The 72,089-nt window shown below is 38.0% G+C and overlaps 1 long non-coding RNA gene across 1 annotated transcript; it reads right to left on the bottom strand.

Annotated features, from left to right (window-relative positions):
• Window positions 1-18,261: 18,261 nt before the first annotated feature.
• Window positions 18,262-68,447, bottom strand: LOC144364884 (uncharacterized). Its single transcript, XR_013422997.1, has 4 exons — window positions 68,307-68,447; window positions 64,672-64,874; window positions 23,133-23,287; window positions 18,262-19,768 (listed from the first exon to the last, which is right to left on the bottom strand). It is a non-coding gene; the product is annotated as an uncharacterized LOC144364884 (long non-coding RNA).
• Window positions 68,448-72,089: the final 3,642 nt, after the last annotated feature.

Below are 72,089 nucleotides of genomic sequence, written 5' to 3'. Positions count from 1 at the left end.
ACCAAGAATACAAATCATGTCTCAATAATAATCCTGAATGTTAATGGCCTAAACTCATTAACTAGAAGACAGATAATGGCAGATTGGATTAAAAAAATCTAACAATATGCTGTCTTCAAGAGACTCATCTCATAGAGAAAGACAATCACAGACTCAGGATGAAAGGTTGGGGAAAAAACATACAAATAGAATGGACTGTGGAAAGAAACAGGGGTTTCCATCCTCATATAAATAAAGTAGACTTCAAGTCAAAGTTAATCAAAAGGGATAAAGACAGATATTACATACTGCTTAAGGGAATCATTCATCAATAAGATATAGCAATAATAAATATATATGCCCCAAACAATGGAGCATCTACATTCATGAAACAAACTCTTCCCAATTCTAAGAGTCAAATAGACAAAACACAATAACACTGCATGACTTTAATACACTTGATGACTTTATCACCACTGGATAGATCTTCAAACAAAAGCTAAACAGAGAAACTACAAAACTCAATAATACAAATAATAACTTAGACTTAATAGACTTATTAATAGAATATTTCATCCATCAACAAGTCAACACACTTTCTTCTTAGTAACATATGAATGCTTCTCTAAAATAGACCATATATTATGTCACAAAGCAATTCCTAGCAAATACCAAAAAAGTATAGATACTTCCATGCATTCTATGAAATCATAATAGAATAAAATTAAAAATAAATGATAAATTGTATTATGTAGTCTCCAACACCTGGAGACTACATAATATGCTACTGAATGAACAATGTATTGCAGAAGATATCAAAGAGGAGATTAAAAAATTATTAGAAGTAAACGAGAACACTGATACAACATATCAAAATCTCTGAGACATCACAAACACAGTAATAAAAGTTTATTGCATGGAGTTAATTCCTTAAAAGTAGTAAATATCAACAAATAATTGACCTAACATTCCATCTCAAAGCCTGAGGAAAAAAAGAGCAAATCAGCACCAAAAGTGGTAGAAGACAGGAGATAATTAAAATCAGAGCTGAAATCAATGAAATTGAAACAAAAGAAACAATTGAAACAATTGACAAAACAAAAAGTTGGTTCTTTTAAATAAATAAAATTGATAAACCCTTAGCCATGCTAATGAAGAAAAAGAGGGAAATCTCAAATTATTAAAATCTGTGGTGAAAAAGGAAATATTATGATGGACACTACAAAAATACAAAAGATAATTAGGAATTATTTTGAAAATTTTTACTTTAATAAAACAGAAAGTATAAAAAACATCCACAAATTTGAGAATCATGTGATTTACTCAAATTGAATCAGGATGATATAAACAAGTTGAGCAGATCAATTTGAAGCAATGAAATAGAAGATGCCATCAGAAGCCTATCAACCAAGAAAAACCCAGGGCCACCAGGGCCAGATTGATATACAGCTGAGTTCTATAAGACCTTCCAAGAAGAACTAATATCAATACCCCTCAAATTATTCCATGAAATAAAAAAAGAGGGAACACTTCCAGCCTCATTCTATGAGGTCAATGTCACCGTGATTCCAAAACCAGGCAAAGATATATAAAAAAAAAGAAAGAAAACTTCAGACCAATATCTCTAATGAACATAGATACAAATTCTCAATAAAATTCTGGCAAATTGAATAAAAAAAATATTTAAAATATAGTGTACCACAATCAAGTGAGGGATGCATCTCAGGGATGCAAGATTTGTTTGACATACAGTAATCAATAAATGTAATTCATCATGTCAATCAACTTAAAGATAAGAATGATATGATCATCTCAAAAGATGCAGAAAAAACATTCCACAAAATACAGCACCACTTCATGTTCAAAACACTAGAAAAAGTAGGGCTGAAAAGAACATATCTCAACATTGTAAAAGCTATCTATTCTAAGCCCAAGGCCAATATCATTCTAAATGGAGAAAAATTGAAACCATTCCCTCTAAAAACTGGAACAAGAAAGAGATGCCTTCTTTTACCACTTCTATTTAATATAGTTCTTGAAACTCTAGCCAGAGCAATTAGATAAATGAAAGAAATTAAAAGAATACACATAGGAAAAGAAGAACTCAAACTATAATTATTTGCTGATGACATGATTCTATACCTAGAGGACCCAAAAAATTCCACAAGAAAACTTCTAGAACTAATAAATGAATTCAGCAAAGTAGCCGGATATAAAATCAACACCCATAAATCAAAGGCATTTCCGTACATAAGTGGCAAATCCTCTGAAAGAGAAACAAGGAAAACTACCCTATTTATAATAGCCTAAAAAAATAAGATACTTAGGAATCAACTTAATGAAAGAGGTGAAAAACCTCTACAATGCAAACTGCTGAATGCTAAATAAAGAAATTAAAGGGGCTGAGGATGTGGCTCAAGCGGTAGCACGCTCACCTGGCATGCGTGCGGCCCGGGTTCGATCCTCAGCACCACATACAAACAAAGATGTTATGTCCACTGAAAACTAAAAAATAAATATTAAAATTCTCTCTCTCTCTCTCTCTCTCTCTCTCTCTCTCTCTCTTAAAAAAATTTATAAAAAAAAAGAAATTAACGAAGACCTTAGAAGATGGAAAAATCTCCCTTGTTCTTGGATAGGCAGAATTAATATTAATAAAATAACCATACTACCAAAAGCACTATACAGATTCAGAACAACTCCAATCAAAATCCCAATGATATTCCTCATAGAAATAGAAAATGCAATCATGAAATTCATCTAGAAAAATAAGAGACCCAGAAGAGCCAAATAAATTCTTAGTAAGAAGAGGGAAGGAGGTGGCATCACTATACCAGACCTTAAACTATACTACAGAGCAATAGTAACAAAATCAGCATGATATTGGCACCAAAATAGAATGGTAGACCAATGGTATAGAACATAGGGCACAGAGACAAACACACATAAATATAGATATCTCATACTAAAAAAAGGCACCAAAAACATATATTGGAAAAAAATAGCCTCTTCAACAAATGGTGCTGGGAAAACTGGAAATCCATATGCAGCCAAATGAAATTAAGCCCCATTTCTCACTATGCAAAAAGCTCAACTCAAAGTAGATCAAGGACCGAGGAATTAAACCAGAGACCCTGTGTCTAATACGAGAAAAAAAGTAGGCTCAAATCTTCACCATGTCAGATTAGGTGATGACTTCCTCAACAAGACTCCTATAACACCTGAAATAAAATCAAGAATCCATAAATGGGATGGATTCAAATTGCAAATGGTATGCAAAGCTTCTTCTCAGCAAAAGAAACAATCAGTGAAATGGATAGAGAGCCCATAGAATGGGAGCAAATTTTTACCACACTCATATCAGATAGAGCACTAATTCTAGGATATAAAAAGAATTCAAAAAACACCAAAAAAAACAAACAATCCAATCAGTAAGTGGGTCAAGGAACTCAACAGACACTTCTCAGAACATCATATACAATCAATTAATCACATATTTTCATAAATATGTGAAAAAATGTTCATGATCACTAGCAATTAGAGAAACTCAAATCAAAACTACTCTAAGATTTCATCTCACTCCAGTCAGAATGGCAGCTATTAAGAATACAAACAATAATAAGTGTCAGTGAGGATGTGGGGAGAAAGGCACACTCATACATTGCTGGTGGGACTGCAAATTTATGCGACCAATATGAAAAGCAGTATGGAGATTCCCTGGAAAACTTGGAATGGAACCACCATTTTACCCAGCTATCCCACTCTTTGGTTTATAACTAAAGATCTTAAAAACAGCATACTACAAGGACACAGCCACATCAATGTTTTCAGCAGGACAATTTACAATAGTTAAATTGTGGAACCAACCTAGATGCCTTCAATAGATGAATGGATAGAGAAATGTGGTATATATACACAATGGACTATTAGTCAGCATTAAAAGAGAATAACATCATGGCATTTGCAAGTAAATGGATGTAGTTGCAAAATAACATGCTAAGTAAGCCAATCCCCAAAAAACAGAGGCCAAATGTTTTCTTTGATATGGGGATGTTGATGCATAATGGGGGTGGGGGGTACATGGGAGGAATAAAGGAATGAACTTTGGATACAGAAATAGAGAGGGAGGAGAAGAAACAGAGCATGGAGGTAGGAAAGATGGGGACATGAGATGGACACCATTACCCTAAGTACCTATATGAAGACACGAATGGTGTGACTCTACTTTGTGTACAACCAGAGACATGAAAAACTGTTTTCTATATGTGTACTACAAATTGAAATACATTCTGCTGTCATGCATAACAAATTAGAATGGATAAGTAAATAAAGAAATAAAATATGGTACAGGAGGACTGGGGTTGTGGCTCAGCGATACAGCATTTACCTGGCAGGTGTTAAGCACTAGGTTTGATTCTCAGCACCATATATACATAAATAAATAAAATAAAGGTCCATTGACAACTAAAAAAAATTATTTTAAATAAATAAGTAAAAATAAAACACCATAAAATACTGTATAGGGTGTGGCTCCGTGGTTGAGTTGCTCACCTAGCATGTGAAGGTTCTGGACTTAACCCCCAGCAGGGGAGGGAGGGATGCAAATAAAATACCAGCCCACCCAAATAATCTCATGCAGATTACAACTTGATTTGTATGTGTGTTTGTGTGCATGTGTGTTTTGTTTCTGTTTTTATTTAAAGGATTGCCTGTGGCCCGGTAGTAGAACATTTGCTTGCCTAGCATAAGGCCCTGAATTTGATTCCCAGCATCCCAAAAATAGATAAAGAAATAAAACTATGCTCAAAAATTTTTCCTTAATTAGGTTACATTTCCCATGGGGCTGTTCCCATTCAATAACTAAGCAAGACTTCGAAATTACAACGGGTCCATTCCTCTAAGAGGTGGGGCTTCCCTAACAGGCAATTTTGTCTCCAGCAATCACCATCAGCCTGGGCACAACACTGCTAGAACTGTATGGCCCTAGAGCCTGAGACTCTTCCCAACTTACCCCATCCTCCCCTCTCTCCTTCACAGGGATCAGACAGGCATGGTCTTAAGGTTCTATCCACTTCCTTTCTTTTCTCTTCTCCCCTCAAAACTTTCCCCCAGAGGCTAAACCAGAGGCTAAACTTTCCACTCAGTGGTAGAATGCTTACCTAGCATGTATGAGGTGCTGTGTTTGATCCTTATCGCCACATAAAAATAAATAAATAAAATAAAGGCATTGTGTCCACTACAATCAAAAACAAAACAAAACAAACAAAAAAACCCCCACCTTTCCCCCAATATATAAATCTCTTTTATGTTTAATCCTATCTTGACATCCCCAACCAACACTAGAATTTTGAAGAGAAATACCTTATTAAATGCTTGCACTCCTTGTCAACCAACTATAGGCTGTGGTAACCCCAGTAGTCAATGTGGAAACCCTTCTACACTCTGTGGTACATGACAGGAGAGAGGCCTTAATAGGGCCACATGACAATTGAATTCATCCCATCAATAACTTCAGGACAAGAAAATAAATTCTTAAGGCACCTAATTAAAAAATAAAGTAAAAAATGACTCAGGAAAATTTTAATAATCCTAATGCCAGTTCTCTAACGGGGATAAACTATGTGCCATATTGAAGATGTTTTTCCCCTAATATAACTAAAAGTTTTGTTTAGGATAATGTTGAGTTAACTATTTTCATCACATCCATTTTCAAAACAATATTTTAAAAATGATATGAAAAATATATTTTACTTCCTTTTTTTTTTGCCTTCATAATCTTTTACTAAAAGTCTTTTCCTGCTCCTCAGTTCTTATAATGTATGGAATGTACCTTTTCTTACCCACTGGTTCTCAATCAAATTAACCACAAACACCAGGTGTAGGGTGATGCTAGAAACTAGTAGCTCTTTGGCTTTACTCTCAAACCTTAATTCATAATCTTTACTTGCTAAAAGTCTTCTCACTCTTAGCATGTATGGAATGTGCCTTGTCTTATCCTGATATTCTTAACTAAACCACAAACATCGAGTGACATCATGCCAAGAGTCTGTTCTCCTCCTTAAAGGAATGATCATAAAAATACCATCAACTGGAGTTGAAGCCTCCCCTTCTCCATTTCTTTTCCCAATTAAAGCTTGACCTGTATATTCTCGTATATTCATGCTCACTTGACTTGGATTTTGTTTTCGTTTTTTAATCGGCACTGAGTCAAAAGTTCTCACCTTCAGTATCAACTCTTTCCGGTGGCCTGCTGATAAACCAGGTCTCAGAACAAAAAAAAACCTCCATTTGTTGTTTGCTGGTTTCCAGGCTGTAAATACTACCATTAGGGCTGATTTCAAATCGAGCCTGTGACCTTACTGAAGGTAGAGTTGAGAGGAGGTGTGCAGGATACCAATGATCCCTCCCTGGGGAGAGGAATGGGCAGAAAAGTAATGAAGACAGGCCCATTTAGGGCTGCTTCCATCAGGGAGTGGGGAGCAAATATCTCACCCCAAAATATACCTACTTTTTGTTCATCAAGCTCCATCAATAAGTTTCTGATCAAGCAATGACACGACTATCCCCAGTGCTCCATTATAAATTCTCCATGACTGCTGGTGGCCAATGTGGCTTTTTGCCCCAGAAACTGTGCCACAGGTCAGAGCATTAGATTAATTAAATTATAAAGGCCACACTGTAATCAAGTCTAAAATTCACTCCCTACCCCCCAGTCCACATTATTTGTAGTCATATCTTCCTATATAATTCTATCCAAAGTTCTGTGTGGAAATTAAATGACAATATCAAGTTATTTCAGTAATCAATGCCAATAACATAAATATCCTGAATCTAAATACAGAATCTCCTCATTGTTAAAATTTCAAAGAAAGCTTAAAGTCCAAAATTTTCATCCTCCTCAATTTCCAGTTTTGCTTGTCTCATCCGGAAGGTCCCACTGAATAGTCTGGGTCAATCATATTTCTTCAACATCCACAACCTGGGTTTCCTTACTACTTGGGGTGTGTCTCCCTCAAGTCCAGTAAATTGGAGCCCTTCCTTCAAAGAGTTCAAAGAGTTTAACAGGACATACCAGATGACCACAGCATTGGCTCCAATCCACCAAAGTGTATAACACAAGCTAATACCACACCTACTAAATCAAATATTGCAGGCAAAATGATTTCCCAGGGCTCAGTATGTTACTGGCAGCCAAGCTCAGGAACCCTACCTAGATGCTGGGCTCACTGGATTCTGTCCCCTACCCTCAAAAGATGGAAAAAGGAAAAGGAATTTTATGCAGCTTGATCAAACTGGTGGGAAGCATCTAGAATGCTTCTCCACCCCCCTCCCCACAGAAGCCTTAACAATTTACAGAAACAAGAACCAGGCAATAGACCTGTGTAGATTCAGTCCATGGGCCTGTGCTAGACAGACCAGGCAGGCACGTTCCGATTCCTTGCTGTTCTCCAGGTCACAGGAGGCAGCCCCCCAGCCTTTCCTTGGGGTATGAGGAAATACAGGCTGCGTAACAAAACGGTGACCAGGACGTTGTCCTTCATTTCAAAGGAGCCCTTCATTCCAGTCGGTTTCAAGTATTGACAAAGACAATAACAATTCCAAAATATCTGACAATGATAACAAGAAAACCTTTGCTTTCTCCCAATGCCAGTGAATTGACGTCAGGTGTGCTTGGTCTATATCCTATGAATTCATTTAGGAGAAACCTCTTGAGGGATTCATTGAATCTCTTGAGGCACTGAATCCACACATCGGCCCTGAGAGGGGAATCCACTTCGGCCTACGCTAAAAGCAGCACACAAAGCCTGGTCTCCTTCCTGAAGAGTCTGGAGCTCTGCCACACTGGCACTGCTTGTCACCACGTCTCTGTCTCCTTTGATGTGTCTTTCTTCCTTCTGTTTAATCAGAAGCTCTTTTTTTTGTGATTTTTATTTATTTATTTATTTATTTATTTTTTATTGGTTGTTCACAACATTACAAAGCTCTTGACATATCATATTTCACACATTAGATTGAAGTGGGTTATGAACTCGAATTTTACCCCAAATGCAGATTGCAGAATCACGTTGGTTATACATCCACAATTTTACATAATGCCCAATTAGTAATTGTTGTATTCTGCTACCTTTCCTATCCCCTACTATCCCCCCTCCCCTCCCTTCTTCTCTCTCTACCCCATCTACTGTAATTCATTACTCTCCTTGTTTATTTTCCCATTCCCCTCACAACCTCTTATATGTAATTTTGTATAGCAATGAGGGTCTCCCTTCATTTCCATGCAATTTCCCTTTTCTCTCCCTTTACCTCCCATCTCATGACTCTGTTAAATGTTAGTCTTTTCTTCCTGCTCTTCCTCCTTGCTCTGTTCATAGTTGCTCTCATTATATCAAAGAAAACATTTGGTATTTGTTTTTTAGGGATTGACTAGCTTCACTAAGCATAATCTGCTCTAGTGCCATCCATTTCCCTGCAAATTCTATGATTTTGTCATTTTTTATTGCTGCATAGTACTCCATTGTGTATAGATGCCACATTTTTTTTATCCATTCATCCATTGAAGGGCATCTGGGTTGGTTCCACAGTCTAGCTATTGTGAATTGTGCTGCTATGAACATCAATGTGGCAGCATCCCTGTAGCATGCTCTTTTAAGGTCTTCGGGGAATAGTCCGAGAAGGGCAATAGCAGGGTCAAATGGTGGTTCCATTCCCAGCTTTCCCAGGAATCTCCAAACTGCTTTCCAAATTGGCTGCTCCAATTTGCAGTCCCACCAGCAATGTACAAGAGTACCCTTTTCTCCACATCCTCGCCAGCACTTGTTGTTGTTTGACTTCATAGTGGCTGCCAATCTTACTGGAGTGAGATGGTATCTTAGGGTGGTTTTGATATGCATTTCTCTGACTGCTAGAGATGATGAGCATTTTTTCATGTACTTGTTGATTGATTGTATATCCTCCTCTGAGAAGTGTCTGTTCAGATCCTTGGCCCATTTGTTGATTGGGTTATTTGTTATCTTATTGTCTAATTTTTTGAGTTCTTTGTATACTCTGGATATTAGGGCTTTATCTGAAGTGTGAGGAGTAAAAATTTGTTCCCAGGATGTAGGCTCCCTATTTACCTCTCTTATTGTTTCTCTTGCTGAGAAAAAACTTTTTAGTTTAAGTAAGTCCCATTTGTTGATTCTTGTTATTAACTCTTGTGCTATGGGTGTCCTATTAAGGAATTTGGAGCCCGACCCCACAATATGTAGATCGGAGCCAACTTTTTCTTCTATCAGACGCAGAGTCTCTGATTTGATATCAAGCTCCTTGATCCATTTAGAGTTAACTTTTGTGCATGGCGAGAGGAAGGGATTCAGTTTCATTTTTTTGCATATGGATTTCCAGTTTTCCCAACACCATTTGTTGAAGATGCTATCCTTCCTCCATTGCATGCTTTTAGCCCCTTTATCAAATATAAGATAGTTGTAACTTTGTGGATTAGTCTCTGTGTCCTCTATTCTATACCATTGGTCCACTCGCCTGTTTTGGTACCAGTACCATGCTGTTTTTGTCACTATTGCTCTGTAATATAGTTTGAAATCTGGTATCGCTATACCACCTGATTCACACTTCCTGCTTAAAATTGCTTTTGCTATTCTGGGTATTTTATTTTTCCATATGAATTTCATGATTGCTTTATCTATTTCTTCAAGAAATGCCATTGGGATTTTGATTGGCATTGCATTAAACCTATAGAGAACTTTTGGTAATATCGCCATTTTGATAATGTTAGTTCTGCCTATCCATGAACAGGGTATATTTTTCCATCTTCTAAGATCTTCTTCTACTTCTCTTTTTAGGGTTCTGTAGTTTTCATTGTATAAATCTTTCACCTCTTTTGTTAGGTTGATTCCCAAGTATTTTATTTTTTTGGAGGATATTGTGAATGGAGTGTTTTTCCTCATTTCCGTTTCAGAAGTTTTGTCGCTGATATACAGAAATGCCTTTGATTTATGCGTGTTGATTTTATATCCTGCCACTTTGCTGAATTCATTTATTAGTTCTAGTAGTTTCTTTGTAGACCCTTTTGGGTCTTCTAAGTATAGAATCATGTCATCTGCAAATAGTGATAATTTAAGTTCTTCTTTTCCTATTTTTATGCCTTTAATTTCTTTCGTCTGTCTAATTGCTCTGGCCAGTGTTTCGAGAACTATATTGAATAGAAGTGGTGATAGAGGGCATCCCTGTCTTGTTCCAGATTTTAGAGGGAATGCCTTCAACTTTTGTCCATTCAGAATGATGCTAGCCTGAGGCTTAGCATAGATAGCTTTTACAATGTCAAGGTACGTTCCTGTTATCCTTAGTTTTTCAAGTGTTTTGAACATAAAGGGATGCTGTACTTTGTCGAATGCTTTCTCTGCGTCTATTGAGATGATCATATGGTTCTTATCTTTAAGTCTATTGATGTGGTGAATAACATTTATGGATTTCCGTATATTGAACCAGCCTTGCATACCAGGGATGAATCCTACTTGATCATGGTGCACAATTTTTTTGACGTGTTTTTGTATTCGATTCGCCAGAATTTTATTGAGGATTTTTGCATCTAGGTTCATTAGAGATATTGGTCTGTAGTTTTCTTTTTTTGAGGTGTCTTTGTCTGGTTTCGGAATCAGGGTGATGTTGGCCTCATAGAATGAATTTGGAAGAGCTCCCTCTTTTTCTATTTCCTGAAATAACTTGAAAAGTATTGGTATTAATTCTTCTTTAAAGGTTTTGTAAAACTCCGCTGTATACCCATCCAGTCCTGGGCTTTTCTTAGTTGGTAGTCTTTTGATGGCTTCTTCTATTTCCTCAATTGATATTGGTCTGTTCAAATTGTGTGTATCCTCCTGACTCAGTCTGGGCAAATCATATGACTTAAGAAATTTATCGATGTCTTCACTATCTTCTATTTTATTGGAATATAGATTTTCAAAATAATTTCTAATTGTCTTCTGTATTTCTGTAGCATCTGTTGTGATATTGCCTTTTTCATCCCGTATGTTAGTAATTTGAGTTCTCTCTCTTCTTCTCTTTGTTAACATGGCTAAAGGTCTGTCAATCTTATTTATTTTTTCAAAGAACCAACTTTTAGTTTTGTTAATTTTTTCAATAGTTTCCTTTGTTTCAATTTCATTAATTTCCGCTCTGATTTTAATTATTTCTTGCCTTCTGCTACATTTGCTGTTGTTTTGCTCTTCCTTTTCTAGGGCTTTGAGATGAAGTGTGAGCTCATTTATTTGTTGTTTTTTTCTTTTTCTGAGGAATGACCACCAGGCGATGAATTTTCCTCTTAAAACTGCTTTCATTGTGTCCCATAGATTCCGATATGTTGTGTCTGTATTTTCATTTATCTCTAAGAATTTTTTGATTTCCTCCTTTATGTCTTCTGTAACCCATTGATCATTCAGTAACATATTGTTCATTTTCCATGTGATGTAGGATTTTTCCTTCCTTCTTTTATCATTGATTTCCAGTTTCATTCCATTATGATCAGATAAAATGCATGGTATTATCTCCACCCCTTTATATTTACTGAGGGTTTCCCTGTGGCATAATATATGGTCTATTTTTGAGAAGGATCCATGTGCTGCTGAGAAAAAAGTATATCCATTTGATGATGGTTGATATATTCTATATATGTCAGTTAAGTCTAGGTTATTGATTGTGGTATTGAGTTCTATAGTTTTCTTATTCAACTTTTGTTTGGAGGATCTGTCCAATGGTGAGAGAGGTGTGTTGAAGTCACCCATAATTATTGTGTTGTGGTCTATTTGATTCTTGAACTTGAGGAGAATTTGTTTTATGAATGTCGCAGCGCCATTATTAGGTGCATAAATATTGATAATTGTTATGTCTTGTTGGTGAATGGTTCCTTTTAAGAGTATATAATGTCCTCCTTTATCCCTTTTGATTAACTTAGTCTTGAAGTCGATTTTATTCGATATGAGGATGGCCACCCCTGCTTGCTTACAAGGACCGTGTGCGTGGTATATTTTTTTCCCATCCTTTCACCTTCAGCCTGTGTATGTCTTTTCCAATCAGATGTGTCTCCTGGAGGCAGCATATTGTTGGATTTGTTTTTTTAATCCATGATATCAGCCTATGTCACTTTATTGGAGAGTTTAAGCCATTAACATTCAGAGTTACTATTGATATATGGTTTGTACTTCCATCCATGTTTGATTATTTATCCTTTTTTTTAAAAAAAAAATTTAGTTTGTTTCTCCATGATTATTTTTCCCCTTGCCCTCTGTCTTTACCGAGGCACTTCCCTCTGGTGGTTTTGGTTATTGTTTTTCATTTCTTCCTCGTGTAGTGTTTTGCTCAAAATGCTTTGCAATGCTGGTTTTCTGGCTGCAAATTCTTTTAACTTTTGTTTATCATGAAAGATTTTTATTTCGTTGTCATACCTGAAGCTTAATTTTGCTGGATACAGAATTCTTGGTTGGCATCCATTGTCTTTCAGTGTTTGAAATACATTGTTCCATGACCTTCTTGCTTTCAGTGTCTGTGATGAAAAATCCGTTGTTAATCTTATTGGTTTACCCCTGAATGTAATCTGTCTCCTTTCTCTTGTAGCTTTTAATATTTTCTCTTTGTTCTGTATATTGGATATCTTCATAACAATGTGTCTTGGCGTTGGTCTACTGTGATTTTGTGTGCTCAGTGTCCTGTATGCATCTTCAATTTGTATATCTGTTTCCTTTTTTATTTCTGGAAAGTTTTCTGTAATTATTTCATTCAGCAGGTTACTCATTCCCTTGGTTTGAATCTCTGTACCTTCTTCTATCCCAATGACTCGTAAGTTTGGCTTTTTTATGTTATCCCATAACTCTTGGATGTTTTTCTCGTGATTTTTTACCAGCCTTTCTGAGTTGGCTAGACTCTTTTCAAGATGAAATAATTTGTCTTCATTATCTGACGTTCTGGCTTCTACTTGCTCCACTCTGTTAGTGATACTCTCAATTGAGTTTTTAATTTGGTTTATAGTTTCCTTCATTTCTAAGATTATGGTTTGATTCTTTTTTATAATCTCTATCTCCTGATAAAGGTGCTTAACTTCTTCTTTTATCTGTTTGTGTAATACATTCTCAATGTGTTCTTTCGCTGCTTGAATTTGCTGTCTCGTATCCTCTTTAAGGTTCCATTCCATCTGTCTAAGGTGTTCCTTGAGTTCTTTATATGACCATTTTTCTGATGACTCTAAGTCCTCCTGAATATTTAGGCTGTCCTGCATTGTTTGTACTCCTTTTCTTCCTTGCTTTTTGAAGCTGCTCATGTTACTTCTTGTTCTGTTTGACTGCTGAGTTACTGTTTACTCCTATAAATTTATTTGATGCTTGGGAGGAAAGGTATTAGAAGGGAAGGGAAAAAGTCACTAAAGAGAATGAGAGTAAGCAGGTAGAATTCAAGGAAGGGGGGATAAGATAATTGAAAAGAAATGAAAAGACAAAAGAAGAAAAAAAGTAGGAAATAAAAAAAGAAAAAAAAATTTAAATAATAAAAAAAATTAAAATTGGAAGAAAAAAGAATTTAAAAAAAATTGTAAAAAAAAATTAAAAAAACAAGAAAGAAAAATGAAAATGAAAGAAAACACCAAATCAAAATTAAACAACAACAAAAAAAAAAAAAAAAACATCAACAACAACAACAAAAAAGTAATAAATGCAGTCTTAGAGTTTGGTTAACTTCTCTTCCAGTAGGTGGCGCTGTGACCACCAGGCCAAGTTTCTCCTATCAATACGCGGAAACCAATCACTGTGCAGCAGCTCCTCCTCCCAGACTGGGCGAGTCTCTAATCCTGGGTGCCTAGGGCGTCCTCTTGTGTCTAGTCACTTCCCCACTTTTCCTCTAGCCAGGCCCCTCTCATGCGTGCCGCTCACCACAATACTGGGTACACGCCAGGTCTGCTGCTCCCGGGAGCCCTGTTGTCATGAATGACTGGGCACACTGTTCCAGTTTGCCATTCCCTCAGACCCTAAGTTTGTAGAGCTTGGGGCTGAGAATCCTCAGCGAATTTTACTGCCCCTCTTGTAGCCACACCCCCGGTAGCTGGTGCAAGAGACCTCAGCTGTCAGCACTGGTGGGAGCGGTAGTCCCGCGCCGCAGGTCCCGCACCACCTCTAATTCCCTTGGTCTGGCTACTGTGCTCACGGGAGAGCTGGGAGGGTTCCTTACAGGAGAGCTGAGATTGGCCCTTAAGGTTTCCCCGATGTGTGGAGAGGGAAGGCTAGGGAATTACACACCTGTAGCCGCAGGTTTCAATGAAGTTATCTCCTCCGCCGCAATCTGATGACGTCAGTTGTCTGCCATGGTGGTATCTCTTGCAAATGGCGACAGTTCGTTTCCCTTTGCCGGGTGACCAATGCAACGGGTGGGTCCTTACTGCCTCTCCCAAGCCCCGTTTCAAACCTGTGGCCACTACCTATGAAGGCTAGGTTGGCATTTACCTCCGTAGGATCAGAAGGGCTGACCGGTTGTTTCAGCCAGATGGATTAGTGCTGAGTCACAGCTGTTTGTCTGCGGGAAGCAGGCGAACGGGAGCTTGAATTCAGCCGATCCAGGTTCAGTGTGTGTTCTGAGAGGCCCAAACAGCTCGCCCCAGATCCACGTCAGTTCAGCATTGCCTAGTGATCCTGAGCAAACAGAATTAGGCTGTTTACGACTCCCTATGCCTGCACAGCTGAAGAGGTCAGAGACTTGATCTCTCCGCGCCCGCCGCCATGTTGGAATCCTCCCTAATCAGGAAAAGACCGGCCAAAAGAGGCTATTTTACTTTCAAAAGAAGAAGATGTGCCAGAAATCTAGATCAAACCATAGACTGATTATAAATCTTTTCTAACTTCTTCCTTCATTAAGATAGTCCTGTTCCTTTTCTAACATGAATATTGTCTGTGTGACTTTTCTGATATGAGTATCACCCAAGAATCTTCTTTGGAATTTTAAAATTGATTACTTGATAACAGCAGTATCCATAAAAAAGAACATGTTATCCACTGAAAAATTTTATTAGTTATCTATTTGTATATAACAAATTACTCTAAAACTCTGGCTCAGAAAGGGAAGAATGGATTCTCAGCTTATTCATGTGGACCCCAGCTGAATTTAGTCCCTGGAGATTGTTGGACTTGGGCCTCAGCTCCCCGCCAACTTTTCACTTGAGGGTTCCCTCATTCCTTGTCACATGGGTCTCTCTTTAAGGCAGCTGCATCCGAACAAGTGAGCAAGCGAGAGAGTAAGAGGATACCGAAGACAAAAGTTGAAGCTTCTATTACCTAATCTCAGAAATGACCTCTACCACCTCTTTCCACAGAACCAAAGACACTAAATCCAATCCACACTAAAGATGGCACAAGTGCATGAATGCTAAGAACAAAGACCATGGAGCAATCTTCAAGTGTGCCCACCCCGCCATGACTGTAAAAATTCATTTAGAAAATGTTTTCCTCAAAAGCTTACCGACCAGCTCATTGAAATAATAATAATAATAATAATAATAATAATAATAATAATAATAATAATAATAAACAATTGAGGATTTGAGGATTATGGCCTTTTTTCTGTTAAAAAAATAATAATAATGAACTGAAAAAATGGCTAGTGTTCTGGAATGCATGGAATGAACAGGTGGGAGAGAAAAATCAAAGTAAGGAAATCTGTCTTTTGAAAGCATGAAAGAGCCATGTTGAGAGCAAAGAAAACCAGTGCTTTGTTCATAGTATCAACCTAGAAAATCTTCCTTCAAAAGGGAAGAATTTTAAATGATGAAGCTCAGAAAAAGTTTGAAGTATGTTAGTATCAAGAGAAGGGTTTAAAACAATAATTTATTTCACCACTGGTTTCCAAGATTGATTCCAAGCTTCTCACAGTAATTTATTCTGGTAGAATCTGATCCATCCTGCAAAATACTGTAAACTGTATCCATTACTGATTTAGAATAATTTTAAGGGAAATCTAATTGTTTTTTTTTTCCTGTGTGTGTGTGGGGGGGGTATGCTGGGCATTGAACCCAGGGGCTTGTGCACCTCTACCAACTGAGCTATATCCCCAGCATCTAATTGTTTTTTTTTAAAGATATTACTAGTTTACTTAGACTATACACAATGCCAAGCTGAGTTTTATTTATTATTATTATTTTTTTTGGCCAAAGACAACCACAATGTAACAGAACTATAAAATTATAGAAATTTATGAAACTTATTCTGCTGAGAAGAATTTTAGAACACATCTAGTTCAACCCCTTTGTTGCTTTCACTCCTGGCTATCAATCCTTTTTATGAGAGGGGGTACCTGGGATTGAACTCAGGGGCACTCAACCACTGAGCCACATCTCCAGTCCTATTTTTTTAATATTTATTTTTTTAGTTTTAGGTGGACACAATATCTTTATTTTTTATTTTTATGTGGTGCTGAGGATCAAACCCAGTGCCTCATGCATGCTAGACAAGCACTCTACCACTGAGCTACAACCCCAGCCCCACCCCCAGCCCTATTATGTATTTTATTTAGACACAGGGAGTCACTGAGTTGCTTAACCCCTGGCTTTTTGCTGATGTGGCTTTTACTAGCAATCCTTCTGCCTCCACCTCCGAAGCCACTGGAATTACAGGTGTGGGCCTCTGCCTCTGTGCCTGGCTCTAACTATCAATCTTGAAGGTTACCTTAGCCTTATGTTGGTCCAACTACCCTTCCAACTTTCATAGTTCAAACATTTATAAATTTGTACAAACTAGCGATATGCTTATTAAAATATAACAACATTATGCCAAGTACAGCTTTGTAGCATAAAAAATAACATGGCTCAATTTGAAGCCATGCACCTAGAAGTTGTACTAAGTAAATAAATAAATGAAGTAATGTTAGAAAATCATTCATTCTAGAGACACTTTCAGGATATTTCTGTTGATCTTCTAAATCATGTGTTTTACTTCTTACATTACTGAAATTTTTTAATCCCTAAGAATTAATCCCTTTTGCTTTGGGCTGTAGGGAGAAAAAAATCACAATTATATAAACTAAAACAAGCTCTTTAAAAATAGTTCATACCAGGAAAGCTGTGCCAGGTGCTGTGGTACACACATATAATCCCAGCAACCCAGGTGGCTAAGACAAGAGGAGTGCAAGTTCAAGGTCAGTCTGGGCAACTTAAAGAACTTAAGAAAATCAATATGGAAAGGAATATCTGGGGCATGATGTCATTTCACAAGGCTAAGTGAACATCTGCAGCTGTTAGGGATGTTACAACTTTGGGGGTAGGAGGGGAGATGGCAGTAGTTCCTAGGATGAGGAACACAATCAAAACCCAAAGAGATCTCAGACTAGAACAAGAGACCAAATCTGATACACCAAAACTGATTAGATAATTTTTTTTTACATCAAAATTTGAGACTTTCCATCTTTACAGGTAGACGGCAGAAGTAAAAGAAAATGAAGTTAAACAGGAATATTAAATCTTGGGGAGTGTGCTGACGATACATTTACTGCAATAAAGGGTTAATCTGTCTACTTCACAAGATTTGACAAGACTGCATGAACAGAACCCAGTCCATAAGAAGAAAAGTGCTTTTTCTACAGCCAAATTCAACTTCTTAGAGACACTGATTAATCACCTCATATCTAAGGAATAAAAACCAAACTAAAAAGAAAACCCAAAACTGTGTCATACAAAGAAAAGCTAAAGAATGTGAAAGTGTTCATCATAGGAAAGAAAAATTTTAGGAGGACAAATGTTGCCTGAAAGTGTCTGCAGAACTACAGCTACAAGAAGGGCAGGAAGGTATTCCTCATCCAAGAGCAATCAGCTCCCCAGGAAGCAGTGAGTGCCAGTCACTCAGAGTTCAGAGTAAAGGCAAACACAGGTGTCAGCACTATGTTGGATAGAGTACAGTGGGGACAGTTAATGATGACCACCAGGGAGTCTTCAAGTCCTGAGTTTAAGCTGGCCCACTGCTCACGTTCAGACAGCTTTTGGACTACCAGCAGTTGCTACTGCAGGAGACCAGGATGTGCTACTTCAAACTATGCCTCCTTGGCACAAGAATTATTTTAAGCTGATTATTTTTAGAAACTGTAGACACTGGGGAAAACTCTAAAAATAGAAGAGAAATAACCCTTTTGTTAAGGAAATCTGTTTGTAAGGGTGTCTCCCTCTCTGTACCAGGAAAAGGAGGAATGTCGCGACCCCTCGCCAGCAAGGAACTAAAAGACTTAGACAACTATGATATTTCATCTTTCATGGGAGCAATATGGACTCGCGTATTATTCACTCTAACAATTTATTGTCTCAACAGCATAGTCAGGTTATCAAACTCTGCTGACCAGACCCCTGTAAGCATAGTTCCCAGTTGTCTAGACAAATTAGCGGCCCTAGTCAGGTTATTGAAAGCTAAGGGAGTAATGCATAGTCCATCCATGGGCAGTAAACATCCATGAGTGAGCACTTGACTCAAAATGTACACTTGGTCTTGTAGTATATCTACCTGCTGGTTTAGAAGCACAATGCCACGATGTAGATGTTGATTCATCATAGTCTGAATCTCCATGGCTGTTGCAGCAGTACCCGCAAGCTTGTTCACAGCATCAGCAGTAAGCACGGCAGTAGCAAGAGCCGTGGCGGCAGTGGCTGCTGCAACAGCAGAAGCTGCAATGGCTGCCACAATGGCTGCAGTTATATCAAGGTCTCTTTTGTTTCTTTGCAATAATACAGGCAAATTATCATCATCAATAGACACAGGTAAAGGCAAGTAGGAGGGCACACGTACCACCACAACAGAGTCCTCCAAAGAGGCATTCCAGCATTGTACAAGTCTACACGTCTGGTTAGAACAATTGAGTAAAGGAGATGAATAATTGAACATCAATAACATGAATGGGGGCCATACACACACAGGTGTTGGTGCAAACCTAAATAGGTCACTGCAATTGACTTTCACTTGCTCTTCGAAACTGCCAGCAGAAGTATTGTAAGTGTAGTTACATTTTTGAACACTACCTCCATCAATAAATCCGAGGGCATTAAGTTGTGAGCAGGCGCTCAAACGAGTGCATAATACCCAGGAGTCAAAAGGATTCCAGAAAGCAGCTCGAGTAGGATTATTATAAGTGAAATTGAACCCTAGAAAAGTAGCATTCTTGTAGGTGGTTGTTAAAGGAAAAGGTAAAGGTTTTGTTAGAATTAATAAACTAAGGGGTCAATGAGCCCTGACATCCAGTCCAAGCTGGTGAACTAGTTTTTATGGCTTTACAATGGGGAAACATTGCCGGTTGTTGAGGAATAGAAGTATTGGCTCTCAATACCTTATCAGGAAAAACACCATTGATTACAGTAGCATTACCATTTGAGCCCCGGGAACCATCACTATCAAACCAGCCCAAAGATTGATTGGTTAACATAATACAAGGTACAGAATCAGAGTAATTAACATGTACAGAGAAACACAATGTGTCAAATAATGAAACAGTAGAAAAATTATCAATAGCTGCTACAGTATCCATAGGCAAGGTCGGTCAATCCATGGTGGCAGAGCCATTAGTAGTGAAGAAAGATGGAAGTACACCAGCCTGAGAAGTAACAGGCAATGGATATGGCCACGTCTTTACCACCGCCCAGAGGAGTTGTTCTGCAGTCCAGACGACCTCATGTCCGATCACCATCAGGAGAAGCATCAAGCACCTCATCTTGTTCATCTTCATTCTTCCTTCCTGACGGAGCTTGAGGAACTTTCCGCACGAGGAGCTCTGGCACCCACAATGGTTCCGTTCGGTCCTGTGGGAAAACACAGACAGAACCTTGTGCCCATGCCAGCACGGGATCAGGCCCATACCATTGTCCAGAAAGTACATCTTTCCACTTAACGTGCCCAAAGTTTGGGGCAGAGGGCGAACAGTGCCTAGTCGCAGCAGAGTGCCCTTGGATGTCCAGATTCAAAAAATTAATAGTGAATAGAGCCAGGGAGAGGCGCTCTTTCAGGGTGTGGCCTAAGCCAATTCCCCCTTTTTGTTTTATTAACATCTCTTTTAGAGTCTTATGAGCGTGCTCTACAATACCCTGACCTTGTGGATTGTAGGGTAAACCATGGACAAGCTGGATACCCATCTGGTTGCAAAAGGAAGAAAATTGTCGTCCAGTATACGCTGGACCATTGTCCGTCTTAATGGTCTGTGGTAATCCCCAGGCTGCCCAGGCTTCCAAGCAATGCGTGATAACATTTCCAGCCTTTTCACCAGACAAAGCAGAAGCATGGATAATGCCAGAACAAGTATCTACAGACACATGGACATATTTAAGTTTGCCAAAGTCGGGAACATGAGTGACATCCATTTGCCGTATAGTTAAAGGCCGCAAACCACGAGGATTTACACCCACAGAAGAGGGATGATGTAAAATGATACAATTAGGACAATCCAATACAATCCGCCGAGCATCAGCACGGGAGATAGTAAAGCACTTCTGAAGTGCTCGTGCATTAATATGAAATTTACTATGAAAGTTTCTAGCTTGATCTAAGGAGGAAATAGGGAACATCCAAGAAGGACAAGTAGCAAGATCAGCTTGGGCATTGCCAGCAGAAAGAGCACCCGGTAAACCTGTGTGGGCTCGAATATGCAAGGAGTAAAAACAGGCGGAGCGATTCCAAATCAATGTTTGAAGATGGAGAAAAAGGGAAGACATTACTCCTGATGTGTGTATGGGACCCACTGCTTCCAACACCTTTAAAGCTTGAACTACATAAACAGAATCTGAGATTAAATTAAAAGGAAATGGACATTGTTCAAATACTTTTATGACAATTTGCAGCTCCACCCATTGTGGATTGCCAGGAGCAAAGTGATGTTGGATAGGAGGTTGATCATTTACCACATAGGCTCCAATACCAGTTTTAGATCCATCTGTAAAAATATTTGCAGCTCCTGGGATAGGCATAGAAGAAGTGATTTTAGGGAAAATGATAGGATGTTCCTTAACAAATGTAATAAGAGGATGTGAAGGATAGTGATTATCTATCTCTCCTGGAAAAGAGCATCGTAATATAGCCCAATTATCCAGGTTAGCACACAAAACTTGAATTTGTTGACACGTATAAGGGACAATCACAGACGTTGGAGGAAAACCAAAAAATTGTATACTTTGTTGTATCCCTAACATAGCTAAAGAAGCAACTGCATCAGGATAATACTAAAGGGATTTTCCAGGGGATATACTTGGATGTATCCACAACAAAAGACCATCTTGCCACAAAACTCCAGTATGTTGCCATACAGTGGCGAGCACACATAATTGAAGAGGCTTATCCTCTTGAAGCCTGCAAAGGCTAGCATGTTGTATAGCCTCTTCCACTTTAAGCAACACTGACCTGGCTTCCTCAGTAAGATGTCAAGGGGAAGTAAGATCTGAATCACCTTTAAGAATTTCATACAAGGGTTTTAATTCAACATTGGGAATATGCAAGTAGCCCCTAATCCAATTTATGTCACCCAATAATTTTTGAAAATCATTTAACGTATGTAAATTATCAGTCCTAAGAGTTACCTAATAGTTTCACAAGAGATACTAGCACCAAGACAATCAACAGAGTCTCCTGTCTGTACTTTATTAGGTGAAACAAGCAAGCCCTTTGATTGTAGTAAATGTACTAAATCAGTGTAAGCTGCCTCCAACATAGGGAGTAACAGCTGCTTACATTATTTAGTACATTGCTCAAAAACAAGTTGCTTAATCAAAGGCATGGCTCTATCAGGATCACCAAAGATTTTTCCCGCAGCATCCACCATCCTAGCAACAAAGTCTGAGAAAGGTTCTGTAGGGCCCTGTATAATTTTAGTCAGATTGCCAGACACTTCTCCTCTATTTGGGAGTGACTTCCATGCATGGATACAAATGTTATTAATCTGTTCATATACTTCAGGAGGATATCCCGTTTGTTGATTGGCAAACCTGCCCTGCCCCAAAAGCATATCTTTATCCCAGGCGGGGCGTCCCGCTGCATGATTTTGGGCAGCCTGCTCTACCGCGTCCTCTAGCATAAATGCTCTCCAGTCCAAATATTTGCCTGGGGAAACACAAGCACGCACCAGACTAGCCCAATCTGAGGGGGTCATGCAAAATCTGGTAAGCCCCTCTACCTGAGTAAGAGTGAAAGCAGCATCTATACCATAAGTGCGAACGAATTCTGCCAAGGTTTTAATTATTTTAAAATTTAAAGGCTCATGGTATCTTCCCCTATTAGCATCCTGAAAAACCGGGTATGCTAGTCCCATGTCTGTATTAACTGTTCTCCAAACTTGTGTATGAAAAGTTCTCCTGGAGCTTTGGACTCCCCTCACATATGGGGGCGGTGCAACAGGCACTGCATCTTCTTCTAAATTCTCAACCTCCTCTTCAGAATTAGATTTATCAAAATTAGATTTATCCCCCTTCTCACGGTAGGCTTTCATGCTTTGTGTCTCCCTTTTTTTCCTTTTCATTTTTATCTTACGTAGTTGCTGTAACAATATGTCCAGGTCCTCAGAACTCTCTGAGCCACTTGTGTCCTTGGGTGTTTTTAGTTCGGTCAAGACTGGATAGAGCCTTCTCCTATTTTTATTTTCAGGCTCTTTTGCCTTTTCACTACTCTTACTCTTAATACTCTCTGCCACTTCGCTATGTGACCCCTCAGATTTTTCCTCATGTAGTTGTTTAAGAACGGCCTGACCCTCACCCACAGCCTCCTGGCATTTACCGTCTGCTATACATCCTCTAACCAATTTCCAAAGTGGTATAATGCCATCCTCTAAAGTACCTTGCTCATAAGCGAAATCCAGATCTCTCCCTAATTTGTCCCAGCTGGGAATCGTAAGACTCCCTGAAAAAGCAAACCAAGGAGCCGCTATATCAGCTTCTCTTAAAAACATCTGCAAAGTGCTCTGCTTTACCTTAAGTCCTTTTGAACGTAGCAGCCCATCCAGGGCCAACAAAATTGGGCTTTAAGAGGTAGCGCCCATAATGTTTTCAAAGCTATAAAGAAAGTGAAAGTACAAAAAACCCGGCTCTCTCTTTATCTACAGTGGCGCGTCCTGTTCTTATTATTTTCCCCGCTCTCTCTTTATTTACAGAGGAGCGCCCCGCTATTTACTTGCAGATTCCCACTTACCTGGGAACTTACCGGTGCACCACCCTGACTGCTGAAAGTTCTGGATCCTGGGTTCGAGGAATATTCTTCCCCGCTCGGGCCACCAACTGTCGCGACCCCTCGCCAGCAAGGGAAACATGACACAGGATTCTTCTTTCAGCAGTTTATTCAGGACCCTTGAAGCATGATGAGAAAACAGGAACAAGAGAGCGAGCGGTCGGTCTGCCCTAGCTTAAGTACCCAGCCCCGCCAATGAACTAGCACCACGTGGAAAAGTCTAATAGGCACAGTGCAGCGGAAGCAGGCCAGAGCCCAGCCCCACAGCCTTACAAGGAGTTGTTTACTTCTAACAACTCTAACCGCTTAACGAAGTGGAAGCAGAGACCAGCGCCATATTCAGGGTGCGGTCGCTGGCTCCCAACAGAGGAAGATTAAATCACTAGACTCTTATTGAAGGAGAAAGCACTCACTTGCATCTGCAATGATAATCCTTAACCCTTGTTAACTGGCTTTTCCTGACCCTGTGTTCATTATCTGGCTTTCCCACACACTTCTTGATTCAATGGACTGTGGGGATTTAAGCCTGAATTCAAAGTCACCTTTTTGAGATTCACTCATTTCTCAGGGTATTTCCTATATATACATATTATCCAACTTCTGTTTGTTTTTCTCTTGTTAATCTGCCTTTTGTTAAATAAGTCTGCTCCACGATGAATTATAAAGAATAGAAAATCATTTTTCATCCCCTACTATAGATCTAGTCTACTCTAGAGATACCTTCAGGATATGCATGTTGAACCCCCAAATCATGTGTTTTATTTCTTACATTATTGAAGCTTTGTAATCCCCAAGAAACCTTTGCTTTGGGCTGGAAACAAAAAAGCACAATTGTATAAACTATAAATGGTGCACACATATAATCCCAGCCACCCAAGGGGCTGAGGCAGGAATATTCCAAGTTGAAGGTCAGCCTGGGCAACTGAACAAAACCATGTCTCAAAATAAAATTGAAGGAGTTAGGGATGTGGGTCGGCAGTAGAGCTTTTGCTTAGCCTTTGCAAGACCCTGGTTCAAACCCCAATACAATCAATCAATACTATAATTCTAATTTATTTCTTACCCCATCAGCATGGATTCCTCCAGAAAATGCTTACTGGAAATAAAATAAATCTACTAAGGGTGTTAGTGGGTATAGCACATTGGTTCACAGGGAAACAAATTTTTGTCATGACACATATTAAATCAATATATGGTTTCTAAACAACAATGCCACCACAGTTCAGAGAAAGATGCACTGAAATAGTCAGGTAAAGCATCGAGGAGAGGCTGAATTCTTACCAGGGTCATCAAAGAAGGGAAAGGTTTAGAGGACGTGTGCATTCCCAAAGGGCAAGTGTTTTAGCAGCAAAGAATCAAAGACAAAGATAAGAGCAAAAACAATGGGATCCTCATCACTATCTCTGTGTGTTTAGACAGAAGAACTGCATTTTCCTTTGGCCCAACTACTGTACTCAATTTCATCTCTGATCTAAACTAATTGAAAGTATATCTTCGCTTTTAAATGAACCACAATACTAATGAGGTAGCACCATTCTCATCAGGGCTGGGAGGTAATTACTTCTATCTACATTTTGGCTTTTTTGCTGAAATGTGGCAATGTGAAGAGGTGATTATGGAAATATTCTAACAGGGCTTGCTGCAGATGCTTTCATCTGGAACACTGACTCCAACAGTCTTCAGCACCTGGGAACAGACATTTGTAGATACAATTATTTTAATACTGAAGAGCTAGAATCAGTTCCCTGTTTCCTGTTAATTTTATTGACGACATGAGTACTTTTTAGTAAAACTTGGTTTCTGTGCTGCTGTTTCTATGACAACATTTCATTGTCAGTGCTGATGGATTTGCGAGGGTTTAGGAGAAGGAGTAAGGTAACATCAAGACTTAAGAAACAGCTGGCAAGGGGAGGAGAGCTGGCAAAGAAAAGAGAGGATGGAAAGCACCCAGTGGGAAAATGTGCTTCATTACAAGTGAGAAACATGGGATTTTGGTGATGGCAGAAGGTGACAGTTTCAAAGCTTAAAGAAGAAAACTAGTTCAGCCTGGAAACCTTGGGTCCTATGGGACTGTCAGACCTCATGGCAAACAATGACTAGTAGATGAGTAACTCCCTGCAGATTTGTTCCTTTTGACTTGGTGGATGCTGAGCAGTGGCTTGGGAATACACTGAGACCCTCTCAGTTTTACAGTCATGGTACTGGACCCTCTAGATCAGCAGCCCACCCAAGCCCCCACAGTAGGCATCATCATGTCCCTTCCTTGAACCAGCTCCTGTCACAGCTGTCATCACTGTGGTCTCCATTTGTCCCCAAGTCATGGAAGCAGCCGGGCTAAATGTATTCTACATTTCTTTCTAGAAAAGGGATTGCTTGGCTAAGCACAACTTATTTCCAAATCTTACCTTGACTCACACTCATTCCCATGCTCTGCAAACCTCCACCCCATCCTCTTACCCTCCTCTGCTCTCCAGCTCCAAACAGCCTTGCCAAAAGGCCACAATGTTCAGAGGGCTCCAATGACCCCCAGCATTTCCCTTTCTCCCTTAGGAAAACTCCTTCCAGTTGGCTCTGACATGTTCTCTCTTCCATTCTCCTTCCTCAAGTCCTCCCCCATCTCTTCTCTATGAGGCTTTTCCTGGTTGCTGCCCACTCCCTCTCTCTGGTTTTGATGTTCCACAGCACTTACAATCAAGGCTTCCAATCTAGTCTGCTCAACCCTGCTGTGCTACAAACAAGGTCATCGAGGTTGGGGATGACACACTACCTCCTGATTCTACCCCTTAGCATTCAAAACCAAGTCGAACACTCAAACTCCTCCAGCGATTAGTTGTTCACAAGGCATGTGAAATGAGCCCCTTTTGAGACACTTGGCCCTCTAAGGAGACATGTATTCATTCAACGAATACTGCCCATGATACTCTCACATGCCAGGAAGTGTGCCCAGCCAGCACTGTGGGATCCATTAGGCAGGAAAACCCACACAAGCCCTGACATTCTCCTGAGGAGACAACACACAATACATAATTACAAAATGTGATGACAGTTAAATGAGAAGGCACTGGATCGAATAATGAGTGTATAATGAGGTGATCTGATTTACTCTGAGGAGACATGGCCTGTTTAGGACTGTGCCCAGAATAATACCAACTTAATAAGTAAATGAGTAAATGAATAAATACAGCTAAGGAGAAGAAATTGAAATTATAAAAGCAACCAAAAACTTAACATACATTATTAAATAATGCATATGAACAGAGAAATAATATATATATTCAATTCAATAATCCATATAAACAGAGAATCATCCAAGTAAACAAAGAAAAATATAGTTAAAACAAGTAGTAAAAATCACAGGAACAATTTGGTTGAACGCCACTATACAGATCACCTAAAGACAGGTCTTAAACACTGAATCCCTTCTGGAAAAAAAAAAAAGTAAAAACAAAAACAAATGTTCCTCACAGTTGTGGGGGGACTCACTAAAGCCTATGGACCCCAGGTGAAGGTCTCCTAATTTAGAAGAATCTAACCCATGAGGCTCACTTCTGGACAGACCTACACAAAACATTTCCACGCAGGTCATTTCCATGCAGGTCTCTAATAGACCCATACTGGCAGGCCCTTTGGAAAACTTGGGTTTATTAGGAACATTCTAAAGACAAGGTAGTTTCCATGTCAAAAATATACCAACAAGTCCAAATATAAACCTGGATTGTGCTCTTCTGAGCCCTTAGACTAAAACCTATTCTCAGGAGACACATAACAGAAGACAGAGCCTCTGCAATAACAGAGATCTCAAACTCTGGATTTCTGCAATTAACATCTGCATCTCACACCAAGAGCCAAGTCCCAACAAAATTTTACTCCATTTTTCCCCAAGAAAGTGAAGGGATTTTTCTTGTAAACACAGGAATAGAAGAGAGTATTGTTTTGCCAAGAGCATAGCCCTTTCAGACTAGTTCTACAACTAGGGAAGAAGCATCAAGAAGAATATTGAACAAGTGTCAAAAGGCGATATGAGGAAAATGCAGTCTTTAAATGTCATTTCTTTTTATTTTTCTTTATTAGTTTCTCATGACAGTACAATGATCTTGATGTATCATACATTTGATTCAAATGGGGTATGAATTCTCATTTTTCCACGTGTACAGGTTGCAGGATAAATGTCATTTCTGTTTCTTTTTGCACCATTAGAAAATAAAAAGTTTCTATTCCATCTATAACACACATAAAATGCAAATTTCAATATTTGAAGAAAAGTTTCAGATTAGGAAACAATTTTGTACAGTAGTTTTAAGAACATGGGCCATGTGATCAGAGTACTAGAATTCAAATACTGATGTTATCAGGTGTGACCTTGAGGTAATGGTATTCATCCTCAAAGCCTCAGTTTATCTTATGTAAAATGGGAAGAGTAAAAACACTAATAGCAACCTTACAGTACTGTGTATATATTCAATTAAGTAATACACGTAAATGAGCTTTAGTGCAAAACCCAAAGTTTTCAGAAAACAACAAAAAAACAAAACCAAAAAAAAAAAAAAACAATGTAGGCAGGAGAGTGAAAAGGAAAAAAAAACAGAGAATGTTTCCTTGTTAAATACAAATAAGAACCAAATGATACATTTTCATGTTTCACTTTTCAAAATACAAGTATATTTAGATGAAAAATTTTTGAATAAAAAATTCATAGATTTTCAAAAGAACTGGAAATCAAAGAAAATTCCCCTTTTCCTGAGTTTCTTAGCCTTGCTTTTCTCTGTAGGAACTAGATATCAAATAGTAATAAAGCCAATCACAGATGGAAAACACTTTTTCAGATAAACATTTTCTCTCCAAAATGTGCTTAGAATTTTGGGAGGGTAGTATGGGTGGTTCCATGGATTGTATTCAGAGGTGCACTATCACTGAGCTACATCCCCAGCCCTTTTTATTTGTTTTAGGACAAGGTCTCACTAATTATCCAACCTGGTCTCAATCTTGCAGTCCTCCTGCCTCAGCCTCCAGAGCTGAGATTACAGGTGTGTGCTCTCACACCTGGAGTAATTTGACTCTCTCTCTCTCTCTCTCTCTCTCTCTCTTTCTTTCTCTCTCTCTCTCTCCCTCTCTCTTTGCACTGGGAATTGAATTCAGGGGTGCTTTACCACTGAGCTACATCCCCAGTCTTTTTCCTGTTGTTGTTTTGTTAAGTTGAGGCAGGGTCTTGCTAAGTTGCTGAGGCTGTCCTTGAACTCGTGATCCTCCTACCTCAGCCTTCCAAGTTGCTGGGATTATAGATATGTACCACTGTGCCCAGGAGCATTTCTTAATGATATTTTTATAATTGTTTATTTTTCAAAAGTTTTTTAATCATTTCAGTCATATGCTTTCCACTCACCAATTTCCTTGAGGTTGTTATAGGTGTTTAATGACAGAATGTAGGTAAAGTACTCTGGCAAGCTTGGAGTACTTTCCTATTGTAGAACACAAGTCTCATCAGCATTGCAGACAACAAGGAAAGAATGCTAAGAGCCAATCCACAGCATGAGGGCAAAAAAGCCTTGAAACAAGGGGAGTGAAGAGCCATGGTATCCTGTGCTGATGCTGCTAAACCCTGTCATACTTGCTGGTATAACAGGTCTCTATCCCTACTCAAACAGAATTTAGCATCTGTTTCTGTTCTCTCATTCATTTTCCTAATTTCCACTGAAAAGTCAGCAGCTGCCACAGTGCTCACTGTTTTCTGACTGAGCTCCACCAACCTGGCCTGCACCACCTTGCAGGGGTCTGCAGAAAATCTTCAGGCTTGTGAGGACACAGCGGATCCCTTGTAGTCACTGTGGCTGCTCCTGCTCCCCGCTGCCTGCCAATTAGTCTGCTGGCTGCTTTCTCTGCATTTGTTGGAACCCTGTTCCTATTTCAGGGATCTCAGGGACCATGTGGCAGAGGAAACAAATGGCAGAAATGCACAGTATTTGTCATTGATCTGGACCTCAAATGTCCTTGGTACAATCTACCTGAACTCTTAGAACATTTTTAAGGGAGGAAACATAAAAGTATTTTTAACAAGTAAGAAGGGAAAGGATTTATTCAGGAACTAGTTTTATAGGATGACTTGGAGAGTAAAAGGACTTATTTATTAAATTAAAACAATCTCTATAGGTTCAAATTATGCATTAGTGCTGTGCTCTCCTTTCCTCTTAAACATACAGATACTATGTACCTTATCCTCCAAGTTTCAAAACCCAAAATTAAAAGACATTGAACCAGGATATTGGTGTCATTTGTTTAACTCAAACTGCAAACAGCTCTGCATTGCTAATCCTGCCATTATGAAGGGGGAGGACTGAACAGCTGGAGCAGATATGGGAGATGTTCAGAGATATGGAGCCCCAAGGCAGGATGAAACAAGGGGAGTGAAGAGCCATGGTATCCTGTGCTGATGCTGCTAAACCCTGTCATACTTGCTGCTGAAATTCCTCTAGTGCTGGGCAAAATGCTCTACATCAGCATCTCATGTCTGGAAGACACTGTTCTCCAACATATGACTAACTTCCCCTCCAACAAATCCCATGTAGAAAATCCCCCAAATTAACCAGCTCCTTCATTTCATACCATCATGTTACATCAGGTGAAAACACTACCAAAACTCTACTTCATAAAAGTTTAGGAAAACTTTTAACCTCAACATGTGCTGTCTTAGTAAGAACTAATTATTTTCCTAGCCTATCACCTCCTGTTTACTAAAGCAGCAATAATCAATCAACTGTGCTCATTAAAGCAATCCACTTACAATAGCTACAATAAATGAAGAAATAGCTCAGGAATGAACTTAACTAAGGATGTGAAAGGTACAAAACACTAAAAAAAAAAATTGAACACAAAAATATGGAAAGACCTTCTCAGGTTTGTGGATTAGAAAAATCAATATTGTTAAATGTTTATGCTGCCCCAAACCATCTACAGATTCAATGCAATCTGCAACAAAATATCAATGGCATTCTTCACAGAAAGTCCAAAAGAACCACAAGAGCTAAAGCAATCTTGAAACAAAAAGAGCAAAGCTAGTTGTATAACAAATACCTGATTTGTATAACAAATACCTGATTTCACAGCATACTACATAGCCATGGTAACCAAAACAGCATGGCGTAAAACAGACACACAGACAAATGTAACAGAATGGAGATTTCAGAAGTAAAACCACAACCTCAGCCAACTGATATTCAACAAAGGTGCCAAAACTTACACTGGAGAAAACAATAAATGATGCTGGGAATGCTAGATATTGTGTGCAGAAGACTAGAACTTGACTCCTCTCTCAATGTTGTACAAAAATCAACTGAAGACGGATCAAAGACCTATGATCTGAGACTCTAAAACCACTAAGAGAAAACTTCAAGACATTGGTACAGGCCAAGATTTTCTGGATTGGACCCCAAAGCACAGGAAACAAAAGCAAAACTTGACAGATTGGATTCCATCAAACAAACAAACAAAACAAAACAAAACAAAACAAAAAACCTTCTGCACAGCTAAGGAAACAAACTACTCACAAAATGGGAGAAAATATCTATGAGCTACTCATGTGACAGAATATGCAAGGAACTCAACAACCAAAAAAATAAAAGGGCAAAAAAGTAATGCAATTAAAAATGGGCAAAGTATCTTAAAAGAGACTTCTCAAAAGAAGAAATAGTCAACAAATATACAAAAAAAATCTCAAAATCATTAGGAATTAGGAAACTGCAATTCAAGAAAACAAGATACACTCTTACCCCAGACAGAACGGCTATTTTCAAAAACCAAAACCAAAACAAAAAAAAAATAATGTTGACAAGTATATGGACATATATTGATGAGAAAGTAAATTAATACAGTCATAATTATAGGAAGGTTCTTCTAAAAAGTAAAAAAAAAGAACTATTATGTGATCCATAATTCCAATTTTGAAATGAAATCAGCCTATCAAAAGAGATATTTGCATGTCCATATTTATTGCAACATCAGTCACAACAGCTAGGATAGGAAATCAGCCTAGGTGCCCATCTTCAGATGAATGGATAAGAAAAAAGTGGTAAGATTACACAATAGAGTATAACTCAGCCATAAAGTATAATATGGTTTCTGTCATTTTCAGCAAAATTGATGGAACCAAAGAACATTACGTTAACTAAAATAAGATAGACACAAGAAAGACAAGTATTCCGTGTTCTCTCTCATATGTGGAAACTAAAAATATTCAACCTGAAAACAGAATAGTGATACCAGCAATTGGAAAGGATGCAGGAATAATGGGTCAGGTGTTTAGATTTGATCAGTGCACACTGTTTGCATATACAGAAATATCACACCAAACCCCAATAATATGCAATTAATTAATTAATAAATATCAATAATATGAATAAGTAAAATTTATAAACCTAAAAAAAATTTCAAAAAACAATCATGCTAAATATCTCTTTACATTTAAAAATGACACTAAGGAAAATAATTTTAAAATATGTTATAACTAAAAGAGGGGAAAAGATTTTTAATTTATTGATTCATTAAAATAATAATTCAATTGCCTATTAATAAGCATTGCATTTAAAAATCTAGATTTCCTAAAACCAAAATAATTTAGTGAAAAAAACAGAATTTTAAAAAAAAATTGCAAATCTCTTTAGATATGTGGCTTAATAGAATAGAAATCAAATTATCCTATTTCTTTCCACACTTAATCTATTCCTATATGTTGTTTTACTTGAAGTATATGAAGAAAATCTACCTTTGCTTAGACGTAGTTGGATAGGCTATGTTAATAACTTTCTAGATAATTGTTGTGTTAGGATTCTCCAGAAGACTAGAACCAACAGTATGTATACACATATATATGTATGTATACATATGTATGTATGTATGTATATATACATACACATTTACATACATACATTTACAGACTATCCATATGTATATAGACACATATATAGCTTAACTGTATTATATTATATTACTATAAGATGAGACTTTATTACATTGGCTTACACAATCAGAGGCTGAGTCATCCCAAAATAGTTTCACAGGCCGGAGACCTTGGGAAACCAGTAATTACTCAGTCCAAAAAGTTGGAAGCCTTAGAACAAGAGGGACCCATGATGCAGCCTGGATCCCAGGCTGAAGGTCTGGAAGCTTCCAAGAGGGTTGCTGGTGCACATGATAGTCTCTTAAAAGCTTAACTGCAATGTAGAATCCACTGGTCCATCTTCAACACTAAATAAATTTTTACCCATTGTGAAGGCTAATTTTATTTTTCCTTAGCTAGGTTATGGTGTTCAATTATGTATTCAAACACCAATGTATGGGATGCTTTGAAAGCATTTTTAAAGTGTTTTAACTTTTTTTAAGATTTTTTTAACTTTGAGTGAAGCAGATCACCCTTAATAATGTGGGTGGGTCTAATCCAACCAATTGAAGGCCTTAAAAGAAAAAGACTCCCGAGGAAGAAAGAAGAAGAAATTTTAAGAAGGAATTCTGTCTCCTGACTACAACACAGAAATTTTGCCTATCTTATCAGCATTTAGACTCAGGACCACAACATTGCTTGCATTTCTAGCCTGTCTGCCCTGCAGATTTGAGACTTGCTAGCCTCCACAATTACATGAGCCAATTCCTTAAAATAAATCTCTCTACATAGGAGATGGAGATGGAGATGATATCTCAGTTCAGTTTTCTGGAGAAACTGTTGGAGTTTAAATCTGAAATGTCCTCCAAGGGCTCTTGTGTTATAGGCTTGGTCCCCAGCTGGTGGCACTACTGGAAGGCAGCAGAAACTTTAGAAGGTGTGGCATCGTTGGAGGAGGTAAATCACTGGGGGCATGTCCTTGAGGGGTATATCTTGTCCCTGGTTCCTCGATCATTCTCTATTTCCTAGCCACCATGAGATGGGCAGCTGTGCTCTGCTTTGTCCTTCCTGCCATGCTGTTCTGCCTCAACACAGATCAAAATCAACAAAGACCAGTGACCACAGACTGAAACACCTGAAACTGTGGACCCAAACGAATCCTTCCTCCTCCAAGGTGGACACAGTGTTCAAGGCACTATCTTGGAAGCAGAGAGAGACTAGTCCTGTTATGAGGCAGATGTGAGGTGTTCCCCAAAAGCTCCTGTGTGAGACCATGCAAGAAGGTGTAGAGGTGAAATCATCGGGTTATGAGAGTCCTAACCTAAATCAGTGATTTAATCCCCTGATAGGGATTAACTGGATGGTAACGGTCAGCAGGTAGGGAGTGGGGAATGCCTTTGGGGTTTGTATTTTGTCCTTGATGAGCAGAGCTCTGTCTGCCACCTGGTCAACATGTCCTGAGCTTTCCTCCACCACACCCTTCTGTCACGATGTTCTGCCTCATTGCAGGCCCTGCAGAACAGAGCCAGTTGATGAAGGACTGAGACCTCTGAAACTGGAGCTCCAAATTAAACTTTCCCTCCTCTAATTGTTCTTGTCAGGTCTTTTGGTCACAGCAGTGAAAAAGCTGACTAAAAGGAGTCTCTAACCTATTGGCATCTTGATGATGAACTTTCCAGTGTCCATCCCACTGAGAAAATTCATTTCTATTTTTATAAATCACCAGGAGTGGTATTTATATTCTCTTGTAGTCACACAAAACTAGGAAAGTAGTTGAGTGAATCTTTCAATCAAAAGTGATGTTTAATTTTTAAAAAATACAGAACAATACAGCCAGCTCAGCTGCAACTCAGTCACTCGAGAGCTCTTCCTCAAGACAAGTTCTTTGTACGTACTTCACTCACTTCACCACGTAGAATGTTGAAAACATCTCAACTTACTTGTTGGTATTTAATAAAAAATCATAATTCTTACTGATTCATTAAGGATATTCTCACCAGGTGCAATGACTTGTAATCCCAACTACTAAGGAGGCTGAGATAGGAAGATTGCAATTTCAAGGCTAGCCTCAGCAACTTAGAAAGATCCTCAGTAATTAGCGACTCCCTGTTTCAAAACAACAACACCAAAAATAAATGTTGGATATAGCTCAAAACACCCTTGGATTCAATCCCCAGTAAAGGAAGGAAGGAAGGAAGGAAGGAAGGAAGGAAGGAAGGAAGGAAGGAAGGAAGGAAGGAAGGAAAAAGTTTGTTTTAAAAATCCACTTGTGAGTATCTGTATATACAACAACTACTTGTACAATTAGTGCTGCCACAATGATTCACAATAAGGGCCAGTTTTACCCACCATTGCTATGCTATTGGACTCTGAGCAAATTATCGAAACAGTGAAAATAGAAAATGTCTTTATAATACTATTAAAACATCTTTCCATAGACTACCCCAAAAAAGTATGTGGGACACCCCATGGACCTGGGAGCTAGTTTAATAACCACAACTGACTGGCTCTCTCCCAAGCCCACATGCCAACAAAGATCAGAACACAAATCTATTTTATAGAAAAAGGGGTCTACCAGTTCAGATGGCAAGGGGGAAAGGATGGCCCCAAAGCCATGACTGTTAATTTGGGGCCATCCTTTTTCCCTTTACCAGATCCTCTATGTATAAAATACCTTTGTGTTCTGATCCTTGCTGGCATGTGGGCTTGAGAGAGAGATGCACTAGGGGTGCACAGAGACTTTTCAAAATGGATTTATTTTGGACAGAGTGCCATCTACATACCACTTCTTGGTTCTCCTTCTCAACCCTTCCTTTCATATTAGCTCTTACTCCCTCTTTTTTTAAATAAATTCCTTATCTTGTTTTACAACAGCCTACTGTCACACATGGTAAGTCCTCTCAGAGCACCCAAAAAGTGATAATTAGAAATGCTTGTATTGTTTTCACAAAAGAAAGTGACCATAAAGAATGGACAAAAATCATTTTCCAACTGAGGTGATTTCCAATTTAATACTTTCAATAAAACTGAAGCAGAATCTAATGAAGCCGTGCACTGAAATATCATTAAAAATGATACCTAGAATATATCAGAAAGTGGTTTTTGGCACATAATCCAAAAGGAATTCAAAGAATTGGTTTTTACATTGTCATCTACTTGTCTCTATAAAAAGGTTTCTCATTATCAAAATATAGATGAAAAAATGGGACAATCATGATGGAACCCAGATTCATTCTAGCAACAAATATTGTCCATCATTTCATACATGAACTAATTGTTTTAAATTATATATTCACCTCATGAAGAGATACATTTCTTCTTTTAATATTTATTTTTCAGTTGTATTTGGACACAATTCCTTTATTTTATTTATTTTTATGTGGTGCTGAGGCTCCAACCCAAGGCCTCACATGTGTTAGGTGAGCACTCTACTGCTGAGCCACAACCCCAGCCCAAGAGATACAATTCAGTGACATTTTAGTTTTCATTTTTAATAATTATTTAATAAGACAATCAAGCAAACACTTTTATGATATTATTATGGCCTAGCAAGTATTCCAAGTGCTTTACATATATTGACTCATTTGTTCCTCATAATATTCCTTTTAGGTTATAATAGCATTTTTAATCTTTATTTTATAGATAAGGTACTTAAAAGCTCTAGAACAACTACAGTTTCAATTGGGATTGGAGCCCATTTATTCAGGTTCCAGAGTCAGATTTTTAACAATTACACTATGCTGCCTTGATACATTTTTAAAATATTAAAACTGGGCTGGGGTTGTGGCTCAGTGGTAGAGCACTGGTCTAGCACATGAGAGGCACAGGGTTTAATCCTCAGCATCACATACAAATAAATAAATAAAATACAGGTATTAAAAAATACAATAACATTATAAAAATTTATTAATTCTGTTTTGAAAAATGTGTTAATATTGACAACTAACAAAGAAGAAATTTTAGTATTTAGAGCACAAGACTAGGAGAAATTTAAAAATCATACCATTTATTTGCAGATTTTTATTGTAAAGAAATATGATATATACAATGGCCAACAAAACTGTATAAAATTAGAATAAGATTCTATGAACCAAATGAATAGAAATATTAGTTTAAGTGGAAAAACAATAAAATTCCAAGTTGTAAAGGATAAGCTAATTGATATATTTTTTAAATGTGTGATGTTGAATAATACATGACTTTTATATTGATATTTCATTGGACATATTTAAAACTGTTTTATTTTAAACATTTTATATGAAACTGTCAACAGAGATAAAATTTTTGAAATTAGTGTAAGTATTGAAAATTTACAATGAACAATTTTTGATACCAACGTGGATGTGAGAGGGATTTCATAGTTTTTTCAAATAAATGTAGGAGATATTGAACCAATATGTCTGAAGGGCACTATAAATTCAGAGATATTGCCATTTCCTTGGCCAAAAACAATTTTCTATAATGGCTTGTATCCATTCTGATTTGAGTAGTGCCTGCCGAATTTACCTATAACGGCTCAGCCTTACTTGCCAACCTTCTCAAAAGTCTGATTATTAGTGAGCATCCCACCAAAAATTACCTTATTTCCTAACTTAATAAAAGAAATAGTTATTTATGTATAAAGTTTAACGAATCTATGTTTCTAAATAAAAACTAAATAATAGTTTAACAATTATATTTAACAAATTAGCTTAACAATTCTAATGGTTTAAAGTTTCCTGGTTTTTTATGACTTTTCATCTGAGGAGAGGTCACAGTCAGCTCCACCGTGTGTGTGTGTGTGTGTGTGTGTGTGTGTGTGTGTGTGTGTGTTTGTGTATAAAACCTCTGATAGAAACTCCCAGTTTTACTATCTTGACCAATTCAAAGAATCCAGAGCAACTTTGATAGCTATAAAGTCGAGCATGGGAGGGGGCAGGGTTTCATAAAACAAAGAGACACAGAAGAGTGTTCCAAAATCTGCACAAAAATACTGGCTTATTTCTGGTATACATATCCAAAGCAGAGCTCTATGGCCCAGCTTAGGCGATAAGATCTGATCAGAGGTTTCATCTGCCATTCCACTATGGGAGAGAGGGAGGAAGTTTGAGTTCAGTCTAACTGCATGTTGAAACAAACCAAAACAAAAGCAACACTGTTAGAGAATATAACAGAATCAAGACGTTCTACAATAGGCATGTGCCACTGAACCTGCCTTGAATTTTCATTTTGTCTTCATCATATATTCCATTGATAGGGTGTATGACAGGCATTGTGAAAAAAGTTGATTTTGCAATTATAAGTCATAATTTAATTCTCTATACTGTTTTGTAAGAGGCAAAGAAGCAGTTTAACATAATGGTTGATAGAAGCCTTGAGAGGGCCTATGAGGCTTCAAATCATGCCACCTACTAACTTGAATAGGTGACTGTTTCCTCATCTGGAAACTGAAAACAATAAGAGTACCTAGGTGATGTAGATGTCATAAGGATCAAGTGACATAGTACTGAACTGCTTAGAATATTATTTTATACATAATAAACATTTGAATGTTTTCAAATATTTACATAGTATTTTAATTAAGCATAACAAGTGTCATAAATTCTGTTGCTTAAAAACCATTATTTGTGCAGAAATATTCAATTTTTGTTATTCATATGCTTATGATTATTCTGGATAAATGTAAGCTATAGGGATAAGGTACCAATATTTTTATTTTTAGAAGGGTTATAATCTGCTGCTCTGGGAAAAGGAAAGCACCCCACCACAGCACCAGGCACACAGATTTCTGTACACAGAAATCTGTTAAATTTTGAAATATTTGCTTTCCTTCTTGTTATATTTTCATCCTACTTTTTCCAGAGACTGGTATCTGTTTCTCTGTTTTACTTTGATTTGAGACAAGGTCTCCCTATGCTGCCTGCTGAATTCAAGGGCTCAAGCTGTCCTCCTGCCTCAGCTTCCCTGTGCTTGGCTCTGTATCTTGATATTTTATTCTTTATTGGTCAGACTTTTATTCTTCTCTTAAAATTTGTGTATAGCCTGAAATTAATTTTAAAGAAATCAATGTCCTATTAGAAGCTAGTTGTAGATAATAACTTGACTAAACAGTTTACCTTGTTCTGAAAATGAAAAATAATTTAACCTACAAACAGGAATTAATGGGTGTCATCACATCACCAGGACACATTAAGTAGCAACCTGCAGAAAAGGTACTTCTAGAAATAAGGAGTATCACCAAAGAGTTAAACTCCAAGGACAGGTTTATAAACACTACAAATAAAAAATGATGAACTGGTGAAGTGAAGTTAGACCTAATTAATTATACAGAATATAATAAAACGGGACAAGAAGGAACACAAAAGCAGGATTAAAAAAGTGAGAAGGCTTACCCCATTTCAGTAGAAGATCAAGAGCAAAAGTAAAAAATAAATAAATAAATTAGAGGTTATTATATTAAAACAGGTAAAGGCTACAGATTTTCCAGATTAGTAAGAAGCCCAATCCACAGGTTCAGGACTCCAAACATATCACAAGCAGAACAACTAAAAAGAAAACCACATCTCAACTATCAAGAGATAGTTTTTAAGATCTTACTAAGACAAAGACAAGATCTTCAAAGCACTCAGAGAGAAAACACAGATTTTATAAAAAGGTGACGCAGACTGGTATCCCCTGAAATCAACCACAGATGCTGAAGTCAGATAATGACTATAATGAACTAGGAAAAAAATAACTGTTAATCCAGAAATACATTCCTAAAAAATCTTTCAAGCATTAAAGTGAACAAAAGATCTTTCAAACATGCAAAACCAAACAAGTGTATGTACCATCACATGTACTTCAAGAAATATATTCTAATAAAGGCTTTTCAGAAGGAAAAGTGATTATAGATCAGAGAATTGAGGTCCAAAAGAAAAGAAATAACATCAAATAGTGGAGGGTGTGTGTGTGTGTGTGTGTGTGTGTGTGAAAAGACTGAAAAAAACACAAGATGAAATAAAATGCATAACAGAATAAATGTCATGACAGTGACTGTATTTTTGACATGAGTTAAGTAACTTTCAACTTTGTTTATGAGTCATATATGAAATATGAACTAAACCTTTAGAAAGATATATTAGGCTAACAACTCAAAGAAAGCCTGAGTAGCTACAACAATTTTAGACATAAGATACTTTAAGAGAAAAACCACTGCTTCACTCTTATTAAACAACTTGCACCCAATAGGAAGTCCTGAGTATAGAGAGAGCAAAACTAACAGAATTGCAAGGAGAAATAAGCAAATCAACCCTGACCGCAGAAATTCTAACATATGTCTTTCAGTAACTGATAATAGACTGAAGAGTTCACCAAAAGAGAAACAGTAATGACAAAACATCAGAATGATGTCACAGACAAATCTGATCACAGACCCAGTCTTCTCCTTTCTACTCCTGTAGCTCCCATTCTACCTCACACTGAACAATTACTGAATATACTGAAACAGTTTTGCCTATATGGGTTATTTCTGTTGATATTTTCTACATAAGAAATGAAAGGTAAGAATTTAAAATATTCATTTCTTAATAATTTTTTTCAGAAAATGAAAAGGCCATTGCATATAAGTTTATATAACTTGATGGAAAGTACCTAAAACCAAAACAAAAAAGTTCAGTGATGAAAGGTCTTTGTTTTCCATTTTTGTAAATGTGTTTAACATCTGGTGTAACAGATGACTGCTGTATTTTTTTATCTGCTTCTGTATTAAATTTGTTGCAAAATGTAGTTTCTAGGAAACTCTACTACATACTCATAAGAGAATGAGAGGGAAAAGCAAACAATATTTTGGTATTATTATTATAAGAACAATGTGAACCTCAAGGAGCCTTTGAAAGGTACTGGGGTCCCTCAGGGTCCCTACAGAATATTTAGGCAATGGCTAACATATCATATGCAATCATTTGAACCCACAATGAAAAAATACATAAAGCTTTCACACATGTTGATTATATACAAAAGGGTGGCAGACTCTCAATATAATTCCATTTAGAAACTTCTAAAATATTAAGACTAGATAGTAGCATGGTGACCTATTAGCTTTTTTGTCTCCATACTGGTCCATAAATAAAATAAGTCTAATAAATTTTAAAGGATTTGTATGTGAAAAGCCATGTTGTACGATGATGGTGCAACTGAGTTGGTAATAACACAATCTCTTGAAGACTGGGGAATTACTAAATTCCTGTTTCACTATTTCTTTTCAACCGTGTATTATAGGACAGAAGTCTAAGGCAGAAAAAATAAGCAAAACATACAAAGGTAGAAAGGAAGAAGTGGATGAAGATGATATTATTGTATATGTAGAAGACCTAGAAGATTCTATATAGAAAGAGTCACAACTAGAAAGTTTAGCAATGTGGTTAAATATGAAAAAATGTAAAAATGAATTTTATTTTTATACATTAGGTAGCATAAAAATGTTGAAAATGTAATTTTTAAATAATGTCTTTTGTAAGAGCATCAAACAAGGAACAGTCTAAGGAGATGTGCTTCATATAGAAAACTGTAACATAGGCTGAGTGTTGTAACACACACTTATGATCCAACTAGCTGTGAGGCTGAGGCAGGAGCATCAGAAGTTTCAGGCCAGCCTGGGCAATGTAGTGAGACCATCTCAAAATAAAACCTAAAGAGGGCTGAAAGATATAGCTCAGTCAGAGTACTTGACTTGTATATACAAGGTCCTGGGTTCAATCCCTAGCACCACAAAATAAATGAATAAATAAATAAATAAATCAACCATTACATAAAGATATTAAAGAAGACACCAATAATTGGATAAATATATACAATTTCTTATCTATGATAAGAAAATTCAATATCAAGATGCCAATTCTCCAACTTTGTTATAGACTCTCAATATAATTCTACTCAGAAACGTCTATAATATTAATAGAATGGTAAAGGTTCATAAAATAACCAAGACAACTACAAAGAATTACAGAACAGTTATTATGGCAGATATTAGAAATATTTTAAGACCATAACAATTAAGACTAAATAGTAGCATGGAAGACAAATGAGCCTAATAGAGAAACCAGAGCTGACTCATATACATAGAGATTTAATTTATGACAGTTTTAGTGGCTCTGTAGATCAATGGTAAAGTACTGTTCTTCACAACAAATAAGAGACTAAGACACTTGTTTATTCATATGAAAAACAAAGAAAAAAGTAACAAAGGGAGTGAAACTTAAATATAAAGGTCAAATGTATGTTTTAGAAAGATTTAAAAGCAATTTGGAACATCTTATGACTTCAGAAGAAAGATGACACCAAAGGTGCAAACCACAAAGGTGAAGACTGATCAATTCTACTGCACGAAAACTAACAGTGCTATAGAAAAGTCAGCAAATGACTCGAACAAGCACTTCAGAGGAAAAAACTATCCCCAAGTGGCTAATAATAGTCATATGGACACATGATAAATATTATTAGTACTTAGGGGAAAAACAAACTAGAACATAGTGATAAAATATTTCATGCACATAAAATTTGCAAAGTATTGGCCTAACCATATCAAGTAATAACAAGAATGTTATGTATACTCTGGTGACCATAGAGTATATTGTCACAACCAGTTCAAGAGAAAAAAAAAATTTAGTGTAATTAATAAGGATGAAGATATGCATGACCTATGACCTAAAAAATGTCATTTGTAAGAATATAACCTAGGGAAATCCATATACGTATATATCAGATGTGTAAAGAATACTTACAAAAAATGATTTGTGATAGCAAAAATGATAATCACAATTTTCTTTCCATGTTATTCTGGATAATTAATAATAGAACAATCCTATAGCTGATACAGCATTAGATAGAGTATCATACAGCTAAAATATGAATGGAGAAATAGAAATCAGTATGCGTGAAAAAGCAAATCACCAAAAATAGGTATGATTAATTTATACAAATTTATCATTTAGAGATACAAATGTGATAAAGTCATAAAAGTAAGAGAAAAATACAAAATTCACAATTCTGTTTCCTCCAAGGATACTCAGAAAAGGTAGTATTGGAAGAACACCTAAACATTGGAATCCTGTAAACCTTATATAAATTTCAATAATGTTTTATCAACTCAAAAATTACCTTTTAAGGTAAACCAAATAGATTATATAAAAATGAACCAACGAACAGAAGCTAAAATGCCACAGGGTTCAAGCCTTTTATTACAAAAGTCTAAAATTCATTATAAAACTTGGCTGTATCTCTGCCAAGTTCTTACTCTAGCAATTTCTCATTCTGAATTATCAGAACATCATGTTACAAAGGCAGACTATCCCAGTGAATAATTGTGTTTAAGAAACACTGCTCCAGAAAAATGACAAAAATACTATAAAATATATTATTTATTTCTGGTTCATATTTAATTAGATGTCCAATAGAGACAAGATGCTTCAGAAGTAAATTACAAAAGTTACACTGGGTTTCACTAAGTTGCTTAGAGCTTTGCTAAATTGCTGAGGCTGCCTTAGAACCTGTGATTCTACTGCCTCAGGCTCACAATTTAGCAAGGTTCTAGGCAACTTAGTGAGGCTCAGTCTTAAAAAAAAAAATAAATAAAAATAAAAACTTAAAAAGGGATGGAGATATGGCGCAGTGCTTAAGCTCTCTTGGCTTCAACTTTTGTAATTTGGGGAAAGTTATCTATTCGATCAGCTTTTTCAAAAGAGTCTATTATCTGATATAACATTCAATTTTCTATAAATAGCAATTCAAAGTCATCACTGGACTTCCAGAGTAAAAACAATGACATTGATGACCTCCAATTGTTTAAACCTATTATTCAAATTCAAAACTTTATCTTTTCCCTCTGCCAATAATCTAATGAGACTTGAAAGAAGAGCATCTGCATCTGAAGAACAGGCTACCTGCTGGAAGTTGAATTCCATTTTGGTTTCTCCTCTTTTTTCTTTTTTCTTCAGAGCTGGGTATTGAACCCAGGGCCTTGCAAATGCTAGGTAAGCACTTTACCCACAATCCTTTTTATGTTCTATTTTGAGACAAGGTTTGCTCTTGCTAAGTTGCTAAGGTTGGCCTAGAACTTCAACCTTCCTTCCTCAGCATCCCAAGTAGTTAAATTTACAGGCATGCACCATCACATCCTGCTCGTCTCCTCAATGTTTTAAGACCTCAGCCTTTCTATACAGACCCACCTAAGACCTAAGCCCAGAATTCCACAGCTCAACTGAGTTGGTTGCCAAGTACTTTGTCTGAGAAGAATTTAAAAACACATCTGGAGTCAGACTTGGTGGTGCGTGCCTGTAATGCCAGCGGCTTGGGAGACTAAAGCAGGAGGATCACAGGTTTTAAGCCAGCCTCAGCAATTTAGCAAGGCTCTGAGCAACTTAGTGAGACCCAATCATAAAATAATAATAAATAAGTTTAAAAAGGAATGGAGTGGTTAAGCTCTCTTGGGTTCAATTCCTGGTGTCAAAAAAAATTTTTTTTAATAAAATAAAAACATACACCCACTGTTCTGGTACATCTAACACTGCTCTAAAAAATAACAATGCAGGCTCAGGGGACACAGCCCAATCCCAAGAGCCTGAGAGTCACACAGCCTGTACTGCTGGGCTTCTGAGCCAGAGATGCAGAGAATTAAAGAGGGGCAAAAAGGGAGTAGCCTTTCTCATGAAAACATCCCAGATTTCTGCTCACTACCTGTATCTGATATCTTTACTCTGAGACAAAAGCAATTAACGTGGAAATTTCCCTTCACAGACACTAGGGACATTTAAATACAATATTTACTCTGTTAGCAACATATCCCAGGATTTGTCCCAAGAAATTCCCTAGATAAAGTCCTCTCCAAACTTATGATTCCATGCGTTCAACAGGAAATAAGGCACTTGGCCAAGACAAGCATATAAATAGTGCTATAGACCAACTGTGCTCTTGCAGGAGGGCAATCAACCTGAAACTCCCTTCAACTGTTTCTGTAATTATTCTTGTTTTCTCTCCAGACTCATGGCCAGCTTTATAATAATATCTGACACTACCACAGCTCTCATCCTTTAACAGTCCCAGAATGCCATCCCGGTTTAAATGCTTGCTATACCAATGCAGTTCTCGCAAACTACAACAGATATCAATGGCAGGTAAAGAAAAAACTCCTGAGAACAGGCCAGGAAAAATTAGACAAGGCAACACCCTCCACACTGAGACCATTCTAAACTTACAAAGACTTGTTTAGATTGAGACATTAAATGTACACACAAAGACTCTTCCAAATATTGCATCTACATGATTTATGCGTAGCCCTAGATGTAGTTAGGAGATAATGAATTATGTAAATAGGGTAACAAGACAGCAAACAACCTCCTCCTCAACCTTCCAGGAGGCTCAGCTGAGCACAGCAGGGGTGTAACTCTGCTGCTCTGTCCTGATTAGGCCAAGAGCATCCTCAAATGCAATTAAATCTCCTCAAATGTCAAAATACAGCAAAGTAACCATAATGCAGAATGGCACAGGAGCTCTGCATCTGAAAAGATTCACTGTGTGATTGATTGAGCTTGTACTAGAGCTCTGCATGATCAAAGCAAAAGGAAGAAAAAGAAAAAGAAAGGCTCAGTATTGTGGTCCCCACTGGTTTTCTGAGACATGAAGTCTGAGATTGTGCATGTTGCTAAGGATAACAGTGAATCACAGGTGGAAAGCTTGGGAACTTGGAAGACCAAAACAGCAAAATCTGTTTAGAATGTTAATAAGAGGGTTTATCACTTTCCATTCATAATTGCTCATGACAGCAATAGCCTTCTTCAGTTATTGCAAATGGGAAAAGAATTTGAAAATAATTTAAATTTGAATTTAAGCGGAGCACAGACTGGTCATATCACATTAAGTATATTCTGTTGGTCACATAGTAGAAACCCCTTTAAAAGAGAAAGGAGATTTATTAAGATGCTAGAGGCTTCTTCACAACAATAATAAAAATTGGGGGCTGAAATTTCAAGACACAAAATAAATGACACAATGTGGCACCTTAAGGATCAGCCTCCATTTTTAGATCCAGCACTCTAATTAGCTGTAACAGGGAATGAGAATTCATGAGGCAACAAGGAGCAGCACCAGATGCTGGGAGATGACAGGGACCTGGAAGGAAACAGCCACAGCAGGGAAGACCCTGTTAGTCCCAAGGCTCCAGGGTTGGACTCTTGAGTTCAGCATGCATGGGGGAGGGGGCTGCATGCCAGCTTCCCTCTCTGAGACCTCCTGGAATGTGCTGCATGGACCTCCAAAGGGAGCCTCCCACTTGTCTTGGGTCAGGGGAAAGCAGGATTTTTGCAAGCATGGATGGGCCTTAAAAATCATCCACTCGGCTCACATCACACATCAGGGAAGGGAAGACAGAGAGACTGGGTGATTGGTTGCACTGAGCTACCTGGAATCTTATCCTCAGGGTTTGGACCTCACTTAGAGAAGTCCAAAAGTCTTTTCCTTGCTCCACAAAGCAGAGCAGCAGCAGCTGGCAGCAACACAGACTCAAGACCCATCTTGGGACCCATCTCTGGAGGACTGAACCAGGTACTACTTTTCAACAGGATGTCCAGAAGATTGCCATGCACATGAAGGTCTGAAAAGCTCTGCTCCACCCCGCAGTTATCACTCTTCCAAAGCAGAGCACAGACTCTAGAGACAAACCTTCTGGGTTCAAACCTCTGCTCCTTGTCTTACTAACTGTGTGACCCAAGGCACATTCCCTAAGCTTTCTGTTTCTTCATTTTCATCTGTACACTCATCACAACATTTATCTTGTAGAGTTTTTGTGAGGGTCTTTGGTAATTTTTAATTATTGTTCAAAACTATGTCGGAATGTCTGCTCACTCCTGTCTCTGCTAGGCTGGTTGCTCCACAGCAGCAGGGAATTTCATCTGTACTGTGTGTCTCTTCCATTTTCTATCCAGATGCTGTTGGCTCCCTTTTCTTTACCAGAAGGCTGGCCTCTGTGGTCTCCAGCAATGAGCTGTCCCACCCTCTAGCTTCTGGTTTCATTCAAAATGGGGAGCCCTGGCCCTAGAACAGAGAATGGGAGGAGCTGGAGATCGGGGAATATACTCCCCAGACTCCCTCCCTGATGGGTCAATTCAGGCTTGCTGGTGCCTGGACCAAAGGTTCTTTTCAAGATAACCTCTCCTGCTGGATCTCTTCTTTTTCTGCTGTCACTAAGACAGTGCCCTGCTACCTGTGTATACAGTTCCTTTGTTAATAATCCTCCCCCAATTATCTTAATGTGAATGTGCCATTTATCCTTTTGTGACTTACTAGGTTTCCTTCCATGCATCCACTACATATTTCCTGCAATGTGCATTGCTACTATACTAGGTGCTAAGGGTACAAAGGTAAAATAAAATGACAAAAGTCTCTGCAACCTTAGAATTCATATTCTGGACCTAACACCATATCAGGCACAGATAAAACATGCTTCCAACTGGTTAAATAGAATTTCCTCTTTTCATTAAAACTACTTCCCAATGCTGGATCAAAAGAACTTGTCATCAAGTACACCAAGAGCCAGGTAGTTTATATATAGCAGATATGCCAATACAAAGTCGGGAGGCTTAGGTAACAATCCACAAGTGACTCTGAGACTTGTGGATAGGAACAGCTGAAACAAGCACAATGTGGATTTGAATCCAAATCTACTCATTTTCATCCAATAAAATCAAAGACCTTGAAAATATTTTACTGAGAAAGTGAGATTTTAAAAATAAACATGGGAAGGTGAGTTTTGAAATCAAACCACCGTGTAGCCTAATTAGCCCCCCACCCTCCCATATCCACACACCAGACAAAGCAATAGCCCACCCACAAAAATTCTAGAGTTTTTTAATTTTAATTTTTATTTGTTATGTATTTTGGAAAAACTAGCCACATTTCTTAGAAGGCAGATGGATTAAGCTAAATATATTATTAGTAATATGTGTCACTTAAAATTCTGAGCTTGAATTTTTGCAAAATCATCTTTCCACATCTGCTTGAAAGTTTCATAGAAAGTATTACCCATGTCTACAGTCCAGAAAATGTTACTGATTCCTTTCTTCCACTCTTCCTACCCAAAATGTCAGATTAACTGCAAGCAAACAGATTCTTTCTAGATTTAGAACCATCCCCAAGAAGAATCACCAGAAGACAACAGTGTTGCCATCTGTAGTAGAGATGGCAGTATTAGCAATAAGACAAGTTAATTATTTTCTGATGCCAGCAAAGGTATTCACCTGCTCCTTCTTCAGCTGTTCCCAATTAGAAAGTAAGTAAACCCCATAACAACAGTCCATAAATTCCAAAATCATAATGATTAACTCAGTACTAATGTATCTGGAGTAGAAAAAGGGAGAGGAATCACAATGAGAAAGTACACTTAGTATGTGTTCAAAAGTGGAGAAAGGTTGAGGTTGATGTTTTTGTTAGTATTTGTCAGCATTAAGCAGAGTTGTTTTAGTCTCTACTTTATACAAGGCACAAGCAGTTCAGTAAGTTTTCCTGAAAGACCCATTCCATTAACATTAAATGAAGCAAGAGTATACCACACATTGGAATTTTGGGGAGTGGTGGTGACTTGTTAAAGTCAAATCAATGACAGTATATTTTTTTCAGTTTTCTCCCAGTGAACTCTCATTCTTACTAAAAGAGAATTTAACTCAGCATAAAAATGGACAGAATAAGAGTCTGAAATTCTAGCAAAGTGAACTTTTTAACAACACAAAAGCAAAGTAGTAGAAAGTAAATATACCATACAAGCATACTCTTGTAACAAAAAATTTGATGAACAAACTGGGAACTATCCATTACTTTTTAAGCAAGTATAAGAAAATGTAAAGTCCCTGACTTCAATATTAATCTTATTTCCTCCCCTCATTTACTTGATAGAAGTCAGATAACCAAGTGAGATATTTTAATGTGTTTGGATCCGTTTGAACACTCAAAAACAAAATGCTCTGTCTGGATATACAAATGCACATGGATTGTTCTGGCCACCACACTTACCACATCTGTGCATACACTTAAAGAATTTTCGTACAAATTGATCTAATTCTTCTAAGCCAGAACATCACACCTCCCATGTGGTTCCAGAATACCCCTTCCATTATTATATAGTTTTTCTTGGCTACAATTTCTCCTGATCATTCATTTCTTTCTCTACTACAACATTTTAAAAAGTTTATTCTAATTCCCATAAATTAGGATATGTAGGATGATTATTTCTTTTTATTAGAATATTATTTTCCTGGAATTAGTCAATTGAAGAATATGTATGAACTTTAAACAATATGTAATATGCTGTATTAAGCACTGTCAGGGTCAAAAAGAAAAGATACCATGAAGACTTTAAAGTATTTTTGAACTTCACATAATAAAGGTTACAAACATGTGATAGCAACTGATAATCACAAATCACTAAAGCAACAGTAATTGCAATGGGCCCTCAGATGAAGGGACCCAGACTAGCTGGATGCCCAAGAAAGAGTATTTTAAAATATTGGCTTTAGGCAGGAATAAATGACTGAGTGGATCAGGTGAAGGCATCGACAAGAAAGGAAAACCATGACAACCAGAAACACAAGGTACATTCCAGGGGAAGTGTGCAGAGCCATTTGAATGAAGTAAACTCACAGTCATAGGAAGGCACTGGACAGGTGGGCAAAGAAAAGTCTCAAAGTCAATCGGTCTATAAGTACCAAGAGAAAAGCTCTATGGCCAGACAACACCTGTTTGTTGTAAACCTTGTCCTTGATTTGCCTACCTGGAACCTGCCTACTGAACTGGGTTTACAGTAACACTAGCTATCTCAAAAAGGTTCTTTAAGCATTTAAGTATTTAAATATTATCACAGTGCTTAGGATATACCAAATGATTAAAACAATATTTTTTACTTTGTTTTCATTATGAGCAACCCTGAGGGGTCTAGATCTTGTTGAGTCACCATTAGAGGGGTCTTGATGTAGAGTAACATGACAAATTATTCATCTGGAAAACAACATCCTTCACTGTGTCCAGATAGAAGCCACCTCTTCCCACATCCCTTCATTCAGACATCTCAGTGATGTCTGCGTCTGGACAGGCAGCCCTCCAACATGGATGTGAACTGGCTTCTTCCCCAGCCATGTCATTCCATGATACCCAAGGCCCTCCAGAACCAAGCCCTTCACATCTATTCATACCAGCAGACTCCCAATAATGCTCTAGTACCTTCTCTTATATATGCTGAATTTCAGAGTACAGTGAACAGGAGTTAGGTCAACACATTCCCATATTGATTCCATGTTGTACTCTTGACAAGTTATTTTCTCTGAGCTCAATTTTTTGACATGTAAAACATGGAAACAATAAAACCAATCTGGATATGTTGGAAGGAGATTTAAAGATAAAAGAAAAGCAATCAGCAATTCAATACAGAATGCTAGGCACTGAGAGTTATCTAATTAACTCTGAAGGCAATTCTGTGAGGTGAAGGTTGTAATCACTCCCATTTTACTCATGAGGAACCTGAGGTTTAGAAAGATAAAGAACTTGCAGTCACCCCTGGGGAGAGTGGCAGAGCTGCATCTGAACCAGAATTCTGACTCCAAGACTCTTCATCACCCTCGCCATCCCCATGGTCTCAGAACCCTAAGAGGGTGTGGGCTTGGGGGCCAGCCCAGGGTGTCCCTGACCTCAGTGCCTTACCTGTGAGAATGACTGGTTGACAAACAAGCCACAATCAGCAGGAAATCCCTAACACCTTCTATAAAGTTGTTTATTTACTATCAAGTTTTTAATCCCTAATACCAAAGGACTGGCAGCCATTTCGGTGGTAGAGGGAAGCCACAAGAGTCAGGCTAAGGTCCCAGATGCTCACCACATCACATCTCTTTTCCTTCCAGAATTAACACATTTTAATGAAAATTTACATCTCCTGAACACATTCTATCTTCTCCCTCTCCTGGAAGCAACTTGACAAAATTTGCAATCAGGTTGGCTTTATGCCTCACTGTGAGTTTGAATTTCTTATGAGCTACTTCTTTATTCATTCCTCGTCAGTCTTTCTGTTTCTATGCCATCAATAATTTTCCTGTGCTCAACACATCATGCTCAACACATCATGCTCTTTTCTTCACCTGTTTCAATATTGCTCTGCTCACTCTATTGTTTTGCTTGGGAAGCTTCCCATTTCTTTATTTTGACAACTCAAGGCCATTTTTTTTTAATGGCAGTTTCCACGGCACATTAATGCACTTTAAACTGTTTACTTACTGTTCTTTAAAGACCAGCATCCAACACCTCACTGGGAAAAATAACTTGCTTCTGCTAGTACTGCTTGTGTGTCTGCACCTTTCGTAATACAATAGTCTTCTGTTCTCTTTTCCTTTGCCCAGGTACAGAATGTGCCCTAAAATGTATGTTGGGGCCTCGGCTTTTTCACTGAGCAGACAAAAGGTATGTATATATTTAAATATGACCCCTTCTTTCCCTAATGAAATGTTGCCTTTTTTCTCTCCTGTTTTGATGTGTCTCTTAAACATCAGGAAAATACAAGTCTGACATCCACAGGGAAGATTTATTTCTTCTGAGTCATCTTTCTGAATTTGCCTCTTTAGTAAGGCATTGCATGCCTTTACCAACCTGAGGAAGGACTGGCATGCTCCGATTTTTTTCAAGTGGGATATAAGAAATGCAATAATTTCTCATGTGGATGAACCTCTGTCCCCTTCCCAGGACACCAGTCCATCCTTCCTTCTGCATTTCCTAACGTTGGACATACCCTTCCTTTGGGCTGCCATGGTAAGCAGATGGGTGACCTGCATAAATAAGCTAGAGGATCATAAGTTATTTTGACAGTTTTACAGACCAAACAGATTATATATTTGAACAAAATGCTTTCAGAATGTACCACATTTCCCATGTGCTTAATACTGGTCTGCCACAAGCAATTGTTCACAAATTTTTTTTTTCACAATATCACTCCCTTTTACCCTAGTTTCAGTAACTAATATTTTAGACTTCTTATTTTCTTCTTTTGTGTTTTAGAACAGAAGTCATCATGTAGCTATTTCTTAGAGGCATGAATCCTTCTGCCTCAAGATATTTCTTGCCACTTGAAACTGTACTGTGATTAAGAGAATTGCCTGGGACCTCTGGGGCTGTTCCAACTCTGTGTAAACATAGTCAGAACATAATCTAGTGGATCTGTTTCTGTGAGCTGTGCTTCATGACAGTATTTGGCTTCTGTCATAAACATTAGCCTCTTGCAGGTTAAAAATATCTAATAGTTTTAAACAACCAATCCCATACCAGCTGTGATCTCATTCACCTCAAGAACCAAACTGACCTGGATTGGTCAGGCAGAGATAAAACTTATGACAGAAGGAAAGAATAACACCTGCTCAGAAAGCTGAACCCTCTGAAGGCATCTAACCCTCAGTGTTCTTCAGGGAGGTGCTATCCTTAACTGACAACTTAGTCATTTACTGAAGGTCTGAGATTTCCCATCAAACTCAGCCTTCTCCTACAGTGAATTGATTTTAAAAGCAAAGACTCAGGATTTGGGCTACAAGAGATGTGATTTCCCATTCTCCATTATTAGCTGAATTTTTGCAGGGCAAGTTACTATCCTCCTGTGTCTCCATTACTGAATCTGTAAAATCTGGGTAATAATGGTGCCAAACACATGGAGCTGTTATGAGAGTAAGTAAATTAATGTATGTGAAATGTTTAAAACAGTATGCAAGTATAGTAAATAGTCAATTTTAGCTATTACTACAAATTATGCTCAATATATTCTGGGGTCACTTAATAGAATTCATTATTACAACCAATAAGAGAACTTCATCTTCTAGTAGGTATTTAATAAATACTTATGAAAATACACTCACTGAGGTAATGAAATTTTATAAAACCAGCATAAAAGTCGTGGACACAGAAGAAAGTTGACTGCACTTGTAACTTAGGGGGAAAAAAAACCCTCCCAAGGTGAGGTGAGCATAGCTAAGAGTCACTTTTGGCTCAGATGGATCCAGGACCAGGAGGTCAGCAGAGACATATCCACCTCTCCCTGGCTGAGCGCCCACTGGGCAGCAGGTGACAAGAAAGCAAGAGAAAAAAAGACAAATCTCTGATACTCATATAATTTAGAGTTTTCCCAGGCTAGATTTCTCTGTGTTATCCCAGATTCAAAGAGACCCCTCAGCTCTGTTTCAGCCTGTAGTGGGTTAAGGAGATCAAGACAGGAAGAAACCTCAAGATTACCCTGGTTATCTTTTCTTCCTGCCATGTAGATATTCTAATTCATTTCCCAGGTGGAAATCAATCATGTGACCAGATTAACCAGAGGGGGAAGCCCAGTTTATGTGGGATAAATATAGTGTCAGACAGCAGCCTCCCTCTGGGAACCCCAGGACAGGACTACTCCCAGGAGACACCAAGGGAAAGAGACCAGCAGCAAGGTCTAGGTAGACAGGCCTCTAGCTGTACCAGTTCTGCTTCATTCCTCAGGGAAAGCAAAAAAAAGGCTGGAAAACATATGATTAAAAGGGAACATGGATTTATTTTTCATATTCTTCCTCAATATTTTTAAGTTCTTAGGCCAAAGGAAATCAATAAAAACAGAAAAGCAATCATTTCCTGACTATGATTGTTTTCTCTTAAAAAAAAAACAAAAATAAAAAACTAATGGCATGCTAGTATAGCAAAGAAAAAAAATGCTTTGGCTTTTAGAAATATGTATTAACTTTGAACCATAAAGGTTCAAAACACACACACACACACACACACACACACACACAACCACACAATCACTCAGAAATGTCACACACAGTTTCACAACAAAGCAGCACAACCTTCCAACATGAAACCCAGTAGGTACCATTCAGAGGCCCAAGACAGTATCCACATCATTGAATAGCTACCACCTCTCCCTACCACTGTTGCTTTACAGAGCTTTCTAGAACCATATTTAATGACAGCCTACAGATGAAATGTGACACATCCCCTTCACCTTAAGGTAAAGAATGTCTTACTGAAAAGTGCTGAGCCAAGTGCACCGAACAGAGAAGCCCACTCACTTGCAGCAGGAGGATGACATGTCTGACAGCTAAGCAGAGCGTCAGCACCTGTTTTAGTCAGCTTTTTTTGCTGCTGTGACTAAAAGGACCTGACCAGAACAATTGAAGGGAAGGAAAAGTTTATTTGAGGGCTGTTTCAGGGGTATCAGTACATAGAAGGCTGGCTCCATTCCTCAGGGTTCAACGTGAGGCTAAACATCATGGCAGGAGAGGGTGGCAGAGGGAAGCAGCTTCCATCACGGTGATCAGAAAACAGAGAGAGACTCCACTCTCCAGATACAAAATATATACCCCATCAGATATTAATTCACGGATTGGGTTAAGACTCTTTCAACCTAATCACTTCTCCTCTGAACCTTCCTGCATTGTCTCATAAGTGAGCTTTTGGGGGCCACCTCGCTTCCAAACCATAACAGCACCCAGTGGGTAAAAGCCACTTGGACCCCAAAAGAGTCAGTCAGTGACACAGGGAACAGATGAATGCTCCTAGGATATTTCTGTTTTCCCCACACCAGGCCTTTCTAGAAGTTGCTCATAAATCCTTCCCAAAAAATATTGTAAAAGGCTTGACCTCCATGTCCTGGGAGTTCTATCCAGTGCATCAGATGAATGTGGGTTCTAATCTATACAAATTATGCAACTTTCTGAGCTCTATCTTTCAAGTGTGTAAATGTGGTGGAAGACCTACTTCCCAAGGACATGGTGACAGTGAAAGAGCTGAGTCATACTTGCCTCCTGACATTCCATACTGGCTTCTTTTCATCTCTCAATGGGGGAGAGATAATGATAACAAAGCCCAAACTTTCAAGACATGGAAAAGTAGCAACACAGATGTATTAAACCGGTGGGTCAACTGCAGAATAACTAGACATCTCCAGATAAGTGTGCAATAATAAGTGCCAATTGTGTTACTTTACCTGATTCATGTCATTTATAATAATTATTAGTTATTTTAGTGATCTGGGAAACAGTCAATTCAAATTTTTACTGCTACTAAGTGAAAAATCTCAGACCTAAAGCCCCTCTGTGTGACTCTCAGGATCCAGGTACCCAACCACTGAGCACACTACCACTCCACTGTCATTAAAGGTAAACAAGGAGGGAAACTCTACAATGACTTTTGGAGAAAATTGCATCCTAGGGTGCTTTGAATCAACATAACTATTTTCCTTGTGTGAACATTAAAGTGTTTATTACTATTTATGTTCTAGGACTCAGAATGTGAGATACAGACTTGGTCAGAATTTATGTTGGCCAAAGTGAATTCCTGGCCGTTTGTAGCTGCTTTCTGATGTTGAGCTACACTTACTGCATCGCTTAGGAAAATGTAGCCAATATTAGATTACAGAGCTTCCAATCGATCAAGCCAGAAAAAGATATTTACTTTGCATCTGCTCATTTTCTTTGCCATGTAGAAAACTAATCATCTGTTCTAGTACAAAACACAACAGTTGCTTGGACACAATACACACAAGAAGAAATGATTATTTTAATCAGAAACTGGAAATCAAAATTATAAACTTAGCATACTGAATGAATAATAGGAAGGTATTAGCAATCCTGTGAGGTTGCAATTATTTTCTTTTTTTTTTTTTCCTGGAAGACAATTGTAAATTGAGAAAGCTTAAACCAATTAGCAGATGTAGATAAATGACATGGTTTCTCCATGTAGAGGGCTAAGAAAACACATCCTTGAGGTTCTTGTTAATTTTTCTTAAATATGAAAACTACAAAATTATAAAACTATAAAAAGGGATAAAGAAAAGTCTATAGGGCTTGGGTTGTGGCTCTGGGTTGGGGTTGTGGCTCAGTGGTGAGCATTCACCTAGCATGTGCAAGGCCCTGGGTTCGATCATCAGCACCACATAAAAATAAATAAAATAAAGATATTATGTCCAACTGCAAAAAAATAAATATTAAAAAAGAAATGTCTATATAAGAGACATCTTAACAGAAAATATTGAGCTTTCACAAATATGCAGGATTCAATTATGGTAAAAATCTCAGAACTACCATTATGTCACTCTCAAAAACAAAACAGTACCAAATGGTTTGAATTTTCTAATTATCACACTTAAATAATATGCTCCATCTGGCCTTGTGAGCAGACTTTCCCACAGAGGAATCTAGATCAGATAAGCATGCCACTGCACTGTTGCCCTTCCTCTACAGGATCAAAGTCCCTTGGCATGACTCCCAGCCTCCTCCACCACAGGACTCCTGCTGGCCTCCCCAGTCTCATCTCCCACCACTCACGTCCTGAGCTGCTGTAGTTGCATACACTCACATACATGCACACATGTGTGCACACTCACGCTCTGCTATCACATACCTCTGTGTCTTTGCTCCTGCTGGGTTCTCTGTCTGCAGATGGTTCTACCTCTTTCATCTATGAAGACTCAGTCTGAGCCAGTTACCAGGTTGGCTTAAATAACATCTCCTATATATCCCATAATTCTCTCATTGCATTTGCCAGAGAAATTATCCTTTTATTTGTATGATTCCCCTACCCTTCAGATGTAAGCTAATCCATGCTGGGCCAATGAGAATCTTTATTGGGAATTTGAAGTGAGGACACAGCAACTCTAGTTCACCTCTTACAGAGAACTGAACTGAGTGGCTGTATGAAGCTAGAGTTGAGGCAGTTCTGCACTTGTCAAATTAACCCCATCTTTTAAAAGAGGAGAAAAGGAAAACAATATAAATTTCAATTTTTATCAAAAGCAGAAGAGAGATTATGAAGACTATGAAGCCCTTAAGAGACCAAAAAAAAAAAAAAAAAAAGAGTAAATGTGTCAACTTAGCTAGTTCTAAGACCAGAAACCAGCCTCATTATACACCCTTGGGTGATAGAGATTTCGGTATGTCATACCAATAAATAACCCAAATTGCTTAACAAAGTTTTATTTAAAGTTCTTTGGCTTAGGAATAGATGATCCTTAAAACACTTGTATATCATAACTGTTTAATAAATGTTAATTAAATATATCAATGAACTTCCTTTTAAGAATCCACAAGAGTCAGTTTGTAAATGTACAGTTTTGACAACCTCTGGGATAATCCGGCTGAAAACAACATGCATTTAATCTTAATAAATATTGACATTTTCCATCAATATATTTGACCTAAGTTCCAAGCAGTTAGGCAGTCAAGAATCCAGGATGGAACAGGAAAAGGGAAAAATGACACACTAGCAAAATGTCCTCCACAGTCTGTTTAGTGTCTCATGAGAACCTGTCATTGCAATATCTCATTTTAGAGTCAACCTCTAACCTCCAACTCCCAAACAACTTCCAACTGCACGCATGCCAATGGATTATGGCAATTAAACAAGAGGAAACATGACAGTGCAGTTTCATGCACGTTTGAAAAAAAGATCATAGACAGAGTATCAAGTGACATGAGACCAACCTCTCCTGTCTCCCCTGTATCATTTCACAGATAAGAAAAACCAAGATCAAGGGAGGTAAATAACTGGCCCAAGAACTACAACTTAGAAGCCAAGTAAAACCCAGTTTTCCATCAGCTGGGCTCCTCTCCATTCTGTTTTCTCCTTTCTTTATCTCCAGGGCAAGCCAGGAAAAAGCTATTCTCTTCCAAAAACAAACAAACAAAAAAGAAAAAGAAAGAAAAACAAAAACTAATCAGCAATGCCGCATTATTCGAGTTCTTTATAAACAACAAGGGAGGAGCAATAATGAGAGTTTAATGCTCAGGACATTCTGTTCTCTTGGTCTTCAACCATAATCACACTGCTATTGTCTGCTTCTAAATGGCTGGAGATTGGCTGCCAATCTCCACATATCTGAAAGGTTTACCTGTCCTTTGCAGCTGTAAAGAAGGGAAAAATGTACTTCTCCTGAACTTTGCATGACAACCCAATCTACTGTTTTATAATTAAAGAGACTGCTTTTTTTAATCAAAGCTTTTTTCATCATAATTGCAGTAGGGATCATTATTCCTTTTACAAAGTCACATTCCTTTCACAGTCACAAAGAAAAATCACTTAACAGAGCCAAATGCAAAGTATGAAAACTTAACTGTCAGGAACAAAACACTCCAGCACTCACACACTGAAATACAACAGTTATTCATTACCTACTCAGGGCATGTGCAGCTCTTAGCATAAAACACAGACAATTCCTTCCCTCCATGCCATTCTGCTGGTTGTCTGAGGTTAGTGGGTTTTATTTATTTCATTTTTTCCAATTATGATATGTTAATTGCCTTCATCCCCTAAAAATCCATACTTATGTTCCCTTTAGACATTTGACCAATATTGTATAGGTTAAGTCATTAAAGGGCAAATCTTGAATGCTGGACCCCTCATGGGAACAGTAGCTTGGGGTGATTTCAAAATCAATAGCATTTCTAGCTTATGAAGTAATAAAGACTATGGTTTGAATACTATAAATAGCATTAAAAATGCATTAATCTGTACCATGAAATATATCTTCCTATATGGTTATAAGATTATCTTCTGAAATGCTACTAAAATAAGTCTTCATTACTTTATTGTTTCAAACTAATGACTTAGTTATTAAAGTGATGTTTTATATGATAGTCATTCAAAATACATCAAAAAATTTCATTGAAAAGGAGTCAACAGTCTCAGAAGCAAAGAATAGCTATGAATTGGGAGACAACTAATAATAAGGATGGCATTCATCAGTTCAGGATACTGATCACAGGCACTCTATTACCTTGCCACACTTTGATGAACTTTCCATCATTGCCACAGGAATGCTTTCCACTTATAAACTATTTTCCTCTAAAATATTGTAAACTCATAAAAGGAAATTAACCAAACCATATAAACAAGTCTAACTGAGGCTATACAACTCTCCATCATAAATACAGCAAAAACAGGGGGAGGGATTATGAAGGGAAACAATTTCTGAACAATTCTTCCACAGTATCTTCTGCCTAAAATAAACATGGGGGAAAAGGGTTAAATCTCAAAATTTATGAAAACTCACAATTAAAAGATACCATAAGCTCTTTTCACATATTAATTCATTTGTATTAACTCATTTGTTTGTCACCATAACCCCATGGGGTATGTACTAGCATTACTGTTTTTACATAGGAAGAAGCCAGGATAGAGGGTTGAACAATTTGCAATGCTCATACACCAGGAAAGCAGTGGCACATAATCAGAGCGCTCTGGTAGAAATCCATGTTATTTACTCCTACATAAGCTGCCTATCTCAAAGATTTTTGAAAGAATTAATATTTTAAGGTGTGTGTAACACTTGTTACATGGTTCTGGTCTACAATCCGCAAATCTAGATTAAACAAACTGGAAATCCCACCAAATTATCTGAAACCACAGTGATCTATTACCCGGCATAGGGTAACATCCTCCTGAAGGAATTATTTATATATTCCCTGAATGTTTACAAGATGAACTCATGCTACTTTTACTGCAATCACTCCAAATTCTCAGCAGGTTACCTTGAAAAAGAGGATGAGAGAAAAAAAATTAAAGTGGGGTGGTAGTGGCATTAACCAAAAGAGCAAAGAAATGCAGCAAACTCCCAACAGTACCCTAAGGGCTCTGACTGTTCTGCAAAAGAAAGGAGAGCTGGTTGGTGGCCTTGAAGGCACAGCTGTTATCCTCCAAGCAGCACAGACCAGAAGTTGAGGACTCCAGATGGTGTCTGTTGAGGTGATAGAAAAGCAGGAGACCTGAGATCCTGTTCCAAGAGCCTACTGTGACACTGAGGGAATTTCATGCCAACCAGAACTGCCTACATTCTAATAGCTTTCTCTTTCAACATATGTCCCTGTGCATCCTGTTGGAGGCAGATGCCTAAGTTTGATTGCTCTACACTGAGGAAGGAAAACACGGGAGCATTCACTGACTGAAATTCACAGGGGAGTCAAGATTGCCAAGAATCAGTACCCAATCGAGATTAAGCAGAATGAACCACGAACCAGGAACTGTCAGCAATTAGAAACTCCACTGACTGCTATTCATAAATTAAAAGGAATTTTGCCTTCGAAGCATGTGATTTATTTGGAAGAAGCTTTTAGTGCTAACTTCTGAATGAAGCCAAGAAATACTTTATTGAAATGATCTGCTCTTCTACTAAGCTCATTTCAAGAATCAAATCAGAATTCAATAAACTTTTGGATGAACTCAGCAAGGTAATTCTGGCCTTAGCACACACTCTGGGTCTGGTTCAGAAGGAACAGTATCACTCTCAACTAATAGTCAGAATAAAAAAACAAACAAAAAACTTATCTTCACATTCTTTCTCCACCAAAGAAAATGCTTTTCTGCTAAGTTGCATATTTGAGAGGAAAAAAAAAATGACTAAAGGAACTTGGGAAACCAGCTTGTCTATGTCAACTGACCAAAGAACATAAAACACACACTAATGACACTATCCCAAAAAATTCAGTTACCAATTAAGAAGCCTTGTAACACTAACTGATACACTCAGTTTATTTTTAAAACTAAATGCTGTATGTATTTTTCAAAATAAATTTCTCAGCATTTCTATTAGTCCTATAACAGACATCACCATTTGCTCATCCTTTCCAGTAAAATATTTCCTTCTCCATGAAAGGACAATTGTCTGCACTAACCACTCACTTCCCTCCTCCAGTGCCTTAACATTCCCTGAGCACACCTGCAACCCAGAATCATCAAAGAGTACATATTAAGTCTTTGCAAAAGCTATTGTCAACAAATTATGAAAAAACTTGGGGTCCATATGGGGCAAAGATCAGAACAGGATTTCATTTTGATCTTACGTTCATATGATAGCACCTTGGTCATAAACTATTATAACGTTGTTTGGCAATAAACATCTTTAATTATGCCAGTTGGTTTGGTCATCATTATGTAATACAGTCTGAAAGTCATTGCTTTCTTGGGTCTGCCAGCAACATGCTCCTACCTCCCCCAATTCCATCACAGTTACCATCTAATGACTGAAGGGTTTATACCAATGAAAAACATTGATTCCATGGCAAAATGTGGCCCAGGTGTTTAAACAAAATAGCGATTAAAGAATTTGCAAAACCTCTTTAATGTGAATCTAGGTTAATGTCTACGTCCAAGAGGTGCTTGGTGTCTATGAGGTGCTTCGTGTTCTTAGCATGCACTGGTCACTTAGGTTTACACTTTTCATAAAGAGATTTTAAAGTAAGGGATGGGAGAACTATTAAATAAATATACACTCCATTTTTAAATGTTGGATGCATTTTCTGTGTAGACACATTAGTTGACTCTGCATCTTTTCATACAGTCATTCCATTTATGAAAGCAGGAGCTGAATGAGATTGAAAAATGGCTTATCTGAAATCAATCAATGGCAACAGTGTATAGGGGGGAAGAGGAAGAGAATCCAGTTATTACTCATCAATATTACAGGCTTTTAGCACAGGTTTTTTTCTTTCCTGTCACCTGCAAATCTCACTTCACTAGCTCCCTGAGCTATTCTCATAGCCAACGTGAGGCTGTTAATGATGATTTAAAACACTTTTGCCTTCCTCACAGGACCATGAGTGTGTGGCATAAAAGTTCAGAATCCTATCTCAGGAGTTTAATTTGTACAGCATTTCTTACTTTGGGGGGAAAAGTGTGCAATGCAAGGTCTACAGAAATAAAGCATTAAAATGACACTTAAAAGATCAGTTACCCATTTCATCAGTGAAGGTCACACAATATTTATATGCCTCTCCAAGTCCCCTGAATTTAATTACCTTACAATTTCACTATAGTGCCAAACTCTTCTCTAGTCTTAAATCTGTACTGGTTCTTTTATTTGCATCCTTATATACAAGGTTATTTATAAGAAACAATTTTAAGATCCACTAAAGTGAAAATAGAACTATGGTCTGACACACTCCTTGAGAGTAAAAGAAAACAAGCCCATTTTGAAGCAAAAATATAATGATCATCACTCAGTGGAGTTCTATGGGGGCAGGGTTTTGTTTATTTCACTACTAATTTCTTGGCACTGAAATATAGTTCTTGGCACCAAAAATTATGCCAAGAACACACAGTAGGTGTTTAGCAATTATTGTTGAATGAATGGCTCATAATAGACCTGCAGGGTCATCAATGAGAAAAAAGGAAACATCCAAGAATTCATCATCTTCAATACCTATAGTGGTCACTGTTATTTATATATTAAAACAATCAAGAATATGAACACAAGATTTATTTATTTATTTATTTACTTTTGAAATGCTGGGGCTGCAACCTAGCGTCCTCATATGAGCTATGCAAGAGCTCTATTACTGAGCCACACCTCCAGCCCAGGATAATATTTAGAATTCACTGAGCTTTCTAATGTGAAAGGGAATATGTGTCTGTGTATAAATTTGATGTTTTGAAGAGGGTGGGATGGGTAGGAATGTTTACATAGAAAACATTTCTCTTTCAACACAGAATAATTCAGTAAAAGGTAGTATCAACTGAAATGCCATCTGATTCCAGGGTATATATGCTCAGTTAAAGATTTTTTCATTATACTTTCTACTTATAGGACAATTACTGAATCACACATTAAAACAGGGAACTAAATAAATAGCTTCCATTAGGATTTCCCTGAGTTTGAATTTTTCCTGTGTTAGATAATTTCTGAAAAAATTAAAATAAGAAAAAAAAAACACTTTACCTGATAGTGGTTAGCCCAATTTTTTGTTAGCTCCATACCAATGCATGCAACCAAAGTTGCAGAAGTTCAACCAAAAAAGGGAACTCCCATACAAATTCATTCCCTGAAGGCTCATTACTTGCACAATAAATCCTGGGGATCAGAAACCCACATGAAAGTAATAATACAATAATTCCCACTACTGTGAGCAAACTGAAAATCTTAAAGGTTAACAAACTTTGGTTCAATTTACAAAGTTAGTATGTGGTAGAGTTGGGATTAGAACCAAGGCTCCTTGACTCCTACACCTGCGCTTTGCCTCTTGCTTCGCTCTGAAGTTCACAGTTGAGGACTTAGCTCTGAAGTGGAAACAGACTCTGCTATCATTCTGCGAGGCGCTGTTCCCCGTTGAACTCTCATGGGTAGAATGATTTTTGCAGTCATCCGTGTGTCCACAAATGAGACATCTTAATTTGCTTGGACATTGGTGCTGGTACCTTTGAATTGGGGAGAGTTTGGGTGCTAACACATGGAGTTCAGTGATGTGCTTTTGTTGGTTACTTTTTATTTTTTAAACTCTAAGCACCAGGCTGTTTTGGAAAGGGCAGTGGAGAGCTATAGACTGCACAGCCAGAAGTAGGCCCGATTCTTACCAAGTTAATGTGTTTCTGGGCAAAGACCATTTCTCCTCCTTGAGAGTAAAAGTTGTAGATTTCCTCTTTGGGAAAGAAAAGTGCCACATATTTAGATATAAGTGTGATTAGTATTAAAATTTTTTTTGAACAGTATGCTTATGCCTTTGTCAGAAAGTGATCAGGTAAATCAAGAAAAGGTTCAAAGATGCAATCCTATTCCACCATCTCTGATTCTGTAGATAGAGCATTTAAATCATGGCTCTATCACTTGATCCTGAACCAGTTATTTTACCTCTGTGAGCCTACAGGTAGCACAATACTCTCAGATTGGTTGTCAGGATCAAAAGTAGTGTGTATCACAAGCATGTAAATCTGTTCCTGATCTACCATGGCCCTCTAATGAGCAGATAACATGTCTTTATTATTAGCTTGGTATTGAGAATACTGTATTATTACTCTCATGTGGGTTTCTGATCCCCAAAATATCTTGTCCTGGTTCCTCTGTCTCCCTCTCCCTCTGTTTGCTTCCTAGCTGCCATGAGCTGAAGTGGCTTCCTTCCACCATACCCTTGTGCCATGATGTTCTGTCTCACCTCAAGCACAGGGCAATGGAATCAGCCAAACAAGGCTTTCAAACTAGGAACCAGAATAAACTTTTCCTCTTTTAAGTTGTTCTAGTCTGGTATTTTGGTCACAGCAACTAACAACTAACACATCTTCTGAATGCATCCAGAGTACAACCCACACTTGCTTTTATGACAAATATGGCCTTTTATTTCCTGGGCCCTTCCCACCCCCAACAATATCCCACTTTCTCATCATTCTCAAGCTGAAACTTCTCTACCCAGATCTTTGCAGGGCTGGCTCCTAACCTCATTCAGCATTGAGGGGGCCTTCCCTAATCTGCCAAATTCCCCCAGATCCACCAGTAATTCTTCATCACCTCCAATTTCATGCTCTGTTTAGCATTCACATTGTTCATTCATTGTTGAATGTTGTAGGTCTTTCTCTCCAGAAGGAAGGCCATACAAAAGCAAGCAGCTAGTTCTCCATATTTGCTAGGACATTTCTGGTGCCTAGAACCTGCCTGACTCATGTCAGATACTCAGTAGATACTAATGAATCCAGCAAGCAAGCAAACACTCAAGCAATGAGTGTTAAAAAATTAAAAATAGCAAAGCAGACTAGAGCTGTAGCTATACAGTAAAGAGCTTGCCTAGCATGGGTAAAGCCCTGGGTTCAGTCCCTAGTAATGAAGGGGGTTGGAGAGATCACCAAAAATGGGAATTATTAAAAACAAAGACCCTGAGAGGATAAAGTTTTAATGGACTACACAGAAAAATAAGAATAGGAATCTAAAGTAGCAAACTGTTAACAGTATTAATAGAAGTTCCATATGTCAAAATAATTGGGAGGCCATTCAGCTGAGGCTGCTCTAGCACCCTGGACTTTACATAAGCAAACCAAAGCTCAACTTAGAGGAAATGGCAAAATGAAACTCAAGCTTAACCAATCAGAAATCATCAACTGATCTCTAACGAGGGACTTTCCCCTGGATGATCTAAATAAGGATGCTGCCACACTTTAACCCATCAAATATTTCTCTGCTCTGCTTCTGTATTCACCCTGTAAAGGTCTCCTCTTCATTCCCCTGCATTAGCATCTCAGACCAGCTGTGGTTTGGACTGGCAATTCACTAATCACTGCTCAAAGAAACCCTTTAAAACTGTGAAATATCTATATATCTTTTAACAAATGTGTGCTAAATTCTGACTTGCCCATGGTTTGAGCTATTTGTGAAGCAATGTAATTTAGTGAGAACACCTGTGCTGAAAAATACTGCTAATTTTCATGGCTAAGTTAAAACATTCAAAAAAAGAAAGAAAAAGAATAAACATTTCATACTCAATTTTCCTGCATCTTCTAAAATGCTAGAGGAGTAGAGTCCCCTGGACTTCCTCCCATACTTGGGCTGCACTAACTTCATGGCAAACAAAAAGAATAGGGAAGAGAGGGGGTAGTGGGAGAGCACCTTCGTCCCCCAGAAAAAAGGCTGGTGCCTGTCTTCTGATGGCTGAGGTATCACAGACCACAGGTTATCACCCTGCATCCCCTAGCTATTCCTTTCTCATCCAATCTAATATAGGCTAGGAAGGAAAGGAGGAAGAAGGGAGAGAAGGAAAGGAAAAGGAGGGAAATGTGGAGAGAAGGGGATCTCAAAAAGTTGACTCATTGCTTTAATTTTTCAGCATCACAGGTGGCACTATAAGATACTGGACACTGAAAACATGCACAGCCAAGAAACCAGGCCAGTACCTCATCAGGGACCACACAGCTCGCAGTGACACCGGGAATCCACTGCTCTTGGGTGCTGGTGGAAGTGAGGAATGGCAGCCACCCCACCTCCTTTGTGAGGGAACCGCTGTTTCCCGTTCTCCCGGTGGGAGTGGGCTGCCAGTGAGGAGGGCTGGGGGCTCCCAGGCTGCTGTAGGCTGTGCTGATGGATGACCCCGTTGCTCCTAATTGTACACAGAAGGGAGGGGAAACAAAGTCGAATGGAATGACCAGGCTGGCAACCAAAACACCAGCACCCTGCCCCAAAACCCAGGTCCTACTCCCTAGAAGCAACCATTCCCAAGTCTCTGAGCCCTTTGCTTCTGGTAGTTACTACCATATATATATATTTAAAACATAATAACATCATTATTTCTTTTAATCAGTTTTACAGCTTATCATATTGATTTCCAGAAGATCAGAACTTAGTCCCCCATAGGTGGTCACCAAGGCACCCACAGACACAAACACTTCTTTACCCCTCACATTCCAACTATGATCTTCTCATAATATTTGATTTTGGTGGTATTCAGGATTAGACATTATGATGATCTTATCAAATAATGTTCATAGCTGGGCCATCTGATGTACTCTTATTACATTTTCTATTATGAATCCTCTGAGATAAAATTCGTAATCACCAGATGGAAAAAAATTTAAAAGTATGATGCTTGCAAATGATGCCGAGAATATGAAACAAAGGTTATTCTCCATGACCGCATTTCACAAGCAATGACTCAGGATGTGACCCAGTGAACATGCTTCTGACCTAGCAGCTTCACTTCAACAGTTGTGCCAGAGAGAAAGCCTCATGTATTTGCACAAGAACACACGTACAAGAATCTCATTGCAGCAGTTTATAAGAGTATAAATGTGGATATCCTGAACTAGAAAATTAGAATGATAATTAAACATTATAGAGCAGTAAAAATGAATGAAATATAGCTACATACATCAACACTGATGTATCTAAAAAGCCTAATGCTAAATGAAAAACAAAAGTGATAACATTCATGAAAAGTTTCAAAATACTATGACTTGATATTCATTGTGTATATATAAGAAATAATGCCCTAGAAATAAAAAGGGCCAAATTTAGAATTATGTTTATCTTTGCAGAAAGAGGGTAGGAACTGAGGTCAGAGAATGTCATTTTCTACATGTTAGAAATTACATCCTCACTTTAAAAAAAAAAGAAAAGAAAAGAAAAGCTAACTTTCATGGGTTGAACTTTTCCTTTAAATGTTTCCTCCTAAAGGTGATGTCAAGTAAAAGAAATCCTACTCCATTCACGTAGTCCAAACCAAGGTTTAGGAATAGATTACTCTTCTGAAAGGAAAGTGCTTCCAATATTTACTTCTATGACTCCTTCTTTCTGCTTCTGGATAACACAAGGAAACCTAGCTGAATAACCTAGCACCAAGATGCTTATTCTAAATGAGCACATAAAGAGTAAAGAGGGGGCAGACTCTTAAAGACCTGTGCAACTCAGTGCATGTGTGCCTTCTTACAACCTCATGAAATTCTCAAAGAGATGCATGATCCCCAAATGCTCAGAACCTCCGAGCTGGTGTCAAGAATCTCATGGTGCGTGAGCAGGGACATCCTGCAGTCTCCTAAAACCTTTTCCTATGCTCTTTCCATAGGGGCAGTGGTGCTCAGAGATCATTTCATGGCTCTAGGGCCACATAGCAGATGTGATCCAATCCTGGTTGCACTTGGGTTGAGTAGCTGTGGGAGGTGCTTTCTGAGCCTGCTTTTTCCTCTGTGAAATGAAGACCACAGTCGCTGAGAACAAATGGTGTGGCACAGAGCCTAGTGCCCAGTCAGCACTCAAGGCATGCCAACTACCCAGGGCCAAGTCTCCTTGTAAAATGCTCCCATATCCTGCCTACCACCTTTCATCAATCACCTGTGTAATTGTTTGATGTCTGTCCAGCCAGCAGCCTCTATGCTATTTGAGGGAAGAAACTCTGTCTTGTTCTTGTTCAGGCACAGAATAAGCTATGGGTTGAATGGGTGGACAAAAGCATGAAGGAAAGAATAAATTCCTCCAATTACATAGTGCTGCTGGGTTTGAGGACTAAAAGTTCCTAAAAAATGTGCTGTGTACACAAATCAAAACTGTGTCATCAGTGTTACTCCTTCCATGGAACCTCAAGCAAGTTAGTATGATGAGGGCAGATTATTAAAGAAAGAAAAGAGACAATTATCCTTTTTGAGAAAAGCTTGGTTCAACAATGACAGGAGGGAGAGAAAAAGGAAGGCAGTCAACAGAGGGTGGAAGAATCCCAAGACCAGAGGAGATAGGGCTTTAGTGAGGGCATGCAAACAGCTCTGGACTGGCCTACAGGAGAAGGTGCATCTGTGATCAGTTTTTACAGCCCTATGTTGTCAGTGAGGCAAAGCAGGAAGAAGTTTGGAGACAAAGATGAGGTGATGCAAGAAGTGGGAAGCAAGAGGGATCTGTAGGTTGTTCTCCGAAACATGGGGCAGGCAACTGAGATTACTCCCATGAGCTATAAAGGTAGAGGAAAGGCATCCTTGCCTAAGTCAAACAGGTCCTGCAGCTCCCAGTTTTCTTGGTGGGAGCTTGGACAAAGTGATCACTGTGTTCCTTCCTTTTATATGTCTCTGAGATTGCAGAGAGCTAACAGAGAGCGAAACTGTATTTAAATTATCTCCAAATTCCACGCTCCCAGGCAGAAAGGTGATCAGAATTAAATGACTGACCCCAACCCATTGCCACTCAATAGTGTTGCTCATATCTTTATGTTAAGAAGTATAAAGAGATAGGGAATGGCACAAAGAAACAGAACTTTTTTTTTAATTATTCATTTGACAAGGCAGAAGAATAAATTAGCAACATTTTTAAAAGTTCAAAAACAAGGGAATTATGATTACTAAAAAATAGGGTCTATTTATAAAATTAGTAAAGTTAGTAATTATAGATTTGATAGAGGAAGAAAATTATGGTATGTCCTTGAAGTTTTAATATGCCTTAGTGATTCTTATCATCTACAAACCACTGAATAAAATGAATGTGCCTTAAAGTTTTTAAATGAAATTGGGTTACTAGGTAAGCTTATTCTTTAACTGGAAAATGACATGTAAGTATTCCTGTATGTTTTCAACTCGCTCTTCATGGAATTTTAAGAGGCACTTCCTAAAACTCTTAAGTACTGTCACTACTGGAGAGAGAAAACAGCTCCAAGTGAGCAGTACTCTTAGGTGGGTAATACTCATTTGAATTCAGAGATTCAAAGCAAGCTGTCAAAACTATTAGCATTTGCAACCTCCCTGTGTGAATCAAGCTTTTCTCCATAGGATGCAGCGAAAACAACCCAGCAGTCTGAACTTGCAATTAACCAAGATACTTTTCAATTCCAAATTTGGTGCCACCCAAAATTACATAGTCTTTATTGAACTTTATAAAACTGTGAAGAGGCTAAACAGATACAATGCATTTATCTTTATGAAGTAAGTCATGTTTATTGTATTATGGTCTAAGGTGAGACAAAATACTTATATATTTTTTAAACAGAAGTGGGAAACCATCGTTTTTAGTTATTCTCTCCCTAGGCAGCGCCTAATGTCAGAACTTTAAAATGACTTACGTCACGTCTTGCTTGTGGGAGAGGGAGAAGAGGTCATAAACCAAGCACACTCCAAACACGGTGATTCCAGTCTCTTTCACCAGCATTGCACAGGTCCCCAGAAACAAACTGAGCAGCAAGAAGAAGGGAGAAGCCGTGGGAGGGAAACATTCCCCAGCACAACACTGATCCAGACTCCTGGAAAACAAGTTGGGTGTTCTTTTAAATTAAGAAATGTGGGTCACTAAGAAATATTACCTTAAAAGATAAAAGGTAGTCAATTTCTTTGCATCCTAAGCAATTAAGTGAGTCAAGATTTCTTCCAGAGTATTCATCATGGAATTAAAATTACTAAGATGAAAAAAAGGTAATGGTACTCAATTTGAGTACTTAAATTATGGTACATATAAATTAGGATAAAATATGGCATGTAATAGTATGTAAATATGGATGTAAATTATGATAAAATATGGTATGTCATATTCAAAAGTCATTTAAAATGTCATCATAGAGATATAGTTAGAGAGAAAAGAAGACATTAAGTGAATACAGTGTAGATGAATACTACAGGTTACTGCACAACCTGCATGAGCTCTGGAGCCATGGTCTCTGGCTCAAATCACAGCTCTGCAGTTAACAAAGAAGTGAGAGAGCAAGTTATTTTACCCCCTGTGCTTTGGTCCCCTTATGTGTGAAACGGGAGTCTAGCATTTCGGGGGGCATTGAAGAAATGACTTATTACATGTCAAGTGTTTATCATCACATTATTATGAGTCAAGTGCTTTTAGGTGTTCTATACACAAAGTAATCAGTAGATAATCATATCAAAATATAGTACCTTTTTTCTCTGGAAAGGAAAAACAAATATTCTTCACATTTTAATTTTCTTTTTGCTAATTAATATTTTTAAATTTACTTTCCATGAGCATGTGTTAGATGAAGTTATTTTTTCTCAGTTAAATCTCTAATAGAAATTTTTAAAAATTCTGTAGTGGTATAAAAGTCTTTCTTTCCACCTTACAAAATACAATTGACCCCAAGAAATAGCATTGTTCTCTTTGACAGTTGCCAATCCTGGGCTCCTATTCCTTTGAAGTAAAGGCCAAAACTTCTTGTGGCATCTTCTTCTTACTATTGCATCTTAGAAAAATTACTCATTATCATACCAATATGGACAGGCTGCAGGGCTAATCAATCATTTTTCCCAAATGTATCAAACACACACAAAAAGCCCTAGAAACAAGTTTAAATTAAAGTGAGTAATTCCTGTCTAACATCAGAGTAAACAGGAAACAATTCATTGTTAAATTTGGGCTTTTTAAGATTTCATTATACTGTTCATATGATTGCGAATGCAAAGCCAGAACCTAGAGATGGATATTACACTAAAAAAATGCTCCGCCCTTTAAAAAAAAAAACAAAAGCTAATTCTTTTCATTCTTCATTCATTTCATTCTTGATCCAAGGTCTAAATTGGTTTATAACAGGGTTCTTCTGTCTCAGCACCATTGGCATTTTTCAACCAGATAATTCTTTGCTGCAGAGCCTGTTCTGTGCATTGTAGGATGTTTATTTAACAGCATTCTTGGCCTCTACCCCTAGGTGCCAGAAGCACTTCTTGGGTTGTGACAAGCAAAACTGTCTCCAGATAGTGCCAAATGTTCTTGGAGGGAGTGAGGGAATGGTGGTTGGGGAATGAAAAGAAATCACTCCTAATTAAGAACCACTGGGTTAGAACAGTGTTCCTCAGTCACTGGACTCCGAAAGATCACAGGTCAATGAACTGATCAAAAGTTCACAGTTCACAAATCTTTAACCAGGCCTCTCTCCACCAAGCAAGATAACATGACTAACCCACCCGCTTTCCTGGGCCACACTCTGAGCACTCGACCCTTTTCCACATTCTCTTTTCAACTCCTGCCCTATGTAGACATGTCACAAATCAAGTAAGAATCTCATGGTTTGGGGAGTAAAGGCACAATTGAAAATTATTTTATTGCTTTTTGTTTTCCCAAAGCAAAGAATGTCTGTATTTCAAAGAAAGGATTATAAATTGTACAAGTATAGTTGAAAAACACTACTTTCTGCTTAGCCTTGTTATTTGAAGCTTTGAGCTACTTTGGTGAGGATGATAAAGAGGTCAAACAATCAGGATCAAAATGAAAAGGAGAAATTAAGCAAATCATAGGCAAATAGAATAGAATACTGTGCCCAGTATATTTTGGCTCAGAGCTAAGATTCCAAATCCATTCTCAGGCAGAAACTACCAGTAAAAGGAATCAAGAAGCAAGAGCTCGGATTTTTAGAACTGGAAGGAAAGTACTCTTTTAAAAATGATAGGATATGATTCAGCATGGAGCTAGAAGAGACAACAGCCCAGTATTGGGTAAAAAGAGAGTTCTTATCCCTGGAGCTCATGAGCACAGCACCACCCTGAAGCCTCCCTTCTCTCCAAGCAGATGCTTACTCTACACACACAGCATGGCTGTAATCACAAAGGAGGGCTTGCTGAGCCATACATACCTATTGTAGGAGAGGAAGGCCAACAGGAACAGGAGACACGCTAACACGTCAGCTCTGCCAACAATCCCAGCCACCTATGAAGTTTAACACAATGAAAAATTCAAAAACTCAGAAAATTCTGTCAGAAAAATCTCACAGAAATGTCTTTGTTTGTAGATCAATAATACAATGTAACAAAATAGTATAGTATAATAAAATAGAATACATATTATTCTTCAAATTCTGACATGACTACCTCTGATCAGTAAGAATTAACAATAAGCTTACAGAAGGAGAAAATGAAGAAGTGGCAAGATTTTCATGCTTAACTTTATTTTTAACTTCTCTTGTAAAGAGGATCAATTTATAGCATCAAAGATTATTCATTTATTATTATTATTTTTTTAATCTTAAAAAGAGGGCTGGGGTTGGGCTGGGGATGTGGCTCAAGTGGTATCGCGCCCGTCTAGCATGCGCGCGGCCCGGGTTCGATCCCCAGCACCACATACAAACAAAGATATTGTGTCTGCTGAAAACTAAGAAATAAAATATTAAAAAATTCTCTCTCTCTCTCTCTCTCTCTCTCTCTCTCTCTCTCTCTCCTCACTCTCTCTTTAAAAAAAAAAAGAAGGCTGGGGTGTTGTTCAGGGATAGAACACTTGCCTAGGACATACAAGGCCTGGGTTCAATCCCCAGTATCATAAAAACAAAATAAATATTCTTTTGAGCAGTAATGGAGTGTGTGACACTGCTAATCTTTGGACACTACAGTGGTAATGAAGCAGAGACTGTTATTAAAAGCATATGGAATTTCCAGCATCATCAAAAATCCTCTCCCATATGGAGCAATTGCAGTTCCACCCAATCATGTTGTTTTCTTTTCCCTGAATCTCAGGTCTACTTACCTACCCTTCAATCTTCAAAGACTTGATAGGGCTAGAGTTCATAGCCCTATCTTGTCCCCTTTCCTGCCATCATACTTGACCTTGCATACAGAGCTTGGAGCCAGCAACCTGGCCTCATGGTCCCTTGGTCTCTTCCACTCTAGACACTTTGCTTCATGTCAGCCACCCATTCCTTAGTCACAACTTGCACATTTTTATTTCCCAAATCCTTTCCTCTAAAGCTCTAAATTCCTATAATGCCCCTTCATCTACAGCATGTTACTCTCCCATTTTACATGCTCATTCCACTTCACTTGCCATTTGACCACTGAGATGCCTCACTATCTTGTTCCTTGTTGTTCTAGTCAATCATTAAACCTAGTGCATTGGATTCTTACTACAAATCATTGTCCTTGGT

Source organism: Ictidomys tridecemlineatus, chromosome 6, assembly GCF_052094955.1.
Source record: "Ictidomys tridecemlineatus isolate mIctTri1 chromosome 6, mIctTri1.hap1, whole genome shotgun sequence".
NCBI classification, from domain to species: Eukaryota; Metazoa; Chordata; class Mammalia; order Rodentia; family Sciuridae; genus Ictidomys; species Ictidomys tridecemlineatus.
The sequence above is the reverse complement of the archived record's forward strand: the minus strand, read 5'-3'. Positions and strand labels throughout refer to the sequence as shown.